The sequence below is a fragment of the Papio anubis genome, chromosome 6, assembly GCF_008728515.1.
Source record: "Papio anubis isolate 15944 chromosome 6, Panubis1.0, whole genome shotgun sequence".
NCBI classification, from domain to species: Eukaryota; Metazoa; Chordata; class Mammalia; order Primates; family Cercopithecidae; genus Papio; species Papio anubis.
In genome coordinates this window covers 62,114,257-62,186,345 of record NC_044981.1, presented here as the reverse complement: position 1 = coordinate 62,186,345, position 72,089 = coordinate 62,114,257, and the positions used below count along the sequence as shown (strand labels likewise).

At 33.8% G+C, this 72,089-nt stretch overlaps 1 long non-coding RNA gene across 1 annotated transcript; it reads right to left on the bottom strand.

Annotated features, from left to right (window-relative positions):
• Positions 1-22,606: 22,606 nt before the first annotated feature.
• LOC110743087 lies at positions 22,607-58,206 on the bottom strand. The gene is made up of 4 exons (XR_002521597.2): positions 57,201-58,206; positions 28,772-29,001; positions 26,795-26,844; positions 22,607-25,884 (listed from the first exon to the last, which is right to left on the bottom strand). It is a non-coding gene; the product is annotated as an uncharacterized LOC110743087 (long non-coding RNA).
• Positions 58,207-72,089: the final 13,883 nt, after the last annotated feature.

Genomic DNA, 72,089 nt, shown 5'->3' with positions numbered 1-72,089 from the left:
TACAGCTGAGCCTGTTCAAAGCTAAAATCTCTCCCATTCCCTACATACCTACCCTCTCTCTTTCGTTTCTTCTATTAATTAAAGGCACTATCATTCACTCAATAGCTGAGGTAGGGAACAAGGCATTACTGCATGCCTTACTCTTATTTGTGGCCCTCACCTCCACCTCAGCCTTATCCAGTTACTATGTTCTATAAACATTGATTTCAAAATATCTTTAGAATCCCTTCACTCTATTCATCCAAATCCACCACAGATATTCACATTAAGACAAAAAATCCTGTTCTGAATAATCCACGGCTTTGCAACTCGCCTAAAGATTTTTTCATTGATACATCATCTTCCCAGTCCTAACGCTCATTGCAATGTACTCTTGTGAAAGCTTGGATCTGATCATGTTTATCTCCACTTAAAAACCCCTGGCTTTAAACCCAGCTTCCTTGAGATGACTAGAAAAATTCTTCATTATTCAGTTTCTGTTTTTCTCTCCAGGAACACCTCATTCTTCCCACTGCACACTCCAAATTTATTAAATATATATTTTTTAAATTACCAACTATGCCATAAACTTTGCTAATATTGCATACTTAGTAAGCATGAGCTGTTCTTTCCATCTGAATATCTCTTTAATTCAAGTGCTAATAAATGCTTTGGATCAGAGTTTAAATGTGTCAACCCTTTCTGTTTCCCCAATCTAATAAGAATAACACACACACATCACACCATGTGATCTACAGTTGTCACATCCCTTTATCTTTGCTGTTCTTCCCTTAGACATTCAACTTCAAAGAGTACCTCTGTGCTTGTATTAATTAATACAATAACCTTATGTTTACTTCTATTATTTTAAAAGATGACTAGTTTCTGTCCTAATCTCTATAAAGAAGATTTTAAAAATCAACACCCAGTGCCTAAGAGAGGATGTGCATATTGAGGGACAGTGATCACAATGGGAAGCAATGTAAAGACAACAAAAATATGACTGTTTTCCTTAACCTACTTTTTAAAACCTGGCCTGAGGAGGCTGGGTGCAGTGGCTCACACTTGTAATCCCACCACTTTGGGAGGCCGGGGCGGCTGGATTACCTGAGGTCAGGAGTTCCAGACCAGCCTGACCAACATGGTGAAATTCTGTTTCTACTTAAAAAAGAACAAAAAAAAAAAAATTAAAAAAAATAGTTAGGTGTGGAGAGGGGCGCTTGTAATCCCAGCTATTCTGGAGGCTGAGGCAGAACTTGGGAGGCAGAGGTTGCAGTGAGCTGAGAGCCTGCCGTTGCACTCCAGACTGGGGCACAGAACGAGAATCCCTAGCTAAAAAACAAAACAAACAAACAAACAAAAAAACTGACCTGAGGAAAGGAGAGGAAGCTAACATTCCTTAGATTTGTGTGTCCTTTGATGCAGGAAACACTCAGAAATACCTTGAATGCTCTCTTACTTTTTTTTGACCTTCATCTATGAGATAGAAAACTCCATTTCAATTAGTTCACTCAGCCTAAATATATTTGGAATATTAGTTAGTTTTCATGATTGTCCACAGGGATTACCGAATTGTCTTTAATCTTCAATTATATGACTTTCTGATTCAGAACTCAGTGACTTAGAATCAACAAAGTAGAAGAAAAGATTAAATACATTAAAAGGTATTCAGGCAGGACAATAACAGGTTAAGTCCAACCCTGAAAGAGGACAGCAAAATACTTTCTTGATGAGGATATTAAACTCAGAAAAATAATTTTATTTTTTACATATGCCAATTCACTCATTCAATATATCTTACTAAACAGTATCACATAGAGCAAAACTATTACATTCATAAGTAATTCAACCAAGAAGAAAAGAGGAAACGATGCTAAAGTTGGTGAATAACATTTGATTAAATGAAATATTTATATAGTTTTTCCACGAAATACTTAGTTTACAAAAGGAAAAATAGTAACTACAGAGTCATTACACTCTGTAGTACTAGTGCAGAGTCATCAGATACCTCCTTAGTCAAGTAATCAATGTTAACATCACCAGTAATGGGGGGAATTAAATTGTGCACCATCTAGTGGATTCAATGAGAACAATGCATCATAACTCCTATGATATTCTGCCAAAACTACATTACGTGAATTGAATCTTGAGGAAATATCAAATAAACCCAAATTGAGGCCCATTCTTTAAAATAACTGCTGATAACTTCAAAAGTTTCAAGGTCATGAATGTCAATGCAAGACTGTGGAATTATTCCAGAATGAGGGAAAGTAGAGAGACTAATAACTAAATCTAACACATTATACTAGATTGAATCATTTTCCTGTGAAGAATATTATTATAATAATTAGTGAATCACAAATAGTGATTAGGAATTAGAAGATAACATATCAATGTTAATTTCTTGATTTTTGTGTTGATACTTTGATTACAAAAACTAATATCTTTTTTCTGTAGGAAATATTTACTAGAGATTTTAGGATGACAGGGACATTCAGTTAGCAATTTACTCTCAAATGTCCTACGAAAAACAAAAAGTCTCTTACTTGCTGTTTTACTGTAAAATTGAAATTATTTTAAAATAAATCTTAAAATTCAAAAAAAAAGATTAAAAGACTTGTTGTCATATAAAATTGAATACAAATTCTGACTATTGTCTGAGAACTATTTTATCTCAAAACAATTTACGTTAGCTTTATTTGATTTATCTATAAACTATATTCTATCTTGCAGTGTTACCTTGATGGTTAAATAAGATAATTTGTTATATTTTTAGCAATATAACATATAATATGTTAGAAATTTAATAAATATTACTCCTCAACCCCAATTAATTATAATGAAATTTCAGTGTTCACATCTTAATAAAAATAAATTATTTTGTCCATTCATGTATATCTCTATGTTTTTCTTTCTCCTACATCTTCCTATAGTAACATAATCTACCTCCCTTCTGTTTTATGGAATATCATATGAAGTTTACAGAAAAACATTCTAACATCACAAAAGTAAAAGTTTTCAAAGATTATTCACACAAAAATCTAATTCATATTTTTAGTAGATGTTTCCATTTTATTCATTTTGAACTTTTAAATTTTATTAAATGTTTTATTTATTATTTTTATTAATATGTAAAGTCTCACTCATTTTTGTGACATGCCACCTATAATATTCTAAAATACAATTTCCACTGGGTCTAAAGTTATTTGTGATGGCTAATTAATGAAATAGAGCCCAAGAAAACTACATAATTAAAGATGCTCTTGGCTCTAGATTTTCTTTTAAAATTAGCGTTAAAAGTGTGCCTCTCAAACTAGATTCCATGTTAGACTTACCTGGTCAGGTTTATAAATATTCACATGCCCCCACAGCACCCAAGAGTATAATATAATTGGCGTGGTTGATGCATGAGCATTGTCATTTTTTCAAGCAGGGAGGAGAGAAATATGGACACAAACAGAGTTGAAAAACTTCAGGCTAGGGATGTTGGTAATGATAATCATTCAGTTTATTCCCTTCTGTTCTAAGATGTTATTGTGAGAGTAATTGAGCAAGGAATGTATAAAAATTGGCAATGAATCTTCTATTCTTGCGGAATCAAAAGCATCATTTGTGTATAAGCAGATTGATAATAATATAAAAATTAAATGTAATAATGATGTAATCTAAAATGTTGTTCCAGATGTTGTTGACATTTTGTATTTTAGGCAAGAGAAGTTTACCTATCAAATTCTATGTAAAATGTATAAAACACTAACACATTCATTCAGTGAAATGCCTTGTTAATCTTCATTTTCAACAGAACCTAGCACAGACCAAAAGGATATAGAACAATCTGAGAACTAACATTTTATCATTTACTCTTATAATTCTCAATAAATCAGTCTTATTAAAAACCAAATGATCACATTGTTTCATCACATTTCAGTCCTTATTAGCACAAATATTATTATTCATTTTCCTGAATCTGTCTATACATCATTATGTAGTACATTCAATTGATTTAAATACAATCCTCAAGGTCAGAGTTTGAGTTGTATGCATGTCTATATCCCTAGTCCAAAGTAGAGTGCCTAATCAAGTCGAGTAAATAGGTGAATGAGAAGTTAACATGATTTTTTGATTCATTTTTAGACATTTTTGGTTTTGCTAATTTGGTTCTCCAAATTATATGACTCTTTTTCCCACACATGAAGTCATTTCAGCTGATATGCACTATATTTTACATTTTTTTTCTATACAATCTGTGAAAATAAAATTTAACTCTTTATCTAAAACATTGTTCCAGACATTGCTGATGTTTTGTATATTAGGCAAGAAGAGCTTACCTAATCTTTTCATATAGAGAGATAGCAAACAAAAGTTTTTAAGACTATTGCTAACAAGTTGGAGTTGAATGTATGTATAATGAAAAAGTATCAAAGCATGACCTGTCTTAATAGGGGGGCTCATATACTTAGAATACTGCTTAAATGAATTCCTGTATATCAAGATACACTACACTCTTTAGTTGAAGAAAACCATTCTGCTTACTAGATATTATTTAATCTATGTAAGTAAAAATGAGTAAACTGAGTTATAAATGAAAACTCTTTTTAATACACTCTTTAATTCTTTATACAAGATTCTCAGCTTTCTTCTGATGTTAGCATCTTGTTCAGCTTCCTTCTTTGTAAAGGTGGCTGAGTCGGTCAATTACATAGCATTGCAGTCTTTGGTTTCATGCCTTTTCTTGTCCTTGGCATTCTCTTTGCCTCTTTATGATAACGAGGATAATCCCTTCTTCAGTGGGCTCCTGTGGGGCTATAGCATCAAGGCTCTTAATAAAAATCTGAACAGTTCAACAATTTTTATTGAGTCTTGATTGAACATCCCCTAGGGAGCTAAGCACAGAAAAGAAGAGATAGGAAAATGTAGTCAAGAGCTGTAATAGCCTCAGTCTAAGGACATAGAGCACCAGTCCAACAGAACTGGCAATAACTAAAATTTAACAGCTTGGCATCAGTGCACATCTTCTGATGCCAAATAATGAGGCACAGAGAACAGAAATAAAAGTGGCACTGAAATTACATTTTTCTTTGCCTTTTATTATGAAACTCCAGAAATTACAACAGAATTAGGAATGGCCAAAGACAATGTTCTTTGGTTTCCTTTAAGTTAAATCTTAACTTTCAAAAACATAGGAAGTACATAATAAAGAATGGAAAATCTACTGTTACTACTAAAGTTTCTTCATCACCACTAGGACTTTCTCAGATCTTTCAAATCTTGATATCACAGCATTAATTTCTCCTCCTTTAACCAAGTTGTTAGTGAAGAAAGACCATGGCAATTAAATAAAACAGTTCCACTCCCGCTGCCAAAAAAAAGAAAAAAATAATTTAAAAAAAAGAAACCATAAAGGTGGACATAGTTCCACAAAAAGGAATTTTTTTTTTTTTTTTTTTTTTTTTTTAGTTAATAGAAGAACTAGAAAGTAGCAACATTCATTATTTTTATAAGTGTCAATAGAACGCGTACTGAGAGCTCTGGCCTGTTTGCTGTTGTTCCTTACAATATATGACAAATTTTGTGTAAAGCTTTAAGTAAAAACAACCTTCTCCGGTCAAATAAATGATTGGTGGAACCCTGAATAGAAAAAAAAAAAGATAGTATTAAACTCTGTAAAACTTTCTACACTATACAATATTGTAAATCTTCAAGTGTGTGTAAAATATGCAACATTTTTTAAATTATGTATTTACTCTTCAAAGCATTTTGAAGTAGAACACTAAACATGTACAAGGAAAAGCAGAAATAGCTAAAAAATCTCATTGATATAGCACATCCAAAAGCTTAATATATTCCTATCAGATTGTCACAATTTTAATAATGGACTTGTACATTAGGTAGGAAAATTATTATGCACTCCTGATACATACTTATTTCTAGAAATGAGGAAACTAAACCTAAGAAAGGCGGCACAATAAACGGTATCATGAAATAAAAACGGAAATAGATTAGTCCCCCCTTATTTGTGGGACATACATTCCGAGACTCTCAGTGGCCTCCTGAAACTGTGAATAGTATCAAACTCTATATACACTGCTTTTCCATTTAATAAATGAGAAGATTACCATGTGACTGACGGGTGGGCGGTGTAGGCAGTGTGGCTATGCTGTACAAAGAAATGATTCACGTCCTGGGCAGGATGGAGATTGGATGGTGCAAGATTTCATCACAATCCTCAGATAGGCATGCAATTTAAAACTTACAAGTTGTTTATTTTTGTAATTTTTCATTTAATATTTTTGGACCACATTTGACCACAAGTAATAGAAAATGCAAAAAGTGAAACCATGGATGGAGGGCATGGTAAAATACGGTATACATATTTAGGTCTCTTTCTTAGACTTCAAGTTACAAGAGGAACAACTCTTAACAGATATTGCCTTGGAGAATAAGGTTCTCTCAGTTTTTACTCCTCCTAAAAGAAAAAAAAAAAATAGATAAATTCAATTGAATAAAGTTTAATTTAGCAATGAACAGTTTGTGAATTGAGCAGCCCCAGAACCATTCAGAATGGCTCCGGGTCTGCTACATATTTAAGCAACATTTATGGACAAAGAAAGGCAAATGATGTACAGAAAATGGAAGTGACATATAGAGACAGTCTGTGGACTGCTCAGCTGCTGTAATCGGCTGGGACACCTAAGTTTGATTTTCAGTTTGTTTACATAATGAATTAGTTTGCAGTTTGTTACTTAGAATTCATATGCAGACTTCTAGAGCCCAAATTCAGTTTCATTTAATATACTTTGACAATTTCAGTTTTCGGGACCGATTTTTCTCAATACAGATGTCAAGTGATCAGTCAAATTTGTTATCCAGAGAGAGACATCACACTCTCTATACCCAGGGATCTACACCCTGTTAAATCAGAAATTCTGAGGGTGTCTGAAAGTTTATTTTCTTTCTCTCTATCATCTTTCTATGTATCTATGCATGTATGTATGTATGTATCTATCTATGTATCCTATATAAAACTACATATTTAACTTTCTATCTATCCATATATTTTAGATTTATATGTAATAAACTTTCAGACTTTTCAGCATGTATAAATATATACTTAAATTATATATTAAGATTTGTGATTACACGTATTTGTAATTTTTGATTGTATAAATTATTTCAAAACGTGTGTGTGTGTGTGTGTGTGTGTATTAAGTTTCAAGATCTTTCAGAAAGAAAACCACTGGGAAATACCCATGAACTGGCAAAATAATTTATCAATATGTGAACAGTGAGGCTTCATTATGATGGGTTGGGGTTGAGAAGTAATATTTATTGAATTCCTAAAGTATAGCAGTTTATCTCTGTGTGTGTACTGCTTTATATACTGTTTTTAATAATAAAAAAAAACATAATGAACAGCATAAATTTGTATGTTGATTAGTGAAATGAAGGAAACAACTAGAGAAAGAGAGAGAGACAGAGAAGGATGGAGAGCCCCTGGGGAAGCCATGATTTAAAAATATGACTGATTTATTTGAAGGCAATTGACTACACAGCTATAAAGAAGAGACAGGAGAATCAGTTAGAAGGCTAATAAAATAATTTAGATGTAATTATCAGGACAGCTTTAGGAGGAAATACTTAGGAAAATTATACAGATTTAAAATTTACCAAGCACACATGCGCGCGCGCACACACACGTGCGTGTTTTTGTAAGCAGGAACACAAGACAACTAGCTAGTTAAGACACTAGCTAGAATAACCTTGCAGAGTTAACCTCTTATGACAGCACCCCACAGGTAATACAGAGACAGTCAGATGTCACAACCTAGACGTACAAGAGGATTGACTCTGGGAGGTGTACCTAGAAATGTAAATTCCTCCACTTATATAGAATTGAGAATATCCCCCCTCCTACAAGAGGAAGAAGAAACTTGGTTTCTTACCATTTCTAATACAAATACATCTTTCCAGAGAGAGGAAGAGACGGAATATCTGGGGTCTTCTAAAAGATTTTTAAAAGATTCTTTTTTTTTTTTTTTTTTTTGGATTTTTAGTAGAGACGGGGTTTCACCGTGTTATCCAGGATGGTGTCGATCTCCCGACCTCGTGATCCGCCCACCTCAGCCTCCCAAAGTGCCGGGATTTCAGGCGTGAGCCACCGCGCCCGGCCCAACTTATTATTATTATTATTATTATTATTATTATTATTATTATTATTTAAGTTCTAGGGTACATGTGCATAACGTGCAGGTTTGTTACATATGTATACTTGTGCCATGTTGATGTGCTGTACCCATCAACTCGTCAGCACCCATCAACCATCATTCTCAGCAAACTATCACAAGAACAGAAAACGAAACACTGCATGTTCTCACTCATAGGTGGGAACTGAACAATAAAAGACTCTCAAGAGAAATTCACTCTTAAGAAATTACATGATGTAGAAGAAGAATACATGTCTTTGGAGATCTATGAGCTAACCAGTCATCCTTTCCCTTAACCCAATTTATTTTTTAATATACAAGCATGTGAAAGAAGTAGAACCCCAAGTTAAATGAGGTCTTTTTGTATAATTATATATTGAGTCTATGCTCATCCTTTTATCTAACAGAAATTCAAGGTGACAAATATAAATTGTCTAGTTAATATTAGGTTGGGAAGTACCAGATCATCTGGGTGAGTGCCCTACAGGAAAAAACAAAAACAAAAACAAAAAAAACACATGATGTTAGCAATATAATTAAAATAATTTTTGATGAATCAGACACAAGATGACCATGTTGTTTTCAATCAATTTTATATCCAACAGAGGATAAATACCATTTATGTTAATTGCACACATGGGAAGCTCAAAGACATATTCTGTACTTTCTCCTGCTACAGAGGAAGCAGAAGCTATCAATTCATTTAAAGCAAGAAAGCAGAATTATTATCCTGCTGTGATTCTCCAGGTTTGGGTTGTCACTAGAAACAACAAAACAGGCTGAATTAATTTTAGTTGAACTACTGAGGCCACTCAAAAAACTTAGGTGGAAAGGGTAACTGGAGAGCCTGCACCTGGTCCTAAAAGCAAGATTATAGAACAAAGATGAATGAGCCTGGAAGATGCCATTGAATGCCTTTCTCAGAATATACACTGTTGTATATAATGGACCAATAGGCTATAAGATCAGAAAATCAGTGTGATATTGATAAATTTGTTGATAAATTCAGAGGATATAATACTAGTTTGGTTTTGCACAGTATTTTAATTGTTTAAAATTATCAATTGAAAATAATACCATTTCAAAGAAGTTATCTTAATCCAAGTAATTCACTATGAGAAACATATTGAACTATATTGACTTTAAGAACTTTATAACTATATTTACATAGTTTCAAATATAAACAAATTACTTTACTAATTACTTTATCCCTTCCTATGAAAAGTGAGGAAAAGAGAGTTATGTAATAAAGAAACTAAAGAATAATAATAATGAGAAGAGGCCATTGTTTAATTTTCTTTCATTATTTCAGATCTTCTCACATTTAGAAGTGTTAAAAATATAAATTGTTCTTATTAAACTCTTAAAAAATACTTAGATGTTTGGTAAAATACTTAAAGAATTAGATAAGGAGACTCCAAGTCCAGAAAAGGCAGCTGAGTAGGGAATTAAAAATTTGAAATACTTGATATTGTAGTTTTATTAGAGTAACATCTTGGGTTCCAAGTTATCCGAATATTTAGGGATGTCAAATATGTATTCATCTTTGTTTCTTATTAATGTCACAATGATACAGAGTCTGACATTTTCTCTTCTTTTCTGTCGTTGATATTACTTTTATTGGTTTTTAAAGAGAGCAGTCCAAATAATAAATTTAAAGTCCACTTAACTACACATGAGATGAAGTAAAATATTATTACATTTCTACTAACCTAACATTAGAACAATATTATTGCTAAGAATTCATTCTAATCCAAGTAGTTCTCTATGAGAAATATATAAAACTACGTTGACTTTAAAAACTTTGTAACTAAATTCACATAATTTCAAGTTTATATGAGATCAAAATCTAATTAATTTTATGAATGAAAAGCCAAGCAAGTGGAAACAAATGAAAATATGTTACAAGCTATTAACACTTTGCATACTTTTGTGCATTTCATTTTATTTTACAGATATCTAACTTTCATCCTCTCATCTTTTAACAAATTACAATGATGAATTTTGTCTAAAATACAAATTACAGTTCCTATATAAATAACTTCCAAATCTAGGTACCAAAGACGTGAAAGTTTTGGATAGTAATATTCCACTTCTGAATTTAATTTCAATGTTCAAGAAAAGAGAATTATCATAGTTAAGCACTGTGTTCCAAATTTATGCTATACTTCTGAATTGACTTATTTTAGACTAAAATATAACTTGCATTATTATTAAGTCTTTCTCGATTTAAAAATGTGTTATTGGAATAGAGATACATTTTATTTCAGACATGCCATAATTCCAGCATTTAAGTTAGATTTGTCACTGAAGATTTATCATCATTTATTTTTTCAACAAATCTTTTTAAAAGGACTGTTACGCATCAGTTACTTTGCTAAGATATTGCTATATGGCAAACATTAAAGTGAGCAAAATTCTCATTCCTGTGGAATTTTGCTTTTAATAAAAAAGAAAACATAATAAACAACATAAATTTGGATATTGATTCCTGCAGCAAAGGAGATAACTAGAAAATAATATAGAGAGAGAAATGGAGAGACACTGGAGGAAGTCATGAATAAAAAATACATCTCGGTTTTATTTGTAAGCCATTGATGGTAGAACTATAAAAGTCGATACAGGAAAACTAAATAGAAGGCTAATGAAATAATTTAGATATAATTAAAAGGACAACTTTAAAAAGAAAGTGAGGTTTGGGATAATTAAATGAATTCATTATTTATCAGATATGATTATTGGCCCTGATAATTTATTATTTAGTGATAATTTATCCCTAAATAAAGCACAATTTCCTGTTCTCATGGAGCTTACCATTCTAGTGGGAAAGGTAGACAATTAAGAAAGTAAACAAATTAGAATATGTTTTCACATGACTTAGTGACAAAGCAAAATAGTGCATCAGGGATTGGAGGCAGAGGTTATCATTAGAATAGCACCGTCAAGAAAATCCTCATTCATAGTATTTGAGTAAACACACAAGTGGTAAGGGAGTAAATCCTGCAGACATATGAGAGGAAAGCACTCCAGAGAGAGGAAATAGGGAGTACAAAGCCCCTGAGGCAGAAATGAAAGCTTAAGTTTGAGGAACAGTGAGAAATGAATGAGCCTGGAGAAGAATGATTAAAGAAAAATTAATAGATGCAGCCAGAAGGATGGTAAAGAGATCTTGTTTTGAGTAACTAAGTTTTACTTTTAGTAGTAGGTTATGAAGCTAGAGGGATTTGTGTAGAGCAGTTAGCTATGTGTGTTTTAATAGGATCAATCTAGCTACTGAATTAAAAATAAACTCCAGAGAAAAAGGGCAGAGACAAGAGACAATGACAATAATCTTGTCACAAGATGGTGGTGTCTTGGACTAGAATGTTATGCATGGAGATAAGAAGTGCTCAGATTCTGGAATCTGAAATAAATAAATAAATAAAACTGATCTTATTTTCTGACTGATTAGATGTATACTTCAAGATAAGTATTCATTTTAATTCAACATTTTTAAAGAAACTGCAGTACACCATTCTACGTCTTAAGGACACACAAGTAAATAAAACAGAAAAAAATATCTGCCCTCTTGACGTTTATATTCTAGAGGAAGAGGACTGATTCTAACTCAAGAGATAATAATACTGAGCACCAGGACATGTAAAGGGTTCACTAACTGAGACTGAGATGATTCGGAGAGGAAGCTTGGGATCTTGTTTTCAGACATTTTATCTTTTAGATTCTGTGAGATGTGGAAGAAGCAGTTCAACGGAGAAGTCAGATGCACAAGTTCAGGGAAGAGGTCTAAATTGAAGATTTTAATCTGTCAACCATTAGCTAGAGATGAGAAGTAAGGCCCTGAGACTGGAAAATGACACCAAAGAAGTTGATATAAATAGCAAAAAGGGTAAGGTTGGTCCATGAGGGACTTTAATGTCAGAGATCTGGAAAATGAGGATACACTTGTACAGAAAGGGAAGTAAGAAAGACCAGTGGTAGCTGGAAAAACTCCTTCGCACCAAAAGATTTGCAAAAAATAATTTTATTTTTCCATAAAATAGAAAAATATATTATCATCATTCAGTGTTTTTATCTGATGAAACCATAGAGATTTTAAAAAGGCATAATATGACTACTTCAAATCACTACGGATAAGCAGAAGCAGCAGGGTTGTGCTTGGGGTATAAATTCATCCTATACTGAGGAGAAAAAAATCAATGTATATGTTTAACAGAGAAAAAAAGTTCTACTTAATGGTTTTTGGAAGAAGTGAAATTTTATTTCTCAAGTCATTGTTTGACTATTGGAAAAACTGTTTCTAGGAAGAGTGGAAAGGTAGAACATGAAACTGTTACCTGAGTGTCTATTTGCATACTGCTCTTCTTCTGTCATTTTTTTAAACTATAGAAATGATATACTGTATAAGTAGCAGAATCCCAGCCACGTTCTTGGAGAAAGTAAGTTATGATTAAGCATATCTCTTGAATTGCAGGAATGGACCAAGAGAGATTTTTGCAAGCCTCTGAGAGGAAACTTATCTTTTGAAAAAAGGAGGAGCTCAAACAAACGAAACCTGTTCTGACATAACATACCCCGCATCTTCAGCTCCATAGGATGCATACTGAATATTATGTATCCATGTGTCACACATACTAAAAGTTAGGCTCCAAGAAGATGTATGTAGGTGTATTGTATAAAATAGATTGAATGGACTGATGGGGGAAGAAACTATATAAGGTTGTGTAGTTATTGGAGTAATTTGGATGAAAAGTAAAAACGTAAATACAGAAGTTTCAACTCTATAAAATATAAAAATAATTAACACTATAATTAATAGACTTGGCATATGGAATTTGACTAGGACAGCAGCTCTCCCAATGGTGTAACCCCATCTTCTGTTTGAAGCAACTGAGAAAAATTAGTGTGTAGAGATCTATAAGTATGTGGAAGATTAAACAATAAATGTATTGGCAGTGTTCTGCTCCTCTTCCTTGGTTAAAGGATATGTAAATCCCTGTTCCTCAATCAGTAGTTCAATACACATAAATTGGGAAGGAAGTGTGTATGGGATCCTTGAAGAGGCCTCTGCTGTCCCCTGAATGACAAATGCAACACTGGGAGTGAATACCCCTTGTCCTCCCTAGCATTAGTAAGCATCATTATTGGTTAATTCTGCACATCTGTGAGAACCACTCAGAAATAATATGCCATAAATGTATCTTTCTCATTCAGAAGGACTAATCTCCTTGAAATAAAACAAGCTGTGACCCATGGCAAAAGATGTTTTCTATAGTAAAACAACCCCAAGCTAATGGCTCTTTCATGCAGTTGTAATCGTTCAGGAAGAGGCCAGTGCTCTCTGCTCACCCATCAGAGGAAAAAATAAAGATGTTAAAATTACTTGTATCAACAATCAGTGCACTTGATTTACCACCTGTGATGTGTGTGTCTGAAGTGGCTGAGCACTGCATCCTTGATGCTGTATTTGAGCTGTCTCCCAAGTGTAAGGTTACGAATAAACAGTGCAGCAGGAAGGTGGCTGAAGAGGAGAAGGTACAAAGTCATCACTGTTCTTTAAAATAAAAATCTGAGAGCCTAATATTTTATGATTCTCCTTGTCATCTCTATCTATCTATCTATCTATCTAATTTATTTATCTATCTAATCATCTCCCAATTTTTCTTTTATCCCATGCCAGTTCTCCCCACTTCCACTTTCCCTTCCCATTACTTTTATATGCCAGAATAGACTCTGGCTAGGTGGTCTAGGACAGAATCTAAGTTAATCTATTCTACTTTAGTAGATGTGTTTCTTTGTGTAAATTACACAGCTTGCTTCACCATCATCAGTTTTCTATTCTTTAAGTGGGAATTAGTTAAATGGAATTAAGTAAACATGTAAGGTGCTTAGAGTTTTTATAAGTTCTACAGGAGTGGTTGGTATTCTTAGTAAATTAAATTAATAATTGATATATAACAAATTATTACTTATTACTCATTATTAAATTATTGCTTCTCTTGTTCCTTTGTATTAATAGTAACATTACTGCAATAAAAACCAACTTTTATATATGGAATAAATAGTATCAGAATTATTATTAATATTTGAGGACTACAATTTGCAAGTAAAAGACATTACAAATGATATTTAATGATATATAGCTCTAGATTTGAATGATTTTATTTTAATGACTTTAAACATTCTTATTCTATATAATTTAGCAAAATACTCTTTGAGTACCATAAAAAGAATTTACGAACTGTCTAGAATAGAGCCCTTTTCTTTCTATTCAGTTCAATCTGTGGATTCCCAGACTTGGATTTTGCTTCCAAGTAGTCATATTTTTCAACATAGTACAAAAGTTACGAAGGCTACAGGGGAGACATACTGAAGAGAAAGAAGAGATATGCATTAGATTACCTTCTAAATTGCAATTATCAGTGATTGCATGTAATTCACTCTGCCATTGTCATTCTTTGGTTTACTACTTTATGTAACACATTTAGGTTGTCTTTCTACCCACAATTGCTTTTCTTTTAAGCAGTTTTGTTTTCTTTATATATTTTGTCTTTCCTTAAACATTACAATATCAGAGATGTGTTTAAAAACTATGAATGGTTTTAATAGAAATAAAATAAATATTACAAATAGATATACAAAAAGGATATCTTCTTATAACACTATATCAATATTTACCTTTATAAATTCCATTGACCAAATTTGAGACAGCAACTGTTAGAGAAATTTTGGTCATCTTCTTGTAGGCTGTTATTGGTGTTATTGCACTTCTTAAAAACACATTGCAAAATAATTTTAGATGTAATTTACTGAGTGAATTTTTTTTAAAGTTTTAACTTAATCTGAAATGTATGGTTTCCTGCAAGCAGCAATTGTGTATTGATCACACATTTAAACTTTACATATATTATAATTACTTTATCCACTCTATGTGCATACTAAGGAATAATTTGAAAATTTCAGTGTTTACTGAAAAATAACATATAGTTGAAACAAAGCAAATAAAGTTCTGGGCCCAGATACGGAACCAATTGATGACCTAATACCTTTATGTTTTTGTATCCTGTTTATACTTTCTCTTCCTTTTGTATTTCCTCAGAGACACAGCAGGATCTTCAGGTGCAGCTTCAGCTGCAAGCATAAAAAATATTGGAAATAAAAACATCAACCAAAATGAAGAAAGCATGATCAAATGATGTGGTATTATTCAACATTCACTGCACAATCTGAAAACTTGCATGGATTCGACTTTTTGTTTATTTCAGAAATGCAGAATATATTTAACCAGAGCCAAAATAGTAACAATTGGTACTGAAACATTACCTAAAGGTGGTGTTTTTTTTTCTTTTTAATTATGTGTACTTTAACTAAAAATTTTAATATTTACATCAAAGTGAATGAAATATTTTAGATAAGTACTTCTTATTCAACATATTAAAATATAGCTTATGTTTGATTTTTTTCCTATTTCTGCTAAGGCAAAAGAGTTTTATTGCATATAACTTCAGAATATTAATATCAACTTGGGGGAAAAAAAACACCCTCTGAAAGTGACATCACTGTTTTCATATAAAACATGAGCATGACATTTTAGGTGTGCCCTTTCCTTGCTTCACAACAGAAATTTGAACTTACAAATGATTTTTGTTGAAAGGAGAGTGAAAATAAAATCAATAGTAAGCACCAATGAAGTGCATTTTTTTTTTCACTTTCAGCAGAAGCCCATTGTGAACTTAATAGAGTTAACATTTCTTGTTTTTTTCTCCTCATTCTACATCCTAAAATATATCGTATATATCACATAAGATCTTATACAAGACACATGCAGTATATTAGTCATATCCTTAAAGAAATTCAATAGCAAACACATTTTTTACATTATTATAATAGAACTCAGCACTAATTTTTCTAAAATGAGTTGAACTAATGGCATTTATATTTAATGATTTTTTATTTATTATTTTACTCTAAGTTCCTGGATACTTGTGCAGAATGTGAGGGTTTCTTACATAGCTATACATGTGCCATGGTGGTTTGCAGCACCATTCAACCTGTCATCTAGGTTTTAGGCCCCACATGCATTAGATATTTGTCCTAAAGCTCTCTCTCCCCTTGACCCCCACCCCCCAAGAGGTCCCAGTGTGTTGTTCCCCTTCCATGTGTTCATGTGTTCTCATTGTTCAACTACAACTTATGAGTGAGAGTATGCGGTGTTTGTTTTTCTGTTCCTGTGTTAGTTTGCTGAGGATGATGGCTTCCAGCTTCATCCAGGTCCCTGCAAAGAACAGAATCTCATTCTTTTTTATGGCTGCATAGTAGCCCATGATGTATATGTACCACATATTCTTTATCCAGTCTATCATTGATGGGCATGTGGGTTGGATCCACATCTTTGCTATGGCAAATAGTGCTGCAATAAACATAAGTGTGCATGTGTCTTTATAGTATAATGATTTATATTCCTTTGAGTATATACTCAGTAATGGAATTGCTGGGTCAAATGGTATTTCTGGTTCTAGATCCTTGAGGAATTTCCGCATTGTCTTCCAAAATGGTTGAACTAATTTATATCCTCCAAAACAGTGTAAAAGGGTTCCTGTTTCTCCAGAGCCTTGACAGTATCTATTGTTTCCTGACTTTTTGATAATCACCATTCTGACTGGCATATGATAGTATCTCACTGTGGTTTTGATTTGCATTTATCTAATGATCAGTGATGTTGAGCTTTTTTTAATAATATTTCTTGGTCGCATAAATGTCTTCTTTTGATAAATATCTATTCATATCATTCCCTAATTTTGATGATGCTTTTTTTTTTTTCTTGTAAATTTGTTTAAGTTCTTTGTAAATTCTGGACATTAGACATTTGTCAGATGGGAAGCTTGCAAAAATTTTCTCCCATTCTACAGGCTGCCTGTTCACTCTGATGATAGTTTATTTTGCTGTGCAGAAGCTCTTTAGTTTAATTAGACCCCCTTTGTCAATTTTGGCTTTTGTTGCAGTTATTTTTGGTGTTTTCTTCATGAAGTCTTTGTTCATGCCTGTGTCCTGAATGATGCTTTCTAAGTTTTCTTCTAGAGTTTTCATGGTTTGGGATTTTACATTTAAGTTTTTAATCTATCTTGAGTTAATTTTTGTATAAGATGTAAGGAAAGGGTCCAGTTTCAGTTTTCTGCATATGGCTAGCCAGTTTTCCCAGCAACATTTACTGAACAGGAGGTCCTTTCCCCATTGCTTGTGTTTGTCAGGTTTGCCAGAAAAGAAATTAATGAATTCCTGGACACATACACGCTTCCAAGACTAAACCAGGAAGAAGCTGAATCCCTAAACAGACCAATACAAAGTTCTGAAATTGGGACAGTAATTAGTAGCCCACCAACCTCCCCCACAAAAAAAAAGGCCCAGGGCTAGACGAATTCACAGCTCAATTCTATCAGAGGTACAAAGGAACTTGTAGCATTCTTTCTGAAACTATTCCAATTAGTTGAAAAGGGGGCACTCCTCCCTATCTCATTTTATTAGGCCAGCATCATCCTGATGCCAAAACCTGGCAGAGACACAACCAAAAAGAAAACTTCAGGCTAATATCTCTGATGAAAATCGACGCGAAAATACTCAATAAAGTACTGGCAAACAGAATCCAGCAGCACATCAAAAAGCTTATCCACCATGATCAAGTCGGTTTCATTCCTGGAATGCAAGGCTGATTGTACATATGCAAATCAATAAACATAATCCATCACTAAACAGGACCAATGACAAAAAACACAAAATTATCTCAATAGATGCAGAAAAGGCCTTCGATAAAATTCAGCATTCCTTCATGATAAAAACTCTCAATAAACTAGGTATTGATGGAACATATCTTAAAATAATAAGAGCTATTTATTGCAAACCCATAGCCAATATCATACGGAATGGGCAAAAGCTGAAAGTATTTCTTTTAAAAAATGGCACAAGACAAGGATGGCATCTCTCACCATTTCTATTCAACAGAGTTCTGGAAATTCTGGCAGGGCAACCAGGCAAGAAAAAGAAATAAACTATATTCAAATAGGAATAGAGGAAGTCATATTGTCTCTGTTTGCAGATAACATGATTGTATATTTAGAAAACCCCATCGTCTCAGCCCAAAAACTCCGTAAGCTGATAGGCAACTTCAGGAAAGTCTCAGGATACAAAATCAATTTGCAAAAATCACAAGTATTTCTATACACCAACAATAGACAGAGAGTCAAATCATGAATGAAATTCCATTCACAATTGCTAAAAAGAGAATAAAATACCTAAAACTACAGCTTACAAGGGATGTGAAGGACCTCTTCAAGGAGAACTACAAACCACTGCTCAAGGAAATGAGAGGACACATACAAATGGAAAAACACTCCATGCTCATGGATAGAAAGAATCAATATCATGAAAATGGCCATACTGTCCAAGGTAACTTATAGATTCAATGTTATTCCCAACAAACTACCAGTGGCTTTCTTCAGGGAACTAGAAAAAATACTTTAAATTTCATATGGAACCAAAAAGAGCCCATATAGCCAAGAAAATCCTAAGCAAAAAGAACAAAGTTGGAGACATCACACTACCTGACTTCACAGTATACTTCAAGGCTACAGTAACACATACAGCATTGTACCAATACCAAAATAGACATATAGGCCAATGGGAACAGGGCAGAGACCTCAGAAATAATACCACCCATACACAACCATCTGATCTTAGAGTTAACTTTTTTTTATTACATTTGACATCTGTCTTTGTAGATCAGACCTTCATCTTTAATCACACATTTTGGTCTGGGCATGGTGTCTCATGCCTGTAATCCCAGCAGTTTAGAAGGCCAGGGTGAAAAGATTGCTTGACCAAGACCAGCCTGGGCACCATAGCCAGACCTTATTTCTATACTCTCAGAAAATGTAAGCAAATAAAAATAAAAAATAAATTTTGACAGACAATAGGGTAATAGTATATAATAGCAAGATAAGCTTTAGGTGCTTATAATTTTTTTTAATTTTACTGTTCATTATTGTAAGCATATTTTAACTCATTATTGTAAGCATATTTTAATACATATTTTAAACACTAATGAGTGATATTTGATAGAATACTTTTAGCATATCTGATTCCATCAAAATACTAACTGATAATTAAATCATTACAAATATGTTTGAGTATAGATTTGAAAACTTATTTTTAAATCTGCGGGACACAGACTGGCATATTGTAGGCTCACAAATACATTTTCTGAATAATAAATGTAATGAGCTTTGTGAAACCTACATGTACATTATTAAATAATTACTAGCATCAGTATGTAGCCCCATTAATTAGAAAAATGATAAGAAATCTAAAGACAGAATCTAAAGCATTCTGAAATTTTAGTGTAAATATTATATGCATGTGTGAAAAAAGACCACCAGCAGACTTTAGATAACATTTTATTGACTTATTATAACTTCAGGACAAGTCTAATATAACTGTTTTCCAGGAAGTCAAGATTTTATAGCACAGGTGAAAATTCAGTCAGAGTAGTAGCTGATGAATTTGTCCAAACACAGTGTTTTAGAGGCAAAACAAAAAAACCCTGTTTTGTTACAAACATTCTCTTTTCTTCTACTTTTGTCAATCCTTACAACCCAAGATTCAGTTAGGTAAATTCAATTAGGCAGCTTGTTTTTTACCACTCTATAAGATCATTTGTTACATTCAATTTCAAATATGAATATTATTTATGTAAAATATTGAGTTTCACTGGATATCATTTTTATTTTTTAATTTAATTTTTAGAAAATATTTGCATATGTAACTACTCAATTTCTGAGTATTTTAAGCATGATGTATGTGTGCATTATCAAATTATTTATTCTTTTTTCTTCATTTGGGAATTATTAATTCAGTGCCTGTTATAAAGTGGGATCTGACCAAGAATCATTGATTAGAAGCAAATTAGGAAATAATCATTGTCTCGACAATGTTAATAGAAACAATACGTAAATATGTGCCATATCAACATTTCAAATGCCAGCATTATAAAAACATGTATATTGAGGAATGTGAGATCAGAGGAAATATGTAATTCATGCCATCTTCATGCTGCGTTAAAAGAAATCTTGGAAAAGGAGAATATCCTCTCAAAACAATTTAGATTTATTTTTTCCAAGACAAGATGAATGAGATCTCAGAAACAAGTTCAATTTATCTGAAGGACAAAAAAAAAAAAAGAAAAGAAAAAGAAAAAAAAATTCCTTCACACCTAATATTTTGGACTTAAATATATATCTAATTCTTAGTAAGTTGTAGAGACCAAGATTTTCAAAGCATATTTTTACTTTATTTGGTCTTCTGATTTTGCAAATTACTATTCATATATTTCAGTATATACTTTAAATAGAATTCTATAAATGCAACTGTCTTTAATTTTTCTTCAGACACTGAATTAAAGTAATTACTGCAGTATTTCTCTGAAATTTGTTAGTCTATCTTGAGATTTGTAAATAATTTACTTTTTAAAAATAAAGCTGAGCAATTCACAGTGCTCCCTATGATAGCATCATTATCACTTGCTGTCAGTCCTTGTTCAAGCAAGATGAAAGGATGCAGTTCAAGTTGGTACACAGGGTATTACGGATAACTTACAGTCCATCTCATCTGTGCTAGAGCCCAAAGTATACATCCCCCTTAAGTTTCAGGTCCCGAGCAAAAGTCATGGACACGTTTACCTAACTTGAAAATTAGTATCGATATTAATGGATTTGATAATGTCTATAACGTCTACTGTAGTCATTGACACCACACCCTTCTGCTGCCCTGCAATGGGAAGAAAATCAGAGACCACAAGTAAGGACAACCTTAGTTTATTCCAAAATTGTGCTCCAGTGAGAAGCTTTGTATTAGGCATTGGGGAAACCAAAGAAATATCGTTGTTCTTTATCCCTGAATAGATTACCAGAGGAATCACCAACCCTTACTAAAAAAAAAAAAAAAAAAAAGCTAGGTACTGTTCATGCCCCCAAATATATGAGAATCAGATAACAGCATAGCAAACGTGAAAATCTGCCTTATATTACCGTGTTCAAAATCCTGCTATTCAAGCAGCTGCTTTCAACTGAAAAATTTCTAGGACAGTATTTAGCAAAGTATACAAAAATGTTGAAAAATATATTTTTAAATCAAATGTGATTTGAAAATACTGGGTTTTGATAGAGTTAAACAAGTTTATTTCTTCATTTATTAACTTATTTAGTTGCAAATACAATACACTTTAATTGAGTCAAAAGAATTTAGGGGGGTTTCTTCCACGTTGTTTTTATTTTTTAAACTTCTATATTGAAATGATTGTAAATTCACAGTCAGTCGTAAAAAAATAGTACAGAAATATCCCATATATCTTTCATTCAGTCTCCTTCAATGGTAACATCCTACATAAGACTAGCAAAGTATCACAACCATGAAATTGACAAAAATTGACAAAATAGTTATTTTAAAAGCTTCCTCAGAGACTTTAACACTACAATGATTTTCTGGGAGAATCGCACTCTTGTTCTGGGAAAGGGGCAATAATAGGCAATGTGCCCAATCTTGCTTGCCTGTATAATGCTTTATTATTGTTTTCCCTTAGTTAGCAAAGTCACAGGATCTGTACTACATGGAACATGTTCTAGAAAGCATTCCCTTAAAAATACAGTAATGGGGATCATATCTCTAAGCTTATATCGCAATTGATCAAATGTTGGTGTCAGTTTCAGCTTTCTGAATTAAAGTGAAGTAGGTTGTCTAGACACAAAATAATTGAGCAAAATGTACAAGAAATACGTTTTATGTTAGTTTACAAAGAGACACTTGATTATGCTGTGTAAATATGTAATTATACATATATTAATTATATATGTATATATATTCACTTTAAAAGTGAGAAATCTGCTGATTCTAAGTACAATAAAGTTATCTAAGGGACAAAAATTATAATTTTTGAAGCTATTAACAACTTCTTTATATTACTTTTTGATGAAAAGAATTCAAATTTATGTGTTTCCTTGTATTGAAGTATATATCTGACAAACATTTTTTGCATCCCTGCAATGTGTTTGAATCTTGGCTACAGGCTAATGATGTAACACTAAATAAGATTTAATCTTTACCCTTAAAACACTCACAGGCTAAATCAAATAGTAATTGAAGTATGATTTTAATGGTTGCAAAGATGTACATCAAATGATTATCTTTTTTCTGTAAAGATTTATATCCTGTTCCTTATTCTTGGTTATGGAATAATTATTTGACTATTTGTTAGAATAGATTGTGTTTAGTAGTCTTATTGATATCAGTGTATTATCTACCTCCAAAGGCCTGTTTTATAAAAATAAAGAAATCTTGAGGCAAACCAATATTCAGAATTAATGAAGCATAAGATATTTCTATACTGAGAAATCCAGTGACAAATTTATTCAAATTCTGCTGAATATGTATATAATTATACAGTCATGGTGATCTTTTTCCATAATACAGAGGAGATAATTTAGATATGCCATCTATATATAATAGACACATTTGTGTGAATCTTTTGCTAATTTGAGGACAACCATACAATATTAGAGTCCTGTCCCACAAGCACTACTTTTTTTTAAGACCTTAGTTGATACACAATTCACATGCTATATAATTCACCTTTTTAAAGCGTACAGCTGAGTTTTTTTCCAACCTTGACCACTATCTACTTGTAGAATACTTTGTCACCCCCAAAAGAAACCTCGTGCTAATTAGGAGTCACTACCCCTCTTTCCTTCTCCAGCCTGTGGGAAACACCGATCTACTTTCTGTCTCTATATGTTTGCTATTCTGAACACTAAATATAAGTGGAATCATACATATGTAAATGGCTTTTTTACTTAGCATATTGTTTCCAAGTTAGTTTTATCCATGTATTACCATATGTCAGTACTTTATTTTATCATTTAATAATATTCAATTGTATGAAAATACTATGTTGGATATTTACCCTTCATCCACTGACAGATATTTGGGTTCCTTGCATTTTGAGACACACATATTTTCATAAGCATTTATTTATTTATTTATTTTTGAGATGAAGTGTCACTCTGCCACATAGGTTGGGATGCAGTGGCACCATCTCAGTTCACTACAGCCTCCACCTGTTAGGTCCAGGCTATTCTCCTTCCTGAGCCTAGCTGGGTAGGAGAGTAGCTGGGACTACAGGCATCCGCCACTACACCCAGCTAATTTAAGCTTTTTAATGCATCTTTGCCTAGGCATGTTTTTCTTACACTTCTGATTTCCAACATTAGATTTCACACACATGCATACATACAAAAACACTGAATTCTTGTAAAATAGATTATAGGAGGAGGTGCTACTATGTGGTGCTTGGCTGGTGAGAGTACTTTCTGGTGCTCCAATCCCTATGATTTAAAACTCATGTGGCATCTTTAAACCTTATTTTCTTTTTAATTGTCCCAACATTGCTTCAGGTAAGCTTGCTTATTTAATTACAAGCACATCTGTAGAGGTCAGTAAATTATCAAGGTCGACAAAGCCTAACCCATGCTGGAGAAGAAAAGTTCACCTGAAATATGATGGTGCCTTCCTCTTGTTTGTATAATGTAAGTCCATAATTTATAAAGTACACATTTACAGTTTTTCATTACATTTGAGGACTCTGGGAATGGTAAAGGAACACCATTGCCTTTTAGTGGCTATTCTCTGTTCTAACCCAGGTTAGCTCAGATCTGATCATGCTAATGAGATGAAAGAAGCACCTGAGATATGGTCTCCATTTTTTCCACTTATGTTTTAATAAAATATGCCAGTATAGTTACGCAATAGATTTTTGAAAGTAAATGATTATAAAGTTCATTTTATTCAATATCTAACCAATAATTATACCTGAACTATTGTATCTCTAACAAATATATGCATTGACTGATTTATTTTTTTTTCTTTCCCTCAGTAAATATATAGTTTCCTGGTCTAATAACTAAGAATGTAGCAGTAAGAAATCCAAAGAACACAAATATGGTTCTTGCTGTCAACAAATGTACATTTATATGGGAAAAAATAATTGAGAAAATAAACGAATTGCTGGTTTTGATAAATACTTTTAAGAAATAGGGAATGGCAGCATGAACAGGAATGGCAGTGGAGGAAATATTTAAACTAATGTCTAAAGGAAGAAAACAACTAGTAACAAGAAGAATCAGGCAGAAAGAATATCTGGCACAGGGTAATTTCAACGACCCGGCATGAGGTTGAGATTGTCATGTTCACAGTAGAGAAAAAGTTCAATGTTCAAGTATAGAAGGGAAGGATAGTGGAGCACAGAGTAAAGATGAAATGGGAAGGGATCATTAAAGGTCTTATAGGGAGAATGTATTTCTTTTTAGTGCATATAAAAGCATTACAGTATTTTAAACATGGGGCAAAATGATCCAACAACTTTATAAAAAGTTATTCTCACTACCATGTAATGCATAGTTTTGATGACAGAATGTTTTAAATTGCTTTTAGAGTCTTCCAAGCAGAGGATAATAATGGTTAGGGCTATGGAAGTGGAGAATAATATATGTTCAGACTCTATTTGATTATTCTTGGAAAGAATGCCTCCAAAGTGTTTCTTTTTTTTTGAGAGAGGATGAATTGATTAAAGGCTTTCTTGGAGAATAAGTAAGTGTTTTGTTACAAAGTATGCACTCTCAAAATCTCAGTAACAACAAAAAATATTTATTATTATTTTTGCTTACTGATAAGTAGGTGAGCTGTGACTTTGCTGAATTCCGATGAGTTTGTCTTCATACTTTGGGCTGAGATCAGGTTTGCTTGGTATGTTTTCTAAGCCTCTTCGGAGCAGCAACTACTCAAGGAGTTCTCAACGCAGTTGAGAGAAGTTCCAGAAAGCTAGCAAAACCATTTATGTTAGAGTCTTTCCTCAGATCTGCCACCTTATTCCTTCAAAACACATATTATACACCAGCCTAGCATCAATGTGGCATGAAAATGTACTACGTATTTCAAGTGGAAAAGATGCATGTACACATGGCTAGGGGTATGAGTGCATAACTACAATGCAAAGAGAAAGTAAAAAAAAAAAAATTGAGATCAGTGCTCCAACCTACCACACCTAGTAGCTACAATTTTTATCTACTAGTTTCTAAATTTCTCTTCACAGACACACAGAAAATAACTATTTTTTTAATATTATAGAAGTTTGACTATTTGAAGGCAGGTATTGATACACAAGTTCCAATATATTTTCCAAGGAAAATTATCTTGCACTTTTAACCATTCCTCTCGTGTTAGAATATACTAAAATACTTGACATTCTGGCCCCAGTTGTCCTTTCAAGTCTTATATCCCACAGTTTTCAAGCTTTTGCCCATTTATTCAATCACACAAGCAGATTCATGATTCCCTAAATACATCATGAAATTTCAACCTGTCATGCATTTATTCTTGCTATTCCTTTTAGCAAAAATATGTCACCCCCACCATGTCATACTGATAAAATCCTTTCTTTCTTTTTTAATATGACATTCAAATATCAAGTTTATTGTAAAACTTTCTCTGATTCTGCAGGAAGGATTAATAGACTCTTCATCTCTGTATCATTGTATGCTTTTAATGCCATTTATAATGTAGTCATTGGAAGAAGAATGTCTTTTCCTTCTCACAACCATCTTGACTGCTGAAAATATATACACATTTATTTTCATTTGTGACATTAAGAAAGATGCACCTATCAATACTGTGTATAATTTAGCATTCATTAAAGAAAACAGAAATAACCCTAGTATCTTAGACAGAAAATGGTTAAATAGAATTTGCTGTTTAAAATATGTTAGAAATGATGAAGAAGTTTGATTGATTAAGTCTCTGGGAATGATTTTCAGAACACCACAGAACTAACATGCCAGGGGCTCTCTTCTTGTGCTCTCAGGAAGAAGGAGAGTGGTAGATTAGAAATCTTATACTGAAATCATTAGTTTCAGAACACATTGCTCTAGCCATGGTTCAGGGGTCAGTAAGCTGGAGGCAAGATATTATCAGTTACTCCCTCAAAACTAAGACATAGAAACTTGGATTTAGGAATGTTACAACAGAAATGTCCACATCTCTGCAATCTAGCTTTTCAGCAGAAAAAAAGGAGCAGAAACATAGCTTCCATCTAAGTTTTAGTTTTCAAACTTTATATTAGTTCAGTGCATTTAGTTGTGAAAAACACTCACATTTATGTTACTAATCAAAAGAGATTCATAAAAATAGAGATTTTTAACTGTGCCTAAATACACTATGTATGTGATACTTTAGTCCATCTCTTAGTTTTCCCTCCCCTTACCATAAGAACAAGTGACCTGATAGATGGACTAGCTCAAATCTGACAAACATTGCTCCACATGTATTTGCTGGTGCAGGTTTAAGGTATTAAAAACTGTGAGAACACAAAACATTACTCTCTTGGTTTCTTGAGCCTTCTTAAATTGACAGAGTGTAAAGCATAAGCTGGGAAACTTAACACATCTTCCCCACATACATGCCTCCTCTCTTGAGCTAATCCCAATTCTAGGTTCAGAGCAAAGAGTTTCAGAAATCCATACCTATTTTGTTTCACAGGTAAGCAATGCTTTGAATTCTGGCACTATGGTTTCTGGAGAGCCAAAAACAAAGGAAAACAAAAAATAAGCAAATGAAACAACATACTCAAAGGGTAATTGAGTAGAATTAAGTTATCATTCCCTAGTTCTAGAATTTACGTATTTCGAGGTCAGGACCCAGGGTAAGATCACAAGCTCTTCAAATTACAGAATATTCTCAGTGATTAGCACCTGAAAAGCTTTCCATTATTTTGGTTAAATTTAAATGAATATGATGATCATTTAACATCTTTTAATTTCACATAGTAAAAGGGCAACATAATAATGTTCAACATAATTTTTGATAATTGGGCATATATAGGTTCAAACCTGGCTTTAGCTCTTATCAAATCTGTTACCATAAGTTACCTAAACTTCCTATTTCTCAGATTTTTAGCTATAATTGAGATATAATATTACCTATCCTGTAGGGGATTTGTAAAATGTAAATTTTTATAAGAAAATGTTATAATGATTAATTAACAAAAGTTAGCTTTTTTATTTCCTTTCTTGTCTTTGCTCTCCTTAAAATCATACATAAACACATGATCTGTTGCAATATATGTCCTCTCATTGTGTGAGATCCAGAATTGAACACAATGCTCTAGATGTGGTTTATCTAACACATCTGTAAAGAAGAGACCACCATAGTAATTCAAATTAGATGTACCTAAACCATCATTAGATTATTTGATCAATAATTTATGCCATCGACTTAGATTACACTTAATCCCTAAAGTTTTGGTTATACCAACTGTTTTAGAAACATGTCTATGCTGTATTGGAAATCATACATATTGTATGTTGATCTCTGTCACATTTTGTGTAGTCAGTTTGGACTGTTGCCTCTGCCAGTCAAGATTTTCTTTTATATTGATTCTCCACTTCTATACTTCTTACATTTTAAAACTTCATATCATCCATAAATCCTTTTGTACATCATGATTATCCTCATAAAGGTTTGTACAAAAATTGTTTAAGCCAAGCCTTAGGCAAGGACTTGGATTTTCCATTAGAGATCATTTTTTCACATTGACAACCTTTTTTGGCAACCTGATTACCCAGTTTATTCAATTATCAATTCTCTTAATTATGCTCATTCACCTTAAATCCCTCAACCTCTTTCATAAAAGTGTCATGGTATATTGTGTTAGATAAGTTGAAGAAATACAGATGGGTTTGACATTACAAAATGCAACAATATCCCATTTGGGGAAAGAAAAAAGCCCATAACACTTCAATTAACAGAATATTGATTTGATTTTGTTATTCACATTTCTTTTATCTAGTAAAACGTAGACATTTAAGAGCCAACTGTAATGGTATAGTTATCAGACTTACCACTTTGCTACATATTATTCTTCCTTACAGAGTTGCATTATTTAACTGGTATCTTTTAAACAAAGTATAATTCTTGGACTTACTAATGTAAGTCAGAATATTAATAATTATTCAGAGCCACTTTTGTTGTTATAATTATCTGAAGATTGTTCAGCTACATTGAACTTTGAAGGGCTTGAACTCTAAGCTTGAATTTTAAATTTAAGCAAAATAAAACATTCGCTAATGGTAGTTTTCTATTAATACCATTCACTAATATTGGATAACAATATTGAGAAAATCAGTACCAACTTAACGCACAATATAAACTTCCTAACCATTTTTTAATTAACCTAATTTTGCAGTATGAATCAAGGTTGAGTTAACTGATTAAAGGCAGACATCAAAATGTGTATCTGATGAACTTAGGGAACAGGCTGAATATGAGGCATCTATTTCAGTAAACTAATTATTAGAGTTTAAATGTCTGTATGTTGGAAGAAGTAAAGAGAAAGGGAGGAGGTTATTTGCATTCGTCACATCTTAAGCCCAGACATAAGAATCACAACTGAGCCTCATTGAGACAGAGTCATAGGCAGAATGGGAAGTGGCAATTATTACACTCTTTTGATTGTTCTGGTTTGTTGCCATATGTTGGAATAGAATGCTTGGTCTACTTTCGAGGAAGCCCAGCAGAGCTTTGACATATAGGGTGTGCCAAACAGTGCAGGGACAATCTGGTACTTCCATAGGTTTTCATCAGCATTATGTGGATGAAGAGGCACCACATTTGTATAGCCATCAGTGTTTATAAAATCAGCAAAAGGGTTGAGGACATCCCAGACAGCATCCTGAAATGAAAAATTAGAGCAAAAGATAAAGACCATGTTATTCATGTCTGTAAGAGTAAATGCTTTTTATGTGTGCACATGAGGCAACCTTTGAGAACGTTCTTACTTAACTAGGTAAGATTTTGAGTGAGTCTGAAGAAAATATATGTGGAGCTATAGCGAGGATCTATTATAATTTTGAATATTACTATTAATATGATATATTATTTACTCACAAGTAATATAAGACAGGGGAAACCAAAGTTGATTTTTTTTTTTTTTACAAATTATTACTTATCCTAAAATAAATAATTCTTGCTAAATAATTCTTTTTAATTTAGGTTATGTCTTCTGGTCCAGCCTCTATAGCTGTTAAAATACTTTTATGCATTTTAAATAAATATAAGGCAGGCTGTTTCTCATTTTTTAACTCCTTTAGGATAGAGATCATATTGTATTCACCTTTGTTTCAACACTCATCACACTGTGGAATATACTACGTGTTCAATAAATCTTTTTATTGTAAATATTAAATGTATGACATAAAGCTTTTGAGTAAAATGTTAACACATAACTCTATTCACAATGAGAGTGTATGTCTTTTCCCTGCATCTACTTTCCATGGAAAGTGAGACAGAGAACTTAACCTACAGGCAACAAAAGAAGCAGAAATTTGAGTTTTCTCAACATCAGAATCATTATATTTTAGAAATAATAACTATGTGTACTCAAAATTCAGTTATAAAAAATAATGTAGACTGATTTGCCAATAATATACAGCTCAAATTTGAATTTTAAAGTTTATACTTTATAACATAGTCCTGAATCCTATGAAAATAAATGTGTGTCTATTATAATTAATTAAGAATATGGACATGAGTATTTGAGACAGTTAAAAGCAGAAGTTCTCAGTTATTATTATTATTACTAATATCATGTTTTTATGTTGATGGATATGTCAGTAGTGAAAAGTAGGTCACCTATTTGTGTATTTTTTGATGTGTTGTATTATATCCTGTGATCATTTTCTCAGATGGTTCCTCGTGTGTTCATACTTATATTTCCCCATTGATGTTCACATTGTCTTTCTATTTTTGTTTTCCTTACTTAAACAAAACAAAACAAAAGAATGCTTATTCTAATTTCATTTTTTCCTTCCATGTCTTATAAAATCAAAAAGGGTGTAATTTTGCTGAGCATTATTTTCACAATTGAAAAAAAAAAAGGTAAATCTTTTAAATAACATTTTAACAAACTCAGTAGTAGTCTTTGATTTAAAACAAAAAAGAAAAAAATTAGAAGCTACTCTTTCAAGCCAGAAAGGACTCCAAAGAAATTAAAGATCTGTCAACGAGTCTGATTAATAAAATATACTATCACTAAGGCAAAAATACTAAGAAGAAATTGGGTGAGAAAAACATATTGGAAGTTAAGATAGCAATTCAGAATATGTCTATGCTTTCAGATCATAAGTCTGTAAACACTTTATATGTGTGTGAATGATGTATTCAAATAATCAAGCAGTTTTTTGATATGCTATTTAATTCTCTGATGAAAAACATACAACCTTAAATCAGCCAAAACTTACCTAATTGAATTTTAATATTTTCATACAAAATATCTGGGAGACACAGTATTTAAGAGTTAAAGAAATATTTAATAAACTATAATAAACTACAATTTTTATAATCGAGATGGTGATTCAAAAAGAAAAACATGATGTCAATTAATTCAAGGCGATGTCATTATCGAAGATGTTTATAATAGTAAAGAAACATTAAAAGTTTAATTATTACTTCGCTGTTCAAAGTGGGAAGAAGACAATAATAAAAGTAATAAAATATTGAAGTATTTTTTCTTTTATTAAAATAAATTACACGTTGGCTGTCACGTACTTTTTCAAGTAAAATATTTTACTTTTGTATAAAGCATGCAAGCCTAGGCCAGGTGTGCTGGCTCACGCCTGTAATCCCAACACTTTGGGAGGCTGAGGCAGGTGGATTACTTGAATTCAAGAGACCAGCCCAGGTAATGTAGCAAAACCCTGTTTTCACAAAAAATACAAGAATTATCCACGTGTGGTGGTGTGCTCCTCTAGTCCCAGTTATTAAGGAGGCTGAAATGGGAGGATCACCTAAGACCAGGAGGTCGAGACTGCAGTGAACCATGAGCATGCCACTGCATGTATCTGTTTCTCATTTGTATGTCTTCTTTTGAGAAATATCTGTTTAGATATTTGCCCATTTTTTAAATTTATATTTGAAGGTCAGGGGTACATGTGCAGGATGTGCAGGTTTGTTACATAGGTAAACATGTGTTATGGGAGTTTCTTATACAGATTATGTCATTACCCAGGTAATAAGTCTAGTATCAATTAGTAATTTTTTCCTGATTCTCTCCCTCCTCACATCCTCCACCTTCTGATAGGCTCCTGTGTTATTCAGCTCTATATCCATGTGTTCTCATCATTTAACTCCCATTTATTAGTGAGCACCTGTCATATTTGGTTTTCTGTTCCTGGATTAGTTTGCTAAGAATAATGGTCTCCAGATCCATCCATGTTCCTGCAAATGACATGATCACCCAAATCCTCAACAAAATACTGGCAAACTGAATCCAAGTTTTAGAACATCAAAAACTTATCCACCAAAAAAAAAACAAAAAAAAAAACAAAAAACAAAAAACAAAAAACTTATCCACCGTGATCAAGTAGCCTTCATCCCCAGGATGCAAGGTTGGTTCAACATATGTAAATCACTAAATGTGATTCATCACATAAACAGAACTAAAGACAGAAGCCACATGGTTATCTCAATAGATGCAGAAAAGGCTTTCAACAAAATTCAACATTTCTTCATGTTAAATACTCTCAATAAACTAGGTATTGAAGGAGCATACCTCAAAATAATATGACAAACCCACAGCCAACATCATACCAAGTGATCAAAAACTGGAAGCATTCCTCTTGAAAATGGCACAAGCCAGGGATGCCTTCTCTCACCACTCCTCTTCAACATGGAATTGGAAGTTCTGGCCAAGGAAATCAGGCAAGAGAAAATTATTTGCCCATTTTTAATTGAATTATCAGATTTTTTTCTGTTGAGTTGTTTGAGCTCCTTATATATTCTGGTTATTAATCCCTTGTCAGATGGATAGTTTGCAAATATTTTCTCCCATTCTGTGGGATGTCTCCTCACTTTGTTAATTGTTTCTTTTGCTGTGCCAAACTTTTTAACTTTACGTGATCCCGTTTGTCTATTTTGGCTTTAGTTGCCTGTGCTTGTGGAATATTAAGAAATCTTTGCTCAAACCAAAGTCTTAAAAAAAAAATTTAAAGCAGTTTCATAGTTTGAGATCTTAGATTTAAGTTTTTAGTCCATATTGGTTTGATTTTCCTATATGGTAAAGAATAGGGGACTAGTTTCATTCTTCGGCATGTGAATATGCAGTTTCCCAGCACCATTTATTGAACTGACTGTGCTTTCCTCAATGTGTATTCTTGATACCTTTGTTGAAAATGAGTTCACTGTAAATGTATAAATTTATTTCTGTGTTCTCTATTCTTTTCCATTGATCCACGTGTCTGTTTTATGCCAGTACTATGCTCTTTTGGTTACTATAGCACTCTAGTATAATTTGTAGTCAAGTAATGTGATTCCTTCAGTTTTGTTTCTTTTGCTTGGGGTGGCTTTGGCTATCCTGGGTATTTTGGCATTCAATATAAATTTTAACATTTTTTTTTCTAATTATTTGAAGAACATCATTGGCATTTTGATAAGGATTGCATTAAATCTGTAGATTGCTTAGAGTAGTATGGACATTTTAACAATATTAATGCTTCCAATCTATGAACATGGAATATCTTTTCAATTTTTGTGTTCCTTTTAATTTCTTGTATCAGTGATTTATAGATTTTCATAATAGAGATCTTTCCCTTCTTTGGTTAAGTTTATCCCTATGTGTTTTATTTTATTAGAAGCTACTGTAGCTGGGATTTCTTTTTTGATTTCTTGTTCAAAATGTTTCTCATTGGCATACGGAAATGCTATTGATTTTTGTGTGTTTGTTTTGTATATTGCAATTTTACTGAATTTGTTTATCAGTTCCAATAGTGTTTGGTTTGTCCCCGTATAAGATCATATCATCTACAAACAAGAATAATTTACTTCTTCATTTCCAATTCAATAGCTCTTTATTTATTTATGTTGTCTCATTGCTCTAGGACTTTCTGAATACTATTCAAAATAATAGTTAATAAAGTGATGAGAGAAGTATGCAAAATCAGCAATTTCCACCTACTTTAAAAGTATGTCTTTCAAAATACAGTCTTTTAGGGCAACATATGCCATCACAGATCCTCCCTAGATTCACTGAACAATAGTTTTCTGTTCCATCCTACAGGTTCCCCTCCATGAAAGTCTCTTAATACCAATAAGATTCATGTAGGCTATGACAGAGGTGGCTTTGTGGGTGCATAACCTATTCAGTTGCACAGGTCTCTGTGCCTAGAAGGACCACATGCTTGGTTTATCACTCTGCTATACCACTTAAAAGTCTTAATAGTTTTTGGATGATGACCCCACATTTCATTTTGCCCTGGACACCACAAATTATGATCATTCTTGGGCCCTAGGGAGGAGAATTTAATCTCTATTGCAGAAAGGCTCATTGAGCTCTGTTACTTCCTTCAGAGATTGTGTGTAGTAGCTGTGCTGTATAATCAGCTGCGCCCACAACAGGAAATTATCCCATCTTTCTTTTCCCTGGTAACACAATTTGACTGCACCTCACTTTATGATTCACACTGCAGTCTCTCATTTTCCTCCTTCAGGGTTTCCCCACTGTCATGGAGGTGTACTCTGACCAATGAGCTATGTGAGAAGCAAAGGTGGATAAATTCTTCTTTTGCCTCTCTGCTAAGAGTATAATTTGAGACATAGTGTTTGCATATGACCTCGGCAGAATCTTCTTCTGTGACAGCTATCTCTGTTTTCTGACAAAATTAAAGGCTTGGTAATACACTTTCTTATGTTATTTTCCTTCTTTCTCTACAATACAGAAATAAAGCAATAACAATAAAGATTGTCCTCAAGCTTTTTTTTTTTTTTTTTTAACGGAATCTAACTCTGTCGCCCAGTTTGGAGTACAGTGTCGTGATGTCGACTCACTGCCACCTCTGCCTCCCAGGTTCAAGGGATCCTCCCGTCTCAGCCTACCCAGTAGCTGGGACTACAGGTACTCACCACCAAGTTTGGTTAATTTTTGTAATTCTTAGTACAGACAGGGTTTCACCATGTTGGCCAGGCTATTCTCGAACTCCTGACCTCAGGTGATCGGCCCACCTAGGGCTTCCAAAGTGCTGGGATAACAGGTATGAGCCACCACGCCCAGCCACAAGCTATTTTTAAGATACCCAAACGAAGATATTCAGGGACAGTGAAAATGTCCAAATAATGGTTCTGTTCTTTAAATAAAATATTTAGGTATTAATGAAAGTAATAAAATAATGACATAGGAATAACATCACTAATAGTTATGGTAATAAGCCAACTATTTGTCTATGACTTCATGAAACCATTCATGTTCTGCAAACAACTGCTGCCTTCCCAAATGTTTCATTTAGATACACTATTCCTGATACTATTAGTCATTTGAATTCCAATTGACAATTCATAAAATATATGCATTAATTTTATTTCATATATTTTAAAATATTTCCCACAGAATTCACAGTATTTTTGAAAAAAAATTGAATATTAAGTAATTCAAAAATAATTTAGCCTTATGTGTAATATTTAACAGGGCAAAGTTTATATTAACTACAAAATGTTCACTTATTGTATGCAAAAGGAATAAAGTGAAATATATCTTTATAAAAAAAAAAGAAATTATCCACTTGGGTCAATGTGTAAGAAAGTAAAATTAAAGTTTGTGTTTAATATAGATTCTCTTGGGTCCAAGTCTATGTCAATATGAGATAAACATTTTACCAATGCATTTATGTTAGCAAAAGCAAATATATAGATAAAATTAGTGCGTAAATTAAGTGAATGCAATTATGTAATGAAGTGACTTTACTACTGCTCCTTTGCTATAGGTCTCTGTGCCTAGAAGGACCACATACTTGGTTTTAACCCTCTGCTGTACCACTTAAAATCTTTAATAATATTTGGACAATGAGCTCACATTTTATTTAGACTTGGGCACCACAAATTATGGTCATTCTTGAGCCATAGGGAGAAGGATTGAACATCTATTGCAGAAAGGCTCATTGAGCTCTGTTACTTCCTTCTGAGTTTTATTGTTTAAGAAACATCCAGCAACAGCACAATGCTTTAAGCATTATACTTCTATTCTCACTTTCTCGTTCAAGACCTTACTTTCCATGCCAGTTACAATTTCTAAATGTGTAATTCATTTGAGGTTCTGTAACCAAAGTTAGGGATAGGAATTAAAGAATGACGATCTTTAATCTGTCCTTGTGATAGTTTGCTGAGAATGATAGTTTCCAGCTTCATCCATGTCCCTACAAAGGACATGAACTCATCCTTTTTTATGGCTGCATAGTATTACACAGCATGTTCTCATTCATAGCTGGGAATTGAACAATGAGAACACTTGGACACAGGAAGGGGAACATCACACACCTGGGTCTGTCGTGGAGTGGGAGGAGGGGGGAGGGATAGCATTAGGAGATATACCTAATGTAAATGACCAGTTAATGGGTGCAGCACACCAACATGGCACATGTATACATATGTAACAAACCTGCACATTGTGCACATGTACTCTAGAACTTAAAGTATAAAAAAAATGATTACCAGAACATTACCTCTTGCATTCTCTGTGTTTCCTATATAATATGTTGATAAATGTCCTTTTTCTCCACCTCATTTAAAAGTCACACTTCCCATTGTTTCTTTCTACTCAACGTTCAAGTGGCAAAAATTACTGGCACAGTATTTTCTTATTAAAGATTAACACGGCTGGGCGCGGTGGCTCATGCTTGTAATCCCAGCACTTTGGGAGGCCGAGGCGGGTGGATCATGAGGTCAGGAGATCGAGACCATCCGGCTAACATGGTGAAACCCCGTCTTTACTAAAAATACCAAAAATTAGCCAGGTATGGTGGTGGGCGCCTGTGGTCCTAGCTACTGAAGAGGCTGAGGCAGGAGAATGGCGTGAGCCCGGGAGGCAGAGCTTGCACTAGCCGAGATTGCGCCACTGCACTCCAGCCTGGGCGACAAAGTGAGACTCTGCCTCAAAAAAAAAAAAAAAAAAAAAAAAAAAAGATTAACACATTTTTGTTTATTTCACTGTTAAGTAAGTAGTAACTTGGAAGGGGACCTGGATTAGAAAACAGGAAAAATGTCCAGTAATGCCAATCAACATTCCACCTTAGACAAGCTCCTCAATTTCAGTGGGCTTTAATTTTCTAATTTAAATAATGAAAATCTTACTTTTGTGACATGTTTTTGTAATTGCTATGATCAAAATTCCTGATAGCCTCAATCAAGCTTTTCTTCAATTAAACATATACAATGCTAAATGAATATACATTTTATAGGAAAGGACGCCAACAAAACCCAAGTGTTATCCCAGATCATTTATATTTCATACTCAAATGAAATAGACAGCATCTTCTACTTAGTGCATATTTTTTTCAGTGAAAGAGATACTTCTCCAGGTATTTTGATAGAATACATCTTACAAAGAATTTGGGGACTTTCATAAGTGTGGAAGGATTAGAAGCACAGGGATCACAGAAATTGTCTCAGTAATCTTAGCACTTACAATACCAAGAAGGGTGATTCTATAAACCAATGGAACAGAACAGAGGCCTCAGAAATAACGCCACACATCTACAACCATCTGATCTTTGACAAACCTGACCAAAACAAGTAATGGGGAAAAGATTTCCTATTTAATAAATGGTGTTGGGAAAACTGGCTAGCCATATGCAGAAAACTGAAACTGGACCCCTTCCTTACACCTTGTATCAAAACTAACTAAAGATGGATTAAAGATTGAACGTAAGACCTAAAACCATAAACGCCCTAGAAGAGAATCTAGGCAGTGCCATTCAGTAGAATATGTAAAATCTAAAAGTAAAACTCCAGACCTGCACACATATGCTTCCAATTGATGGGATCCAGCCACAAGTTTGATTTCAAGTGGATTCTATGACATCTAACTTTGAGGCTTTAGCTTCTGAGGAACAGGACAAAATTTAGAAGTAAGAAAATATCCATCACAGGCCATACCTTTGAATACTCACTGTTCATATGTTCCTTTCCATTCATATTTATCTTTTAAGCAGTGACAAAAATAACATCATCTTGTTTCTGCCCAACATGCATCTATTCTTCTTTTAAATAAAGACTTTCTCAGGTTCCCCAAAATAGAAGACCTAAAGTCCTGCCTTTACTGATGTCTGAGTAATATTCATTTTTTATGATTAATTCACAATTTTCCTTTGATACTATGTCGTTTACAGACTAAATTCGAGGTATGACCACCGTTGATGCAAGATTGTAGAAAAATGGTAAGAAAGAATGGTTAATACATACAAATATATACATAACAAACATTTAAAATATATATATTCAAAACCACTATAGCTCTTTTTTTTTTCAACTAGACAACAACCTACAGTTGTTAAATGAAATGTTCTTTCACTACCTATTCTCTATCTTTGCTTTCAGTGAACAGCTCAGTTGGATATGGTTCTTGAGCTTATGTGATAATAAAATTTTATTTCTGAATAATCTAAGCCATAAATGATCCTTTCTACATTGTGTTGCTGTGATCCTTCACTAACATTTACCTGAGAAGATAGAAGTACTGATGGACAATTCAGGGAATTCCCTGAATTCCACAAATCAATCTTAACCTTACTGTTAAGTTGGAACATTGTAGAGAGGGAATACATATCCATATTCTAAGTAAGTGCTCACTGTGTGATAAGAAGATTCTAATGTAATCAAACTACTAACAGGTGAATGCCCAGTTTTTCATGCAAGGTGCGAGAGCAGAGGCACAATATTGGCCTCTTACACCCATAGGTTGGGAATACAGCACTGAATGTAGCCTGGTCAAACTCAGTAAAAGGAAACCAGTGTTTTTTGAGCTCATACAAAACATTAATCTCGTAATTGTATTGTTAGTTAGTCCACAAACCCATTGGCCAAGCATTAGTGTGGCAGAGAGAAGACTGACTGACATTCTGAGAATGGGTTAGCCTCTTTATCCAATTCTTATAAGCTGCATATGCAGTAAATGCACTTTAATGAGCATTTATATGAATAAAATAGTTGTCCTTACATGTTATGTTCATTATCTTCTCCAGAATTCCTTGTCACGCATCTCCTAATTTTGCTTTTCTTGTCCCCACTCCACTGTCCCATTTATAACCATCATTCCCATCAAAAGGTTTTGGTAACTAATCCCTCAGTATTGCCTTTATAGGCAATTTATTCCAGGTAATTACAAGAGATGTTTTAAATAACTATTGTTCCGTTGCATACAATGGATGTCCAGTGTGCCAAATTATTTTAGCATTATTTTATTTTAGCATAATTATACTCTTCGAATCTAACCATCTTAGAATTAATTCCAGTACCTAATTCTGTACCAGTTAGAAAAAAAAAAAAAAATACAGTACTTTTCTTAGTCCATTCATGCTACTGTAACAAAATAGCTTAGACTGAATAATTTTTAAAAATCAAAAATTTAATTCTTACAGTTATGGAGACTGGAAAGTACAAAATTAAGGCACCAGCAGGTTTGATATCTGGTAAGCACGCTCTACCTCCAAGACGGAGACTTCTTGCTGCATCTGACATGGTGGAAAAGAGGAAAAAACAACAACAACAACAAAAAACAAACAAAACCCAAATAAATGAAGTGTCCTCACACTGTAGAAAAGATGGACAGAGTGACAGCTCTCTGAAGCCTCTTTTATCAGGGCATGAATCTTAAAAGCAGAACTCTCAGGACTTAATAACATCTGAGAAGGCCCTACTTCATAATACTAATGCATTGGAGACTAAGTTTTAATGTGAATTTTGAAGGATCACAAGCCTCCAAAGAATAGTAGTATTTAAGCTATTTAAAGGAAGAATAGGTTTAACTCAGGGAAATACGGGGCTACACAAAAGTCTGAAGGTTGGGAAGCAAATAATATAGGAACTGCTTTCAGAGAAAATGGCTACTAATAGAGGCCACCTCTAAGGTTCTCAGGTACCCAGAGTACTAAAGTAATAATTAAGTGGTGTGCAAAAATGGCTTGAAATCACTACCAGAGAATAATGGCTACTCCTTATCCCTATATCTTCCAGATATCACATGAGTGACTTTCATTGGAGTATATCAAAAGAAATCCTGCTGACAACGAGGACTGGGAAGTGTGCTTTTCAGGTTTCACTTCCTTGGGGTACATTAGAAAACACAGAATTGCAGGTTGATGATTATTTATTAAGCCAAATATTACATTAGCAAATGCAAATTGACTATTTATATTTTTATTATTTATTCTACACTTGTATCTTGGCATTCAGGTACGAAGAACTTTCCCTACCCCATCCCATAACTGTGTCAGTATACAACCATGAGTTATTTTTAAAATCCAGTCTGTGAAAATTCATTGCAGTCATTATTCCTTTTGATTTCAAAATTGTGCCAAAATTAAGAAGAGTCAGTTCTTGTGTCTCTTTGAATTGTTACAATTTGTCTATGAGCATTACTTTGTTTTCTGAAAGAATAAGGTGCTTCATGTTCATTTTGTACTTTCCCTGTACCAGACTGGGCCATGTAATAGAAAACAGTGTTTAAAAGCCAAATTCTGGCTGTTAATGTATTCATGAAAATTGTAATTTTATGGTTTTTAATTTTCTACCATGAATATAGATGAAATATATGAATATTTAGTCTGAAAATGAAGATGACAATTTTATTAAAAACCAAAATTACAAGTTCCTCAAGAAAGAAAAAAAGACAGTGAGTTTATTCAATATTATAACAATATAAGAGCCATGACACCAAGTGCAATGGAGAATCCTTTAGAAAATTATGGATTGCAAAAGATAACAAATAATAAAACATCTCATGTACCCCATAAATGTCTACACTTACTATTACCGATAAAAATTAATAAAACTAAATTTAAAATAATGAAGCATATTTAACTATGATAAAAATAAATTTGAATGTGATATTTATACAATAAAATATTTCTGTGTCATTGCAATGAAAATGATGTAAGATTAGATAAAAGAGGTTGTTCTTGATAACTAAAAATAAACCTGTTTAAGTAGTTGCTCTATAGTACAGTGTTATGATGTCTACAACTGTTTTCAAATTGTTTAGCAAACACACATATACATATATACTCATATAAAGTGAGGAAATTAATACAAGTATTAACAATTGTTATAGTATTATATTGTTATATTATTGTATATTATTGTATTATTATATTATTATATTGTATTAACAATTGTTGAAAATTGTTGTGTATTGTATTAACAATTGTTGAAAATAGGTGAAATTATACTGTTTATCTTTGTTCTATTTTTCAACTTCTCTGTGTTTTCTGAATTTCTCAAAATAAAAAGATGAAGATAAAAAGAGTAAGGCATCTCTTTATTCACTAACATAGAAAGATTCCCAAGATACATCATTTAATGAAAAATATATGCTCTAGGCCAGTTTGCAAAATATGTCACCATTAATTTACCCATACAAAATATGTCAATAATTATATGGTTTTCATATATCTTACATAGAACCATTGCCTTCAGAGAATAAATACATACATTGAAGAAAAATATATCAAAATCACAAAGTGGCACATGTATTTGGAATTAAATTAGTAATATAATTGGTAAGTTTAATGGAAAGCATAATTTCATTCCATTTTAGGTTAAAAAAGGTAAAAAAGCTTTAATTCTATAATCTAGTGTTTAAGAGAGCATAGAACTATTAACAAGACTACTCACTGTATTCTAATTCTAGAACAATAAAAATGATTAGCGAAAAATCATATGACTTAAGTACCATGTGCTTGTTTATTTTTCAGGTGCGAAGACTGAGGCACATAGACGTTAAGTAACTTGTTCAAAAATCACACAGATAGTAAATGGCATGATTCCATTTCAGAGTTGATTTATGGAGTTAGTTCTACATTACTATTCTAAATGGCTATGTTAGGTATTTGCTTCTTGACCAACAACTTACAAATTATATCAGATTCAATACACTGCATTATGGATGTTTTTTTTTTCTTTTCTTCTAGTGAAGTCAAGGTATAAACACATAAAATTACATATATTTAAGGTGTACAATGTGATGTTTTGATGTATATATGCATTGTGAAATAATTGCCAGAATCAAATTAATTAACATCTCCATCACCCCAAGGAGTAACCATTTTTTGTGTGTGTATAGTAAGAGCACTTATCTGCTCTTAGCAGATTTCAAATGTACAATGCAGTATTATTAATGACAGTTACCAGATGCACATATTACATTTAAAATATTTTAAAATAGAAGTTCAAAATCATTAAAAAGCCAGTGAATATGAGTAGTTATTACACATGAAATTTTGAAATAAGACATTTTAAGATCTTAGCTGTCTATTGGAGGAAAAAACCATATTTTTAAAGAACTACCTATAGAGTTTTAAAAATTATATGTCATCTAACCTTCAAAGTTGTCAGTGTTTCTAATGTAGTGTCACATATGCTGTAGGTTTGGTAGGTCTCTGTTGCTTCTATGGTTGTAATTATATAAATATAAAAAAAATTCATCATCTAAAAATCTACTCTTCTTACAATGTTGCTTCTCCAAATCATAATATTAAGCAACATTATTAGCCATTTCAACTGCTGATTAATTAATGACTTGCCAAAATTGCAGAAGAAAGTTTAATATCTGAGGAGCAGTGTATGTAAAGGTGCTAAAAATCGTTTTCAAAATAAACCCACACAATATAAACAAATTCAAGATTGTGAATCTTAAATGTTTATTTACAAATATTGATAGTTTCTAACTGTTTACTCAAAATCCATTTTCCCTTCCTTTCCTGTGGACAAGATTGCCTGCGTAGAGACCACATCTGTGCACCTTTAACGTATCTAGTATGGTCAGGTTAATACCCTGTTGGCTTTGGTCTGTGAACCAGTAACATCCAGCCAGCCCTTGGTTGTAGTCAGCACAAAGGTTTCTCCCAGAATGGAGTTTAAATATGTTTTTTTAAAACAGTCTGTAATGTTCTTCATTAAGCTACCAAAATAAGATGTATTTTTTAGTTGTACCCTCTAAGGAGTCATGGCAAATACATTAAATCAATTCCACAGATATTCTGGGAAAAACATCCATGGATGGTGTTCCTAATAAATATTGGGAAGTTCATAATATATTCCAGAACTCTGACAATCAGCTAAAATAGTGGTCCTAAACCCCAGGTCCGTGGACCTGTACTGGTCCTTGACATTTTAGGAACCTGGATGCACAGCAGGAGGTGAGTGGCAGGTGAGTAGGAAAGCTTCATTTGTATTTATAGTCGCTTACCATTACTGGCTTTGCTGCCTGAGCTCCACCTCCTGTCAGGTCAGCGGTAATGGCATTAGACTCTCACGGAAGCACGAATCCTATTGTGAACTGCATCTCTGAGCTATCTAGGTTGCGCATTTCTTATGAGAATCTAATGCCTGATGATCTCAGATGGAACTGAGACAGTGAATCTAGCTCTGGGGAGCAGCTGCAAATACAGATAAACATTTGCAGACAGGCCTGGATGCACCGAGACCATAATAAATCAATTGCTTGCAGACTCATATCAAAACCCTATCAGCGAGTGACAGGTGACAAACTGCATCTAGTGACAGGCTTTAGAGTGGCAAGTGAGCTGATATACTTCAATTATGCAGCTGTATCCAGTTGGCAGGCTTTAAGTCAGAAGTTGACAGTTTTGTAGTCCACACATGACCTGCTCATTATTTTCTTCGCCGCTTCCATGGGCACTGCTTTCACACACTACACACTTGTCTCAGTCACAGTTTTGGTAAGCCCACAAGCTAATTCTAGCCAAAATAAGTGAAAAACAGTCATTACTGAAGAGCTTATTTGAAAAGGGGGAAAGACTAATAATGAGACAGCAGAATAGTCTAAGGCTGCCAAGAAAAAGAAAGACATATTTAAAAGAAAATACCAAGAGTCTTACTTAAATTACGGGTTCAGCATAACTGTTGTTTCACATTCTCCTAGCCTGTTTTGTATAATACGTGGTGACTGGCTATCCAAGGAAGTCATGAAATGTTCAAAACCGCTTCACTACCTGGAGACCGAGCACCTTGCATTAAAAGACAAGCCTTTGAAGTTTTTCAGAAGAAACAAAAAAAAAAAAACATGTGAATACAAAGAACAGAAACAGTTATTGAAGACCACCACTTCATCAAACGTGTCTTCACTGACAGCATCATTCTCTAGTAGCTAACTGCATTGCTAACGCTAAGAAGTTCTTTACTATTGGTGCAGAGTTGATCCTGCCTGCTGCTAAGGACATTTGTCCTGAAATTTTAGGAGAGTGTGCAGTTCAAAAGGTGGTACGTTTTCCTCTTTTGGCTAGCACCATAACCTGGTGAATTGATGAAATGGTGGAGGATACTGAGGTACAATTGTTGGAAAGGATTAATGAGTAACCGTGGTATGCAATTCAGGTTGGCATATCTATAGACGTTCACAAGGCAACAACGCTTGTTTCTGTGCGATATATTTCTCAGGAGGATGTACATGAGGATATGTTATGCGCACTTTTGTGGTCAACAAACCCGACAGCTGTAGAACTACTTAAGTCTTCGAATTATTACATATCAGGAAAACTGAACTAGTAATTCTGTGTTGGTATGTTTATGGAAGGAGCGGCTGCCATGACTTGACAGCTTTCTGGTTTCTCTACTCTAATCAAAAAGGGCACTTCTAGATGTGATTCTACACACTGTGTTATCCCTAGAGACATGCTGGCTAGCCAAAATATGTCACACGAACTTAACAACAGTTTGCAGAATGTGATTAAAATTATCAGCCATATTAAAGTACATGCTCTTAACTTGTGTGTATTTGTGTAGCTCTGCAGGGAGATGGACACAGAGTACACATGTTTTCTCTTATACTCAGAGGTGAGATGACTTCCTAAAGGTCGATTACTGGTCAGAGTTTTTGAGTTCAGAGAGCCACTCCAGACTTCTTTTATTTCACAAAAGCAGTCACCACTGGCAACACATTTCATTGACACATTGACACAAAATGGGTCGCAAAACTTGCTTACCTATGTTACATATTCCACCTGCTCAACAAACTCAATCTGTCACTTCAGAGGAGAATGACAACTGTGTTCAAGTCAGCAGATAAAGTGGCAAAGTCAAACTAAAATTATGGGGGAGACAAATGAACATTGGGATTTTTGATGAGTTTCAAACATCAGCAGAGATTTTCAAAGAGACTGAGCCCGGACCTTCTTTTTTTCCAACTGGTGCATGATAATCTCTCTCAGATTTAAAAGAGTTTGAGCATTACTTCTTAACCACAAAAGACTCCTGAACTGGGAGGAAATAGATCGTGACCCATTTGTGAATAAGCCAGGTAAATCGACTTTTTCGTGCTAGAAGAGGATCAACTGCTTGAGACTGTGAATGATGGTGGCCTTAAAAGTACATTTGATAAAACTTCAAATCTCCATTGTTAGGAATTACACTCAAAATGAAATATTCTGAGATTGCCTCAAAAGCATTGAAAAGTGCTTTCATTTCCAACATTTTCTTCTTCCATTTCCAACATCATATCTTTGTGAAGCAGAGTTTTCCAGCGGCAGCAAGCAAAACAAGATTATGGAGTAGACTGGTCATAAGCAAGACACTTCGGGAGTCACTGTCTCCCATCACCCCCAGATGGGGCTGTCTAGTTGGAAGAAAACAATCTCAAAGCTCCCAGTGATTCTACATTATGGAGAGTCATATAATTATTTCAATGTAACATTATTACAATGTAATAATAAAGGAAATAAAGTGCAGAATAAATGTAATGTGCTTCAATCATCATAAGACCATTTCCTCCCCTTCCCCTTGGTCCATAGAAAAAATGTCTTCCACAAAAGTGGTCCCAGTGTCAAAAAGGTTGGGGACCATTGAGCTAAAAGACTCAAAAAAGAAAACCCCATTAGAGGAACTATAGGATATACAGCAACAGACTTAAAATCTCCCAAAGGACAAAGGGAAAAATATATTTAAGAGATCATGAAATAAATATATGAAATGTAAAGAACAAATTCAAGAACAAAAATACAGACTTTTTTTTGGTAAAATGAATAGTTTGCATAAGACAATAGACTGGGTAGAGATTAAGAAAGAATATCTAACTGGAGGGAAAGACTTGGGAAAGTTTCCCAAGCTTGGCAAAGAGAAATGAGATAAAACATTTGAAAGTTAATCAAATACATCATAGATTGAGTATCTGCAGCCTATTTTCTAAACGTTTCTATCCACATGCAATACTTGCTGTACATCAATGGGGTACATGTGGTATATTGATACATCCATACAATGTGTTATCAAATCAGAGTATTTAGGATACATCATCTTGAATATTTATTATTTCTTTTTGTTGGGAACATTTGAAACCTTCTCTTTTGAACATTCTGACATATAAAATAAGTTGTTGTTAACTATAATCACCCTACTCTACTATCAAGCAATAGAAATTATTCCTTCCATGTAACTGTGTTTTTACTTATTAACCAAGTTCACTTCACCCCTTGCACCCAACCTAGCCTCTGGTAACTATTATTCTACTCTCTACCTCTATGAGATCAATTGTTTTTTAGCTTCTACATACGAGTGAGAACATGAAATATTCAGCTATGTATGTCTGGCTTATGTCACTTAATAAAATGACCTCTAATTCCATGTATGTTGCTGCAAATGACAGGGGTGTATCCTTTATGTGTGACTAAATAGTATCCCATTGCATATATATACGACAATTCTTTATTCATTTATTTTTTGACAGACACTTAGGCTGATTTCACATTTCGGCTATTGTAAATAGTGCTGCAATGAACATGTAAGTAAAAATATTCATTTCATATACCCATTTCCTTTCCTTTGGATGAGTACCCAGCAGTGGGCTTGCTGAATCACATAGTAGTACTACTTTTAGTTTTGTGAGAAACTTCCATGCTGTTCACCATAGTGGCAGTACTAATTAACATTTCGGTAATGTGTAAGTTTCCTTTTCTCTACGTCCTTACTAGCATTTGTTGTTTTTTGACGTTTTAATAATAGCCATTTTAACTGGGATGAGATGATAACTCACTGTGTTTTTGATTTACATTATCTTGGTGATCAGTGATGTTGAACATTTTTTCATATACCTTTTGGTGATTTTTATTTCTTCCTTTAAGAAATGTCTATTCAAATCCAGCACTTTGGGAGGCCAAGGCAGGCGGATCACGAGATCAGGAGATTGAGAACATCCTGGCCAACATAGTGAAATCCCGTTTGTCCTAAAATACAAAAAAAAAGTTAGCCGGGTGTGGTGGCGCACGCCTGTAGTCCCAGCTACTCAGGAGGCTGAGACAGGAAAATCACTTGGGCCTGGGAGGCGGAGGTTGCAGTGAGCCGAGATCGCACCACTGCACTCCAGCCTGGCGATGGAGCAAAACTGCATCAGAGAAAAAAAAAAAAAAAAAAAAAAAAAAAGCTATTTCGATCATTTGCTTACTTTTTAATGGGATTATTTGGACTGTTGTTGTTGAGTTGTTTGAGCCCATTGAATAACCTGGGTATTAGTCCTTTGTCAGATGAATATTTTGCAAGTATTTTTTTTTCCCATCCTACAGGCTGACTCTTCATTCTGTTGTTTCTTTTGCTAGCCAAAAGGTATTTAGTTTAAAATAGTCTTATTTTTCTACTTTTATTTTTATCTCATGTGCTTCTAAAGTCTGACCCACGCAGTCTATGCCTATACCAATGTCCTGAAATATTTTTCCTGTTTCGTTCTGATAGTGTAAAGTTTGGGGTCCTCTGTTAGAGTCTAATCCATTTCGAATTGAGTGTTGTGTATGGCGAAGGATTAGGATTTGATTTCATTCTTCAGCATATGGATATCCAGTTTTTTCAGCATCATGTATTGAAGAGAGTGTTCTTTCCACCAAGCATAAAAGCCATTTGAGATCTTTTGCGGTTTCATGAAATTTTAGAATTTCTTTTCTATTTCTGTGAAGAATGTCATTGATATTTTTATAGGGATTGCATTGATTCTGTAGATTGCGGTAGATAGTATGGTCATCTTAACAATATTCATTCTTGTGATCCACGAGCATTGATTGTATACATTTGGGTGTTTTCTTCTCAATTTTTTTCATCAGGGTTTTGTAGTTTTCCTTGTAAAAGCCTTTGACTACCTGGGTTATTTCTTTCTAGTTATTTTTTTCATAGCTATTATAAGTGGAATTTGCTTTTGGATTTCTTTTTAGCTAGTTTATTATTGGTGTATAGAAAGGCTACATATTTTTATATGTTGATGTTGTATCCTGCAACCTTACTGAATTTCATTATCAATCTAAGTTATTTGATGAAATCTTCACGTTTTTCTATTTAAAAAATGATATCGTCTGCAAAAATTGACAGTTTGACTTCCTTGTTTCAAATCTGGATGCCTTTTGTTTCTTTATCTTGCCTGATTCCTCTGGCTAGGACTACCAGTATTCTGCTGAATAAGAATGGTGAAAATGGGCTTACTTTAGGTGTTCCAGTTCTTACAGGAAAGGCTTTCAGCTCTTCCCTGTTCAGTATGATGTTAGCAATGGGTTTGTCATAGACAAACTTTATTATTTTGAAGTAAGCTTTTTCTATGTCTAATTTATTTAAAATTCTATCATGAGAAGACCCTGAATTTTATCAAATGCTCCTTCTATATCTATTGAGACGGTCATATGATTTTTGTCTATTATCCTGTTGATGTGATATATCACATTTATCAATTTGCTTATGTTGATACATCCTTTCCTCCCTGGGATAAATCACATTTGATATAAATGTATTCTCTTTTGAATCGTATTGTTGGATGGGTTCATTATGCTAGTATTTTGTGGGGATTTTTGCATCTGTATCGTTAGGAATATTGGCCCTAATAATAAAACCATTTTTGTTTTTTGATGTGTCCTTCTCTGACTTTAGTATTAGGGTAACAGTGGCCTCATTGAGTTAATTAGGGGAAAAATTCCTCCTCTTCAATTTTTTGTAATAGTTTGAGAAGTATTAAAGTTAGTTCTATGTTAAGAGCTTGGTAGAATTTAGCAATTCAGTCATTGTTCCTGGCCTTTTCTTTGTTGGAAAACTTTTTATTACTGAGTCAAACTCATTTATTTATTATGTGTCTGTTCAGGTTTTCTGTGTCTTCAAAGTTCAATCTTAGTAGATAGTATGTGTTCAGGAATTTATTTGCTCTAGCTTTTCCAATTTGTTAGCACATAATGTTTCATAATCGTCTCTAATGATCCTTTGTAATTCTGTGGTATCATTTTTAAATGTATTCTTTTTTTGTTTCTGATTTTGTGCATTTGGGTCCTCTTTTTTTGTTCTTGGTTGTCTAGCTAGCAGTTTATCAATTTTAAAAATACCTCCTTTTTTGTTCTGCTAATCCTTTGTATTTTTTTAGTATCTATTTGTTCAGTTCTGCTTTAATCTTTTTTTTTTTTTTTCTTCTGCTGATTTTCAGTTAGATTTGTTCTTGCTTTTCTAGTATTTTCAGGTGTATCATTAGGTTGTTTGTTTGAAATTTTTCTCCTTTTTCGATATAGGCATTTATTGCCATAAACTTTCTGTTAGCACTGCTTTTACTATATCCCATACGTTTAGATAAATTGTGTTTCCATTTTCATTTGCTTCAAGAAATATTTTTAAATTTCTTTATTGTCCCAATTGTTATTCAGGATCTGTAGTCTAATTTCTGTGTATTTGTACCATTTACAAAATTCCTCTTGTTACTGAGCTCTAATTTTATTCCATTGTGGCCTGAGAAGATATTTTGTTTTGATTTGAAAACCTGTGCTAAGACTTATTTTGTGAATTAGTGTATAGTTTATTCTGATGAATGTTCCACATGCTGATGTATGTACACTCTGCAGCTATAGAAAAGTATTCTTTAAATATCTGTTTGGTCTATTGATCTGTAGTGTAGTTTAACACTAGTGTTTGTTGATTTTCTCTGTAAACAATGTAACCAATGCTGAGAGTCAGTTGTTGAATTCCCCAACTATTATTGTATCCGTCTACCTCTCCCTCTCTTTTTCGATATAATAATATCTGCTTTATATATCTGAGTCCTCCAGTGTTGGGTTCCTGTATATGTAGAATTGTTATATGCTTTCTGGATTGATCCTTTTACTATTATACAATGGCTTTATTTGTCTCTTTTTACAGTTTTTGACTTAAAGTTTGTTTTATCTGATATGTATAGTTCCTCATGTTCACTTTTGTTTTTCATTTTTGTGTAATAATTTTTCTATCCCTTCATTTTCAATCTATATGTTTCTTTACAGGTAAAGTGAGTTTCTTTTAGGTAGCATGTAATTTTTTAACCATTCAGCTAGCCTGCTTCTTTTAAATGGTGAATTTCATCCATTTACATTCAAAGCTATTATTGACAGATAAGAACTTAGTCTGTCTTCATCTGTCATTTGTTTTATATATCTTTTGTTTCTTCCTTTCCTATTGTTTATCACTGTGGATTGTTTTATGTATCTTGTGTTTCTTCCTTTCTTTCCTATTGTTTATCACTGTGGATTGATCATTCTCTGTAGTGATATCATTTGACTCTTCTTCTTGTCCATTTTGTGTTTGTATTTCCAGTGAGCTTTACTTTCTTGTATTTTCACAATGGTAAATGTCATTCTCTTACTTCCAGCTTTGTCAGGCCAGTCAACTGGTGATGAATTCCCTCAGCTTTCAGGAAAGATTTCATTTTTCCTTAATTTTTGAAGAATAGCTTTCTGGGTGTAGTATTCTTGCCAGATAATTTTTGTCTTTCAGCACTTTGAATATAGCTTTCCATTCTCTCATGACTTGTAAAGTTTCTGCTGAGAAATCTGCTTTTAGCCAGATGGAGATTCCTTTATATGTGACTTGATGCTTTTCACTTACTGTTTTTAGAATTATTTCTTTGTTTTTGACTTTTTACAGTTTGACTATAACTTCCTTGAAAAATAAGTTTTGGGGTTGAATACATTTGGGAATCTTTGAGCTTTCTGTATCTGGATGTCTATATCTCTTTCAAGACTTAGCTTTTTTTTTAGCTATTATTTTGTAAGAGAGAGTTTCTATGTCCTTGCTATTTTTTTATTCTTCTGGAATTTCCATAATTTAAATATCTGTTCACTTTATCATTCCCCATATATCAGGAACACCATCTTTTTTCTATTCCTTCCTTTTTTTTCTGTCTATGTTATTTAAAAACATCTGTTTTAAAGTTCAGAAATTCCTTTTTTTCTGTTTTGATATATTTCTGAAGCTCTCCATTATATTTTTATTTCATTCAATGTTTCAGTTCCAGATTTTCTATTCCTTTAATGATATCAATCTGAGATCATAAATTGTTTCCCTGACTCCTTTATATTGTTTGAATGTTTTTCCTCATATCTTACTAAACCAATTTAATATTATTTTGAATTCTTTTTTAATTATTTTAAATAATTCATTTTATTTAAAATATGTTACTGGAGAATTATTGAGTTTCTCTAAAGATGTCATTTTCTTGTTTTTTTATGTTTCATGTATCCTTATGTTGATGTCTATGCATCTGGTGTCACAGTCACTTCTTCCATTTTTACAGATTGGCTCATCGTCAGCTTTTTCCTATAGATGTATTTATAGTGTTGATTGGGTAGTGTTCTGGTTTTGATTCTGGGTTGGTGCAGTAGTATAGTCTTTGAATGATTTCTTATATTATTATATTATATTATATTATATTATATTATATTATATTATATTATATTATACTATATTATAATCTGTGAATTTCTCAGTGGCTTAGGCAGTGGTTGTGAATGGAAGTTATTCCCCAAAAGGCTTGTGCAGGTGCTGCAGTGGTGGATGGAACAGATCAGCCCCCAGTACCACAGACAATGTTCACAGGTGCCAGCAGCAGTGAGCAGGGCCTGCCCTCATGTCCCCCAGTGGTGTGCACAGGTGGTAGGGGCAGCAGATGGGATGGGTTGATACTCATTCACCTGGATGGTGTGCTAGGGCAGTGGCAGGGCTGGCAGTGGCAGGGCCAGCATTGGCAGGTCAGAACTCTTCTCCATTTGCCTGATGGCGTGTGCAGACAGATCAATATCCTGGCCCTCAGGTGGGGCACCTGGTACTGGCAGGAGTGAGAGGTGGCAGCATGGTTTTGTCCTCAGGCTCCCAGATGGCATTCACAGGCATCTCCTGTGCTGGACAGGGCAAGTTGATCCCTAGGCCCTTAGACAATGGATACAAACACCACTGGCAAAGGCTACAGAGTGAGAAGGCCTGTTCTCTGCCCCCAATCTCTCATGGTGTCCATGGGCCCTAGCTGCAGTGCATAGTGCAGATGGATCACCAGGCCCCTGGATGGCACACTAGGGCATTGGCAGTACTGGCGGCGGGTAGCGTGAACCTGTCCTCAGAGTCCCAGATAGTACACATGGAATCCAGTAGCAACAGGGATTGTTGAACCTATTTCCAGGCCCCACTGCAGGTGCATGCTAATGCCATTCGCACGGGGCATGGCAGGTTAATCCCTTGTCTCCTGGATGGTGGTGGCAGAAGGTGGGAAAACCTGTCCTCAAGCCCCCTGGTGATGCAAATGAGCACCTGCCATGTTAGCAGAGTGTATCAATCCCCAAGCCTCCACAAGGTGCACTCCCGGTGGCAGCAGTGATGGCAGGAGGTGGAGTGGGTCAATCTTCTGGCTCCCAATATGGCATACATGACCACCAGCAATGGCAGGCAGGTAGGGCCTGTTTCAGGCCACAGAAAGGTACCTCAATGGGTTGGTATTGAGGACCCCAAAGGCACGTGTTGGTGTATGGGGACTCTGCTGCTGGGGGGAGGGAGAAAATGGTGGTTGTTACCAGTGGCAACAGTCCAAATCAGGCAGCTGGGAGACTCTGAAAAGGGCATATTTCGGCTCATTTAATCCCAGGGGCAGCATCCCTGGTACTCTGTACCAACTATTATTCCGTAGGCTAAAGCTATGGGGATCCAGCTGCATTGCTGAATCCAGCAAGTGTTGCAATGCTGTGGCCCTCTGGAAGGATGTAGGGAGATGTCAGCAGGACTCCAAGGATGTGAAGAGGATGGGGCTACTGGGATCCAGGGCAGAATATAGTCTGGTAGGGAATGGGCCCTCAAAATGGCACGGTGCTTCAGCTGCCTGGGTCTCGGTAGAGGTGTGGGACCCAGCTTGATCTACCTCTGAAACAATGTCGTTGCATGAATTCCAGACAGATTTTTATCCTAGTTTCAGGATTCATGAGAGGTGAGGTGCTCTTCCGTGGCTGGGATTGCAAGAGTCTCTAGTGGAAATGTGTACCACTGAGGATTAGTGGAAAAGCAAGAGGATCTCTTGCTTACCTTCTCCTTGCACTGGCGAGTTTTTCCTGGATCTGAGTCAGTCTCCATTAGGCTACTGCTTTACTTCCCTCTCCTTCCATACCTCGAAGGGCCCTGTCACTTCCCTGCCGAATTGCAGTGTTTCTTAGATACCTTATTTCTTGTGTGATTATCTTCTTACTTGCATAAATTCCAAAGAAGTTTTGGAAATTCTTTGCCCAGAACGCCAGTGTTGGGCACCTCTAGTCAGCCATCTTGAATCGAAGTCTCTCAAACATATTAGTAATTGGTTTCCAGAAGGAGAGTACATAGATAATCTAGATATAAAATATCTAATATGAAAAATATTTAAGAATTTCCCAAAGCATCATTAATTATAGTAACTTCAAAATGTAATTTTAATGACATACCTCATTAAGTACTAAAGGTATTTCACCATGCTCAGATAATTGTATTACCAATCCTTTCTTTTCTGATATCAGAGATTTTCTGTATCAACTAAACTTTCTTTATCCACACCTATGTAAAATGGGAATCTAAATAGAAATGTTTTGCTATAGTTAGAAATATGCATGTTAATATTTGGGTTGTAGTTGTACATCCAAATCAAGATGTTTTGCTAATGTGTGTTATAGTATTTTTGATGTATGTTTGTTTGTCTACCAAACATTGAAATATAGCATTCCTTTTCTCCCACCACCCTTAACTCTTCCCATAAGAAATGTAAACTTGGACTGCAGTACACTCAAAGCACGTGAGTTTAATCACATATCACCCTAAATATTTGATAGATACCTGCAATTTATGTCTACATTGTGTATATATTAATTATCTAGACTAGGCAGAGTTTCTTTAAATTACCTAAGAAATCTCTAACCTAAATCATCCTTAGAATGTGTCCTCAGTGGATTGTGTCTGGCTCTTGTGAATGAAATGAGTGGCTGTCTATTGTTCTTGTCCTTTAGAATTGAAGAGTAACTGTACTTTAGCAATGAATTTCATCTGAAAAAGTAGTTTTAAATAAGTAAAAATACAGTCACCAGTACAATATGGTTATATAACCTACTACTAAAATAATTAACTTGTGAACCACAATTTGGTCCTGACTCTCTTGGTTTTAAGATATAACTTTCTTAAATTTCATTAATATTCATTACCAATTACTAAATAATATTTATATATCAGAAAAGATATTTAAGTGTCATCATAGGCCAGTGTTCAATATCTCTTATATATGTGCCAAAGCATATCATAAAATTACATTCTCTCCGGAAAACTCAGAAATCCCCCAGGTCTCCCTGTCTCTCTCTCTCCATCTGGCATTCTACCCTATTACTTGATACTCTCTGTGTACCACCACTGTGGAACCTCTGTCCCTCTATTACTAAATCTGCTTTGATCACTCCCTCCACTTGGGCAGCAGGAGGGTTAGGACCATGTTCCTGATATCAAGTACATCCATGCAGGACAGACTACGCAGTACCTGGGGAGACTATTTTTTTTTTTTTCTGATTTGGTGTTTGCCTTTTTTGGGGGGTGATTGTGATTTTCTAGAGGTAAAATATTCATGAAGTGGACAATGCTCTGTGACATTATGAAAAAAAATTGAGTTTTCATTAAGAACAACATGGCTGGGACCATTTTTACTTCACTAATTTTTTATTCTATGCACTGCTTCTTTGATGTCCTTTCTTTGGCCTAACCTTTGTGTTTCAGTTTTAATCTCAATTAAAGAGAAGAAGTGAATAGACAGAAATCTGTTCAATTTTGACTAGAGATTCATTTTTGGTTCATTTCACTCAAGTGCACAGTAAGTCGTATTATCATGGATTAGAGTGAAAGGAGAATAGACCACATTTTTTAGTTCATTTAGCACAGTGTATAGTAAATAATGTCCTCATGGTCCAGATGAAATCAAGATTAATTTCATTATATTTATGACACCTTTACAATTAATAATGTCTATGTAATTAATAAATCTTTTTCCAAATCATATGCTAAGTCTATCATCTATAAGTATAAAACCCCATGAGCTCTGCCTTTGGAAATAAAAAAAAAGAAAGAAACAAAGCAGAAACATATTATGCCAAAGAACATTTTGGAAGAAAAAACAGACACATAATTCATGTGTCAAATTTGTAGATATTATTTCACAAGTCTCACTCTGTCGCCCAGTCTGGAGTGCAATGATGTGATCTCGACTCACTGCAACCTTCGCCTCCTGGGTTCAAGTAATTCTCTGCCTCAGCCTCCCGAGTAGCTGGGATTATAGGTGCCCACCACCACATCTGGCTAATTTTTGTATTTTTAGTTTCACCATCTTGGCCAGGCTGGCCTTGGACTCCTGACCTCGTGATCCATCCTCCTCGGCCTCCCAAAGTGCTGGAATTACAGGCGTGAGCCACTGTGCCCGGCCGATATTCTTATAAAGAAAAAGGTAATATGAAGCAGATTACTGAGGTCAATGAGAAAGACTCTTTACAGATTAAAAGAGCACTTATTGATTTAACTCTAGACTTTCTAATAGAAGCAAATTTTATAAGCTTTACTGTATATGCCAGATGTGAGATTTTAATATTCTTCTATTTAATATTCTTCCTTTGATTTTTCAGTTATATGTTTCCCAAAAGAAGCAGGGATTGTCTACCTATATATCTTAAATAAATTTATATGCTGCATTTTACTTTTATTAGAACCACATCCAAATTTACCAGCCAAAAACCCTTTTTTCTCTCTCTCTTTAGTAATACATAAATTTAAATAACAACAAAATCTGTTTTCTTGGAATAGCAGATTCATGAGATGAGATAACAAAAGATACTTATCTCTTCCTTTTTATTTTTTTTATTAATTTTTTTTTTTTTTTTTTGAGACGGAATCTCTCTCTGTAGCCCAGGCTGGAGTGCAACGGCGCGATCTCGGCTCACTGCAAGCTCTGCCTCCCGGGTTCACGCCATTCTCCTGCCTCAGCCTCCTGAGTAGCTGGGACTACAGGCGCCTGCCACCGCACCCGGCTAATTTTTTGTATTTTTAGTAGAGACGGGGTTTCGCCGTGGTCTCGATATCCTGATCTTGTGATCCGCCCGCCTCGGCCTCCGCTGAGTGTAATCCACGCTGAGATTACAGGCGTGAGCCACCGTGCCCGGCCTATACTTATCCCTTTCTATCACAACTACTGTTACCTAGAGTCTGTGAGTTAAGAAGATGTGAAATACACTAAATTTCCTTAATGATTAGGTCTCAGGTAGATCTTCATATTTGGCAGATGAATCTGGTAATCTCATGCAAAACGTGGCAGCATATTCAAAAATGTTAATCAAATGTTATTACAGGTTCTGTTGTCTAATTATGCAATCAGTCAAATATTTCACTCTCAAGGAAAAAGGTAAAGCAGACTGATCATAGGAAGGGTAGGATAGTGAGGACAATGGTCTCATGCAATGTGCTCGTGGTAGGTAACCTTCCACTAATGAGGAAAATTTGCCCCAAGAATAAAATCAATTTTTAAAATATACATATATGTTCTAACAAAAAAAAGAGATTGGTCATATTTGATTAAAAATATGCACTGGTAATGTATCTAACAATGAGCAACAATGAATATTGTGCTTGGCAGAGTTCACAGTTAGCAAAACTTGCCATACTTTTTCTTGCTAATTGTGTTGATACTTAGCAGTCTTCATTGACATTGGAAAAATTTTCAGTACCCACAATTTTTGAAAAATAAAAAAAGTTTAAGCCAGAAAAGAAAATAAGCTAAAAATCAGATTATATTTCTTATTAACTTTACTGTGGAAGGAAAACAGATGGTTGAAATATTAAGGCCTTACTCAGTAGCTGTTCACTGGAAGAGCTCAGAGCAAATTCTTAGTAGATATACTAGTATTTATGTGCTTTAGTGTAATCATAGCTTTAGGAAAGCAATTCAGAAAACCTAAGGGAGGTGAACCAACGAGCCTCTTGATTGTCATTTATTGTGCAGTAGAGAATGACCACAGATGGGAAAAGAAAACATGTATTTCCTGCAGGGTAAAGAATGAAAGAACCAGATAATTTCTTAATCGTCCAGAAGGCCAATAGCTAGCACTTAAATTTTGACCAACATGGATCTTCTAATATTAGGAATGAATTATTCACATAATATAAGAGCAAGTTCACGTACACACACACACACACACACACACAAATTGAGCAAGACTTAAAGCTTCCGTTTTATAAACAAAGTCTCATATTTTGTTGAATTAATAAACTTTTAATGAGTGATAAAATTTATAAAGACAGAGAGTGAGATAGTGATATGCTTATGGCACAAAATGTCCAGATTCCCTTTTAGAGATACTAAATATAATAATTCTATTTCTCAGTTTCCAAATTTAGCATGCGAACAAATTTTTGTATGATTTTTGTTTAAATAAACATATGTCTTATTTGTGCTCCCAATGCACCAAAATAATTGAAATTTTAAACTCAGATTTTTTTAGATATTGTGATACCAGGGCTATGGCAAGGTTTTGTCCTTAATGAAGTTGTGAAGCTGCTGGGGAAATGCATTGGTCATGTCTCATCGTCCCACTCTAGTCTTACCTCACATTGCCGTTCTTTTGCCTCATACGTTCTTTGAGATGCAGTGGTCCTGTGTTAATTTGGGGTCATTCTTGGGACATCATAGTCTGTAGTGAATCTGGGACATTTAGTACCTAGAATACATTTTACCTGGGTGTGAAATTAAGCCATTACCCTTTGAGAACTTGGAATCTCCCAAGACACTGCCTAGGCTGCTAGTGCTTACAGAACTCACTGTCTTCTGTATTCATTGTCCAAGTGTTCTCTAAAGAACACTGACACTTCAGAATATCCTTTAAGTCAGTTTCTTGGCCTTTTGTGTGCCTACTATAGACTCCCTTGGCATTCTAATTATACATATATATATAATTCTAATGATATGATATATATCATTATATATAATATCGTATGTGTATATATATGAACGGATACCATCTCAGGATGCTATAAATACATTTTCAGAAACAAAAAGGCCAATTATATTGAAGTGCATTATCAAAATATTATAAACATATTTGTGATGATATAATCTGAGTACTTCCACGACACATTAATGAATATGATGGATATAGAAGGAGAGCTAGTAAATCTGATGATTTTGAAGTAGTAACAATCATCACGATTATTTTGAGGTAAATGTATTTTCTGTTGGTAATAAAGTCCCAAATACTGCTAGGACTGTTTAGATTTGTTTCTACATTCACAATGGATATAAATGCTAAATAGAAGTTAGGGATAAGTGGCGAAAAAAAGTAAGACTTACAGATTGATGTTCACAGAACCCCTAAATTCTCATCTGAAGGTCCCAAGTTAAGAATCTTCTCTTTATATGGTTTATGATTTTACAAAACACAAAAAGAATAAGAAACCTCCTCTTGTGTCATCTTGCCACTCCAAAAATATTACCTGAGGTAGGGTATTGAAAAAGCTGGCTTTCTGAGTAATCAGTAAAAACAGAAAATTAAAATGAAGACAATTCAATGTATTACTGCATGATATATATATACACACACAGACACACACACATATATACATAAAATATATTTATATATACATATATATGTATTACTGCATAATACATATATAAATATATAATATGTAACATATAATATTTATATATATATATATATTCAGATCAAGGTCTCATCCCACCATCCTCCCTTCAAAAAGTAATCCCTCTGTTGCATATCACTAAATTATGAAACATGTCAGACACATGACTAAAAATACATCCTTATAAATGGACAAGGGAACGAGCAAAGTTGATAATCCTCACTCAGTTAAACACTGTTGCATAAATCATCACAATTCCCATATCTTCCCAATTTTCAAGGTGTTTCTTTCTCATTATTAGTTACAGCACCCAGAGGAGTCATTTGTTTATGTCAGACTCCTCTGAGCACCACTCCCACATAAGACTGCAGCTCATCTTATTCTGATGTGGATTATCCATTAGCATCACCTTCTCAAGGCTTTGACACTTGATTTTCATAAGTTATATTTTGTCCTCTGCTGACAGAATCATTGTCTCCTGCCCCATGTTATTCTTTTCTGTTTGTTTTTAAATTTTTATTTTTTTATTTTTGTGGGTACATAGTAGGTATATATATTTTTGAGACGCATGACATATTTTCATAACAGCACCCAATGCATAATAATCGCAACATAGAAAATGGGGTATCAATTTCCTCATGCATTTATCCTCAGCATTATAAAACATTCAGTTAGAATATTTTAATTATTTTAAAATGGGCAATTAAATTATTTTTACTAGACTCATGTGGTTATGCTCTCAATTTCTAGGTATCATTCATTCTAACTATTTTTTTAACCCATTAAACATTCCCACCTCCCCTCAACCCCCGACTACCCTTCCCAGAATCTAGTAACCATTCTTCTACTCTCTTTCTCCATATGTTCAATTGTTTTGATTTTTAAATCCCACACATAAGTGAGAACATGCAATTTTTCTTTCTGTGCCTGGTTTATTTCACTTAATATAATGACCTCCAGTTCCAACCATGTTGTTGCAAATGAAAGAATCCCATGCCTTTTTAGGGATGAATGGTACTCCATTTTATATAAGTACCATATTTTCTTTCTTTCAAAAAAAAAAAAAGTTAGTTTAATTTCTGGGATACATGTGCAGAACATGCAGGTTTGTTATTCTTGTGAACATTCACATCACTGACCACAGAGAGGTGTCAAGAAGGAGTGACATTACAGTTTATTTAGGGTCTGCTGTTATCATGGGCTAGGTCTATAATCAGGAAGGCACTCTTTTTAATCATATCATCCTGATTACACCTCAATTATCTTTAAATTTAGCAAGTGTCATCCTGAAATAATATGGACCTTTGGAAGTCAACTCGTGCCTTGCATATGTTATAAGCATGAAATTGCTTTGAATGTTCAGAACCGTCATTCCAATCTTGGTGTTCTACTTCCTCCAATATAATTAATCTCTGTTTCTTCTCCACAGAACCATTCTACACTTAGATATAAGGAAGGGCACAGAGTTGTCACTATTTAAGTTTGGTGAGTTCCCAGTGAGAGGTCTCAATATCCATACTTTAATTTTAGATGAAATTTAATCCTAATTTTCTGCTTAATTTAGTATCCCATGAGAGCCTGTCTACTTTTCTCTGAAATATAGATGGAAGTTAAATTTGATGTGAAGTGGGGTGAAGTGTTTACTATGGAAAGAGTTGAGAAAGAGGAAATAAAAATGTCAGCTCTAGGAATACTCAAGCCAAGGTTACTTTCTCCACCAAAAGTAAATGTGAAGAAATAAAGAGCTGATGTTGAGAATATATTGCATCAACAGTTGACGTCAGATTTTTACTCATTTCTTGTTATATTCCTTGGTTTGAGATAATCACAGAATCAAAAGTGGGGAATTTTTAATAGACTATTTTAAGTGCTTTTCTTTTTCAATAGACAGTGCAAGGTTTTTCCAAAGATAAAAGTAGGAGCTAAGGAATGTGTATATAATCAAATGATACTGAATTAAGAGAAAGAATTTGAATGTAAAAGTACTCAATATTTTGGAAAAATAAAATAGAGAGTTAGAGTACTATCCGATGGTTCAATGCAAAGTAAGCCAAGATGAATCGCTTAGCCTTTAGTTATATATTTTATTTTTTAATGGAATGATTGTCTTTTACAACTTCTAGACTTGTATGGCTTTTCATTTATCCAAAGCAGCTCATTTTCTACACAGAAACTTTATTAACTCTAGCCCAAATTGAGAAGAAGAGAAGACTCTAAGACCTATCAAATATATATTCAATAGTGTCTCCATGATATATGTGAAATACCACAAACGAACATGTCTATGGGGTAGAAAACAGCATCTTTTGCTTCATAAAAGGGGAGATCATGGATGTGGACAATCTCTTTGTCAAATTGTTACTTTGAATTTTTTTAACATTAAAATAATTTAGAGACAGAATAAGGGAGGGGAAGTGCAAAAGAGCACTATTTGCCATCATAAGATGTTCTAAGGTGACCATGATTCAGAAGTTATAAGGCATTGTGTCCAAAAAAATGTCACAACTAAAGGCAGAATCATGGGGAGATAGATCCCTAGAATTCAAAGACCTGTCCTCTGCTTCCAAATTATTTGCTTCTCTCAGCTTGAAATTTTTCAGCCAATCAGTACATGACCAAAGTTAAAAAAATAAAATTTCATAAAGATTATAATATAGAGCTATTTAAATCAGTAAAATTAATATATTTTAAATGTTGATGATATTGCAAAAATATTTTTTCTTTTGAAATTTGATACTTCTGCTCAGGAAAAATGACCAGAGTTAACAGAGGGACATTAAAAACAATTATTAGTCAATGCAATTATAAAGACCAAAACTGATAATTAACTACATAGGGAGAAAATTAAATATTTCACAAGCGTTATAAAGGTACCATTGATATATCTTAAAGGAAAAAATAGGATGGGTTAACATTTTATCAGAAGTTTTCTTATAAGAACAGAAAGTCACATACCTAATATTAGTTATTAAATGTTGTCCGTAGAGATTTTGTTTTTCTTTTTTTGAGATGGAGTTCTTGCTCTGTCACCCAGGCTGGAGTGCAATGGTGTGATCTACATTCACTGCAGCCTCCACCTTCCAGATTCAAGCAATTCTCCTGCCTCAGCCTCTTGAGTAGCTGGGATTACAAGTGTCCACCCCCTCCCACCACCACCGCCCAGCTAATTTTTGTATTTTTAGTAGAGACAAGGTATCACCTTGTTGGCCGGGCTGGTCTCAAACTCCTGACCTCAGGTGATCTGCCTGCCTCAGTCTCCCAAAGTGCTGGAATTACAGGCATGAGTCACTGTGCCTAGCCCTTCTTTTTATTTAAACTTTTATTTTAGGTTCCAGGGTACATGTGCAGATTTGTTATACAGATAAACTTTTGTCACGGGAATTTGATGTACAGATTATTTTGTCACCCAGAAGCTAAACCTAGTATGCAATTGTTATTTTGTTCTGATTCTTTCTCTCCTCCTACCCTCCACCCTCAGGTAGGCTCCAGTGTCTGTTATTCCCTTCTTAATGTCCATGTGTTCTCATCATTTACTCCCACTTGTAAGTGAGAACATGAAATATTTGGTTTTATGTTCCTGCATTAGTTTGCTAAACATAATGGCTTCCAGGTCCATCCGTGTTCCTGCAAAGGACATGATCTCATTCATTTTTATGGATGCATATCATTGCATGGGGTATATGTGCCACATTTTTAATACAATCTTTCATTGATGGGCATCTGGGTTGACTTCATGTCTTTACTATTGTGAATATTACCACAATGAACATATGTGCACATGTGTTTTATGATAGAACAATTTATATTCCTTTGGATATATATCCACTAATGGGATTTCTGTGTTGAATAGTTGTTCTGGTTTTAGCTCTTTAAAGAATGCTTTCCACCATGATTGAATTAATTTTCTCTTCCACCAACAATGTATAAGGATTTGCTTTTCCCATCCACCTTCCCAGCATCTGTTATTCTTTGACTTTTCAATAATAGTCATATCTTACTTGTATAAGGTGGCATCTCATTGTAGTTTTGATTTGTATTTCTTTAATGATCTGTGATATTGAACGTTTTGTCCATATGCTTGTTGGCCTCATGTATATCTTCGTTTGAAAAGTGTCTGTCTGAGTTCTTTGACCACTTTTAAATGTGGTTGCTTGTTTTTTTCTTGTAAATGTGTTTAAGTTCCTTACAGATGCTGGATGTCAGACCTTTGTCAGATGCATAGTTTATACACATTTTCTCCCATTCTGTAGATTGTCTGTTTACTGTATTGATAGTTTCTTTTGCCGTGCAAAAGCTACTTAGTTTAATTTGATGCCACTTGTCAGTTTTTGCTTTTGTTGCCATTACTTTGGTATCTTTGTCATGAAATACTTGTCCGTTCCTATGTCCAGATGATATTGCCTAGATTGTTTTCCAGAGTTTTTATACTTTTGGGGTTTAAATTTAAGTCTTTAATCAATCTTGCATTGATTTTTTAATATAGTGTAAGGAAGGAGTTCAGTTTCAGTCTTCTGCATGTGGCTGGCCAGTTATCCTAGTATCATTTATTGAATAGGGATCATTTACCCATTGTTAATTTCCATCAGCTTTGTTGAAGATCAGGTAGCTGTAAGCATGCAGCCTTATTTCTGGGTTCCCTATTCTGTTCCATTTGTCTATGTGTCTGTTTTTGTACCTGTACCATGTTGTTTTCTTTACTGTAGCCCCGTAGTGTAGTTCGAAGTTGGGTGGCATGATGCCTCTAGCTTTGTTCTTTTTGCTTAGAATTCTGTTGGCTATTTGGGCTCTTTTTTGTTTCCTTTTGAATTTTAAAATAGGTTTTTTCTAGTTTTGTGAAGAATGTCATTGTTAGTTTGATAGGAGTAGCATTGAATCTGTAAATTGCTTTGGGCAGTATGGACATTTTAACTATATTGTTTCTTCCTATCCATAAGCATGGGAACATGCAATGACATTGATAGTGGAGAAAAACTTACCACACAAATGGAAAACAGAAAAAAGGAGAGTTTGCAATCCTAATTTTAGACAACACAGACTTTAAACTAACAAATATCAAAAAAGAAAAGAAGGGCATTACATAATAGTAGAGGGTTCAATTCAACGAGATGATCAAACTGTCCTAAATAACTATGCACCCAACGCAGCAGCACCCAGATTCATAAAACAAGTTCTTAGAGACCTTCAAACAGACTTAGACTCTCACACAACAGTAGTGGGAGTCTTCAACACTCCACTAACAGTGTTAGACAAATCACTGAGGCAGAAAATTCACAAAGTTACCTAGGACCTGAACTCAACACTGGACCAAATGGATCTGATAGACAACTACAGAACTGTCCACCAACTACAGAAATGTCCAACTACATACGTTCTTCTCATCTGCATATGACACATACTCTAAAATCTAGCACACATTGAGAATAAAACAATCCTCAGCAAATAGAAAAGCATGAAAATCACACCCACCATTGTCACAGACCACAGCACAATAAAAGTAAAATTTAAGACTAAGATAATCACCTAAAACCACAAAATTACATAGAAATTAAACAACATGCTCTTGAATGACTTTGGGGGTAAATAATGAAATTAAGGCAGAAATCAAGAAGTTCTTTGAAATTAATCAGAACAATAATACAACATACCAAAATCTCTAGGACACAGGTAAGGCAGTGTTAAGAGGGAAATTTATAGCACTAAATATCATCAAAAAATTAGAAAAATATCAAATTAGTAACCTAATATTACAACTAAAATAACTAGAGAAGCAATAGCAAATTAATCCCAAAGCTAGTAGAACATAAGAAATAACCAAAATCATAGCTGAATAGAAGGAGATAGAGACATGAAAAACATTCAAAACATCAATGAAACCAGAAGTTGGGCTTTTTTTTAAAAAAAAAAAAAAAAAAAAAAAAAGGATTAATAGGCCACTAGCTAGACTAATAAAATAAAGAAGATCCAAGTAAATAGATTCAGAAATGACAAAGAAGATACTACCAGTAACTCCCCAAAATACAAATACCCATCAGAGAGTATTATGAACACCTCTATGCACACAAAATAGAAAATCTAAAAGAAATGGATACATATCCGGACACATATGGTCTCCCAAGACTGAACCAGTAGAAATTGAATTCCTGAAGCGACCAATAATGACCTCCAAAACTGAATCAGTAATAAATAGCCTACCAACCACAAAAAGCCTAGTACCTGACAGATTCACACCCAAATTCTACCAGATGTCCAATGAAGAGCTGGTACCATTCCCATTGAAACTATTCTAAAAAATTGAGTAGGAAGAACTCCTCTTCAATTCATAATATAAAGCCAATGTCATCTTGCTACCAAAAACCTGTCAGAGACAAAACAAAAAAAGGAAAGTTCTAGCCAATATCCTTGATGAACACTGATGCAAATATCCTCAATAAAATATTAGCAAACTATAGTAATTCAGCAGTACATAGTAATCTCTTAAATAGACATTTATAGTAGCAGAACATTCTTTTTTTTTTTTTTTTTGGAGACGGAGTCTCACTCTGTCGCCCAGGCTGGAGTGCAGTGGCCAGATCTCAGCTCTCTGCAAGCTCTGCCTCCCGGGTTTACGCCATTCTCCTGCCTCAGCCTCCCGAGTAGCTGGGACTACAGGCGCCCGCCACCTCGCCCGCCTAGTTTTTTTTGTATTTTTTAGTAGAGACGGGGTTTCACCGTGTTAGCCAGGATGGTCTCGATCTCCTGACCTCGTGATCCGCCCGTCTCGGCCTCCCAAAGTGCTGGGATTACAGGCTTGAGCCACCGCGCCCGGCCCAGAACATTCTTAAACATTTTTCAACATTAACAATTTTTATCTGTGATATCCACCTGTAAAATTATATAAATGTGATATTTTAAAATACAGGCATATTTTACAACTAAATCTCTGAAAAGTGCTATGTAGGAACTAAGCATGTAAGTATATGATTTATAGAATTCGATGTACACCTTGTTCCTTTTAATCTCTTTGTTCCTGTTTTCTTCCCTCTTTCCATCCTCCTGTCTGTCTTTTTTCTTCCTCTCTCCCCATTACTTCTCCTTTTTCTCTTTTACTTTTTAATTCAGAATTCGTTGATAACCTTGATTAGACTTTTCTCTATAGTCTGGACTAGTGATTTCAAATTACATAAGACGTAGTCCCTACCTTTGAGTCCCTCAATATTGGGGTAGAGAAAGACTTAGAGAAGATTATTTGTAAGATTCTGCCTGCCATGGCATTGTTATCTGCAAGAAGCTATGGAGAGCAGAAAATGGAAGAATGACAGAGTCAAAGGGGTTCAGGGCATGGTTATTAAGGTAATGATTAGAACAATGGTTCAGGTTGCCTCTAGGTGGGCACAGGTTTGAAGTAGATTGCATATATTCAGAGAGTTACAAGGAGTTCGGCATCTTGAAAGTATTATGTGATTATGGGCTGATCAAAAAAAAAAAAAAAATACAAAGGGAGAGTTAGGTTGCACATATGTGGAAGAGATGTGGATAACTTTGAGGAGTTTTACAGAGAGAAATGCATTCAATGACTGACTTAAGTAAAGGAATTTACTAGAAATTCAATTTAGTGAAAACAACTATGGATCCCTGTTAGGTTCTTCCCTTCTTTTTCTTCCTAAAGTGCCCTTATTTGTTAAATATGTATCTTCTTATTAAATGATAGACTGTAAATGATGAAAAAAATATATATCTATATTATAATCTATCTATATTATAATCACCACATCATCAATGTCAATCATAGTGCTTATCACAAAATAGGTGCTCAATAATTATTCTCTAAACAAAGAAATTAATAAACAGGTTAATCTGAGTCTATGAGACATTTATAGACATTTACCTTAGTTATTATCATTGTAGCTATTCTACCTAATATTTTGACCATGTGGATGACAAGCAGAATGGGGAAGGCAGAATTATAAAAAAACCCCACCCAAGATTCATGTCTCCTGGTAATTCAATCATACCAGGGGACACAAATCTTGATAATGCTGTGAAAAGACTTTCCAATTATTGCAACTAATCAGTTGAGCTGAGAATAGGAATACTTTCCTGGACTATCCAACGGAGCCAGGTGTAATCACATGGGCCCTTAAAAGTAAATTAAAAGCTGGGCATGGTGGCTCACGTCTGTAATCCCAGGACTTTGGAAGGCCAAGGCGAAGGCAGGTGGATGGCTTGAGATCAGCCTGGGCAACATGGTGAAACCCTGTCTCTACAAAAAATACTGAAATACTGAAATTTGCCGGGTAGGGTGGCACGTGCCTGTAGTCCAGACTATGGAGGAGACTGAGGTGGGAGGATTACCTGAGCCTGAAGAGGAGACTTCAGTGAGCCATAATGGTGCCACTGCACTCCAGCCTGAGCGAGAGAGTGAGATCCTGTCTCCAAAAAAAAAAAAAAAAAAAAAAAAAGAGGAAAGCAGAAGAATCCATCAGAGAGATGTCTGAGAAAAGCAGGCCACAGGGAAAGCCTGAGAAATAAAGTGTGCACCCTCTCAGAGCAAACACACCATGACTGAAAGGAAACAAAGACCTCAGTCCTGAAACTACAAGCAACTAAATATTGCCAACAACCTGAATGAGCTTGGGAGGAGATTCATCTCCATAATCTCCAGAAAGGAAAAAAGCCCTGCCAACATCTTGATTTAGGTCTCAAATCCAGAGATAAGGAGGCAGCTGAGCCAAGCTATGCCAGACTTGTGACTCATAGAAACTGTGATATGCTAAATGAATGTTGTTTTAAGCTGCTAAATTTGTGATAATTTGTTATAGCAGCAATAGAAAACTAAAACAAGTAGTTATAATATTCTTTATTTTAAAATGTTAGGGAAAAGTAAACTTTCAATGAAGTCTCAGAAGTGCAAATTTTATTTTATGCCAATACATATTAAATAAAATAAAAGAGGAGAAAATATTTAACTGAGTGAGAATTATACTGTCAAGACTCAGGGGTTATTGCTACCGTGGCTATTTTGCATCTTGTGCACCAAATTCCCTAATGGGCTTACAAGAATATGACTACCGGGGAAAAAAGAAAGCAGGGGAGATCTACTTAGTTGTTTCGAGAAAAAGGTGAAAGGGAGAGGGTCTGTTTGTTTGCTTTAGCTGTATTGGTGAAGTACAAAATTTTGCTGAGCATGAAGCATTCAGAGATTAAGTATAGGACTTAAACAGAATCCTAATATTGGAATTATTTGATCCATGACAAATACTAAAGGTTACTGAAACTCCAAAGACCAAAAAATATGACAAAGAATGTACCCATTATGCTTGTTGCTTCTCTCTTATATCAGAAAATTCAGGTCAGGTCATTTGAAGAATCCTCTGCAAACAAAAGCATTTTATTTATTTGCGTGTTTTAGGCAAGAAATGTATGCATTCTTCTAGAAAAAGAAAATTACATCTATTATGTCATTCTAAGTTATTTTATGATAGTATATTGAAATATGAATAAATATGAAACTAGGATCAATTAAAATGTGAAATATATTTAAATTTCTAAAAATCTATAAAACCATTTTGCTATGGTTTCAATGATCCCTCTAAAACTCATGTTGAAACTTAATACCCCATCTGGAAGTATTGAGAGGTCAGGCCATTAGGAAGTGATTAGATTATAAGAGGTCTGCCTTCATAAATGGATCAATCTATTCATGGATGAATATCCATTCACGGATAAATGGATTAATGGGTTAGTAGATTTTTTTTTTTTTTCTTTTTTAAGAGACAGGATCTCACTCTGTCACCCAGGCTGGAATGTAGTTGCACAATCATGGCTTACTGCAGCGTTGACCACGTGGGCTCAAGCAATCTTCCTGCCTCAGTCTCCTAAGTAGCTATAGAGGCATACAGCAGCACACTAGTCTATTTTTTAAACTTTTTTTTTTGTAGAGATGGTGTCTCCTATGTTGCCCAGGCTTGTCTTGAGCTCCTGGCCTCAAACTATTCTCCTGCCTCACTTCCCAAGGTGCTGGGATTACAGTCATGAAATACTGCCCAGGTCTGGTTAATAGATTTATGAGTTATCACAGAGGGGAAACTAGTAGAGCTAAAAGAAGAGGAAGAAAGACCTAAGTTAGCACGTTAGCACACTCATCCCCCTCTCCTTGTGATACAGTGCACCACCAGTCCCCAATAGCAGGAAAGTTCTCACAAAATGTGTCCCCTTGTCCTTCAACTTCTCAGAATTCATAACTGTAAGAAATAAATTTATTTTTTATAAGTTACTTAGTTATATGCATTCTGTTATAAGCAACAGAAAATGGACACATAAAAAAACAAGTAAACTAATGGCAACACTCTAATGTGATGTATCATGTTATGTTGTTGAATGAAACAATTTGTGACAAGATAAATTTGGCTTCCGTTGCTAACTCACAGGATTTTTTGTTTGTCCTGACTGTGTGCCATGCATCCCTATGTGTTGACTCATCCTTCAACAGCTTTTTCCAAATCCTTGCTAAAGCTACATGGAGCTTCACTTGATTGAAATATATTGTTTACAAATTATCTTGTCTTACTCTTTTCTTATTATCCTATTATAATTAAATACGGACTACTTTATACCAACATGTTTGTATAGACACAGGCATTGTTTCACCTACGTATCCTAAAAATGCTTACATTAATATTTAGATCAACCTCAGAATGAAAAATAGTATAGAATACTAGGGTATTGCCCTAGGAGGAAGTTTGTGCAACACTGTTTTACAGGTTCTACAGTAGATGAAATGAAATTCCATGTTCAATTTCCCAGGTTCAGACTGCTCCAGAACAGAATGACACTTCAGAAAATAACTTTGATTCCTTAGTTAGCAGAGAGAGGGTAGAGAAACTGTTCTGCAGAATTGGGATTAAGACCCTCGGTTTCTCAATAGACTGATAGATCCAGGGTTTAGATTGTCTACAATAATCAAAAAGAAGAAAACAAAGTGTCACTCATGGATCACCATAATTAGAAAGAAAATGAAGTATGTAAAACTGTTCTCTTCTGGAAATGCCGCTGAACTATTAATTTGAAGACAGAAAAGTATTTATTTAAAGGCTTTTATTTAATGTGAAAGTCCAATAGAAGGAGTTGGAAGAAGACTGAAATCAACAGAGAATGAAAACAGGTAATTTATTTTAAATAGCAAATGGTAGGAGAAAAAGAAGATGCTAAATAAAGAAATATAGAGGAGGAACATGAAAACTGGGTAAGAAAATTAAGTTTAGGGCAAGAGCCTTAGAATTGGATGGTTATAAAAAAAAAAAGAAGAAGCAGTAGCAAAACATTGGCCAGATTTTAATATTCAGACATCATCAAAATAATTTTAACTTACACTTTTCATAAAAGTTATGGTTTGAATTCATTATCTTCTATAGTTTGGCTCCAACAGTTGTGGGTTTTTAAATTTCCATTTCATTTACAGGTTTTTAAAGTTGGCTGCAAAAATCTGTTCCCAAACAAAATTCAGACCTAACAGAAGAATTACATATATTTTATGTACTCTCAAGACAGTTTTATCTCTCCTCAAAAAAATTAAAAGTACAATATTAACAACCTCCTACTCCTACACATGGTTTAGATGGAAAAAGATTTCGATGTCAAGCATTTTGAATGCCATTTACTCTTCAGTAAAATGAAATAAACATTTAGCCAGATTGAGATACTGAAGTTTATAAAGAGGCTTCATATATGCTGATATTTTGTCAGATGTATTTTTATGATGTATTTATAAATAATGGATCCATAATATGCAAATATACTGCTGAAGCATATTTCTAACAGGCTTGGAAATAGTTGCCATGCTTTAATGCATGTGCTGTGAATTTTATTAATAGTACATAAGATGTGGCTAGCTACATATTATCTGTTTTATAGGGGGAACTTACTAAAGATATTTTATTCTTAATTTATATTGACATAAAAAATAATAGTTTGAATATAAGAAATAATCAGTTTAGCCAATCATCCTATATTATTAGGTTGGATTAAAACTATAATTGAAACTTTATTCTTTAAGAAACAATAATGTAAGAGTTAAATATTTGATAGGTATAAAGATAAGTAGATAAAAATATTTAGATTTATATAAATTTTGATTAACATATATGGTTCATATTAAATAAAATGTACTACAATTTAACATTTATCAATGTACAATCAAATAGATATTTTCATTAACCAGTACTTTATTGAAATTATTGCTTATTAAACTATAATTTTCTTAATTTTCTAATAACAGAGACTTTACAGATCTCTAGCCTTGCAAAGCCTCTACTATAAAATATTGGGTACTCACTAAATAAGTGGTCCAAAATACAAATAATTAACTATATTCTAATAGTTCTTTATCAAATAATAATATCTTTGCCAATGCATAAACCATTTATTATTAAAGACTGTAATAGAGCCTAAAGATATGGTAAATTAATGTTTATCAAACAGATAGATAATTATTGAGTAATTCATATTTTAAAATCAAGATCTTGTTAATGCATACAGATTAAATGTGATTAATATTTATTTTTGTTCATGACATAGAATATATTTTAAAGTATAAGATATAAACCCATTCTTTAAAGAAATACATATGATATTTTCATTATTGTTTTAAACTTTACTTAATCAGTTGGCACAATATTTCATAGATACATCTTAATCATTGATTTTATATTTACTTATATGTAGTTAAATGTATAGTTTTTTTTTTAATGTAATAAAATACCAGAAATATAGGAATCATTTTCAGCCATTTTTATTAACTTAAAAGTATACTCACCTCTTCCAGTTTTTGTTTATTTAACCAAGAGAGAGAGTACCTACTCGTATAAAGGAAATGAGTTTGAATTACCTCAACCATAGTAGAGACCTGCCATAGTTGGAGGTTTGTATGTACTAATCCAGTATTTCTCAAATGTGATTATTTGGCAAATAAAATATGTTTTATTTTACCAGGATATTTTCTGTTCTTAATAATTATGTATATAGCTTTAAAATCCACAGCCAAATTTGTCAAATTTTGAAAACATTTTTTAATAGTTCTAAACAAAATAATGGCCTATTGATATTTCAACTAGCCATTTTCTTTTTTTTTCTTTTTTTTGATTTTTTTTGTTTGTTTGTTTTGGTTCTTTTAATCTATTGTAATTATATCTAGGTAAAATGTAACAAGTAGCATATTGTAAAGACAAGTTTTACTTTTTAAATTGTAAAAAATATACAAGCATGGCATAAAAACTTTGTAAAATTTAAACTAAAAAAAAGGAAAATAAAAATTTGGAAAGCAGTAGACCACTCAAAGGTAAACACTATTAACATTTTGGTTATGTGTTCTTCCTGTTTATGTGTTTTTGCACGATTTTGAATAAAGTTGAAGTCACACCACTTTTTACAATGATGTTCAATTCTTTTGATTTTTACATGATGAAAACATAGATTGTTTTTCAATTAGATCAGAATTAATCAAATGTATTTGTTCATTTAGAATATTATTAGAGATAACCAAGGGTAGAATATCTCAAACAATAATTATAACATACTCTTCCTATGCTTCATCTTCAGAATTAGCTAGGCTTGTATATTTTATTTCCTAATTTGAGTAGTGAAAACTATATCAAAATGATTTTTTTTGTTTCAACGAGTTGAAATATTTTCTGTTTATTGTCAGTGGTATTTCTATCATATGACTTATCTGTTCACATGTTTTCTGCGATTTATAAATGGTATTATTTGTATTTATAATACATATTTTAATTATCAAAGAACACAGCGATTATAGAAAAATACAGTATCACATATGTAAAGTGAATAACTGGATCCCTTCCTTACACCTTATACAAAAATTAA